A 72,089-nucleotide genomic window follows, 5' to 3' on the forward strand; every position below is an offset into this window, starting at 1 on the left:
GTATTCCAAAACGTACTGTGAATCAATTTGGGTTTCCAGATGAGAACTATTTTCTACTGCATACCTATTTACTATTATTACTTTTTAACCTCATAAGTCATGGATAAAAAAATACAACTGAATTGTTTTTGAATTGTTACACTAAAAACAGTGACATAAGGACAAAAATGGTTTTGTTATGTAAGGTAATAATATTTGGCATGCATGTCTCCTTTTACATTTTCACAGTACATTCACTACATTACCTCATTTGTTCTTCAGAATAAACATATGGGTCAATAAGCAAGCCTTTTCTAGTGATCAATTCTGCTCAATAAATATTTCACCTGGATACTAGTCTAGCATAATGATGGATCCTCAACCAATATGTGATCCAGTGCCATTTTTGCAAATACTTTCCATACCAAGTTCTTGCCTTCCCAATTTCCTCATATCAGAGAATTAAAAGATGTAAGTATTGAGAATGAAATTGTGTGTGTGTGCATTCATGTGTGCACACGTGCATTAAAAAATCAACACATGGATGTTAGAACCTCATTTTCAAGTAACTTATTTACTCCCACAGAAGGAAAATGCAATGCGAAAGCCATTTTCCATCAGTAACTTCTAACCAGGTGGAAGTCTGGTACTATACACAGAATGAATCCTCACTGTCCAGAGCTGTGGAAAATCTGCACTTTTTAGAAGGATAAAACAGTTGCATGTTATGGCCATGTTAAATTTCCCACACTTCTTGGAGAATCCGTAATAGTACCCCATACCTGGGAAAGTATGCCTGAATAGTAGAAATGAATGCTGAAAGCCATCTTATAGAGTAAGGAAGGAAGTAAAAGTTAGCATCAATAAATGGGGGAGTGATGTCTAAAAATTACTGGAGGTGAGGGATAAAGAAAATAGACATACAGAGGTGAGTCTAAATCAATGATAAGATGTATCAAAATTGCCCAGAGAATTTGTTAAAACACAGACTTTAGAAATAGGCCCCACCTGTAGAGTTTCAGATTTTGTAGGTTGGGGAGGGTGGAGGTGGCTGAGATTTTGCATTTTTAGTAACTTGCCAGAGATGCTGGTGCTGCTGTTCTGGGAAACACTTTGAGAAACACTGATTTAAATCATTGTTGAAGTAAATTTAAAAAGTATTTAAAAATGTTTCTGAGATATTTTTTTAATATGAAGATAATGTTTATATACACATATACATATGTTGGAAAGTGCATATCACCATCATTATGTGGACAGTGACTCATTCAGCATTGTCGGTTTAAGAGTAAGCTTAACGTTTTTCCAAATAATTTTTCTATTTTCCTGAATTAACTTTATTTTGTTGTAATGAATTTTCATTACTGGGGTAAGGCCAAGTAGAGTCCTACTAATCCTGATCCTCCCACAGAAAACAGTTATAAACTCTGGACAAAATCACACACACACACAACCTGGTCTCTGGGTCATGAGGTACTGGAGAGTGAACAAAAGCAGATTATGGGAATGTGTTGAAATTTGGGAGAAGGGAATGTAGGAGGTTAGATCACAGCTTTTAGCCTGAGGATATGCTGAAGTTGGTATGGCAGAGGGTTGGGTAATTTGATTGAAAATGGGGAAATCTATTTGAGATAAGAAACCACATGACTGAGTTCAGGGCAACCAGAGCCACTTGAAAGGTGAGAGGGGAATCCCAGAGAAGAGAGATTCACAGAGGGGGAGGGGTAATCCAAATTCTGTGAATGAATTCTGCCCAAATCTCTGACTTATTCCTGAACCATGCATATTTGGCACAGACTCCTAATGCTTCCCTTAAAAACAAGAGAACTGAGCTTTTATTTTTGCTGTTGCCCCATAGACTTAGTCTGAAGTTTGAGCTCAACCCTGCTAATTACTTGATAAAACAAAAGTATTAATACTCTTCAGAGAAATATAACAGAATCCAAACTCTCCACAATTTATCACTCATGATATGGAGAATATAAGAAAAACTTATTTGACAGCCAAAGAATTAAGAAATTGTGACCCCATTTCAAGAAAAGAGACAACCAACCCAGAATTTGGAATGAGCATATGAAGATATTAATATAATTATGGTGCTTAATTAAATAAAGATATACTCACAGTGAATAAGGATTTTTTTTTTTTTAAAAGAACTAAACAAAGAGAAACAGCAGAAAAATGACAGGGGAAAGTGTCATTGAACTTGAAGCAGCTCAGTAGAAATGATTTAAAGTGAGGGGAAAATGATTAAAAAAAAGATAGGAAGAGAATCTCAGTGACCTCTGAGACAATAACAAAATATCTTGAATATGTGTAGCTGAAGTCCCAAAGGGAGAGCAAGGAAAGAATGGGATACACAAAATATTTGAAGATATAATGGCTGAAATTTCCCCCAACTTGATAAATGATATAAATATACTGATTTGAGAATATCAGTGAACTCTAAGCAAATTAAGTGTGAAGAAAACACTTCCTAGACAAGCTGTTAGAGCCTAAGGATAAAAATAAAATCTGGAAATCCAGGGGAAAAAACAACATATTACATGTGATAAAAACAATTCTAATGATTGGTGACAACATCAGAAACTGTGGTGGCCAGAAGACAGTAGATCAGTATCCTTCAAATGGTATGAAAAAACAAAATGAAACCCATCAGCCTTAAATTCTGTATCCAACAAAAATAGCTTTCAAAAATGAAGGTGAAATAATGATATCTTAGATAAAAGAATTAAGAGAATTTATCTGCAGAAGACCCTATGTTTTTCAGGTTGAAAAAAAAAAATGACACCAAATGGAAACTCAGTTCTTCAGGAAGCACTGAAGAGCATCAGAAACGGTAAATATATAAGCAAATATAAGACTATTTTAATTTCTTCATTTCTTTATAATACTTGGGATTTTTAAAAGATTTTATTTATTTATCTGGCAGAGCGAGAACACACAGTGGGAAAGGGAGAAGCAGGATCTCCATGAGCAGGGAGCCTGATGTGGGGCTCCATCCCAGGACCCTGGGATCATGACCTTAGCAGAAGGCAGATGCCTAACTGACTAAGCCTCCTAGGCACCCCCTTAGGACTGTTTGAAACAAAACTTACACACATAATTTATATGTGGATTATAAATTATTGAGATGCATTACATGTAACAGCGCTAGCATGAAGAATGGGGGAAGACCTAAAATGCAGAAACGTTTCTAAATTGTATGTGATTTGGTACAATATCACCTTCAAGGGGACTATGAAAGTCAAAGATGATAGAGCAATCCTTAGAGAAACCACTGAACAGTAAAGCAAAGAGATATAGGCAAAAATATAACAGATAAATTTATGAACCTCTAAAAAAGCATTTTTAAATTAATAATGGAAATAGGAAGGGAAATACAGAAGAAGAAAATCAAAGAAGACAAGCAATACAAATAATAAGATGGTGGACCTAAATCCAATCTTAGCAATAATTACTTTAAAAATTAGTGGACTAAACTGTCCAATGAAAGGCAGAGATTTTAATAATGGGATAAAAAAGCAAGATCCAGGGGCGCCTGGGTGGCTCAGTGGGTTGAGCCTCTGCCTTCAGCTCGGGTCATGATCTCAGGTTCCTGGGATCAAACCCTGCATCCGGCTCTCTGCTCAGCAGGGAGCCTGCTTCCCCCTCCTCTCTCTGCCTGCCTCTCTGCCTACTTGTGACCTTCCTCTTTGTCAAATAAATAAATAAAATCTTTAAAAAAAAAAAAAAGCAAGATCCAATTTTACACTCTGTATAAGATCTAGACTTTAGGGGCACTTGGGTGGCTCGGTGGATTAAAGCCTTTGCCTTCGGCTTGGGTCATGGTCCCAGGGTTCTGGGATCGAGCCCCACACTGGGCTCTCTCCTCGGCGGGGAGCCTGCTTCTTCCTCTCTCTCTGCCTGCCTCTCTGCCTACTTGTGATTTCTGTCAAATAAATAAATAAAACCTTCAAAAAAAAAAGATCTAGACTTTAAAAAGACACAGATAAGTTAAAATTAAATGGATTGAAATGGTATATCATACAAATAGTAATCAAAAAAGTGTGAATTGATGTATGAATAGCAGACAAAACAGACTTCTCAATAAGTGTCAGAGGGCCAATTTAAAAATTTAAAGATTAATTCCTCAAGAAGACATAACATTCATGAACACTTATGCACCTAGAACAGAGCTCCAAAGTGCAAGAAGCAGAAACTGAAAAAACTGAAAAGAGGTATCAGCAATTCCACAATCATAATTGGAGATTTTCACATCCTTCTCTAGGTAGCTCAGGAGAGCTAGGCAGAAAAATTAGTTAAGACAGAGGTGCCTGGGTGGCTTGGTCAGTTGAGTGACTGACTCTTGATTTTGGCTCAGGTCATGGTCTCCGGGTCATGAGATCTAGCCCCACCTTGGGCTCCAAAATCTGCTTGGGATTCTCTCCCTCTGCCCCTCCCCCACCTCGTCTGTGCACTCTCTAAATAAATATATAAACAAACAAATAAAACTTTTTAAAAAAAGAGATTAGCAAAGGCATACACTATCTGAGGCTTTTTGTAAAACGTCCCTCAGTTTAAAAAAAAAGTGGCCATTTTAGGAGGTGTGTAGTAGTGTTACTTTCTGATTTTAATTTGCTTTTCCCTAAAATCTAATGATGCTGACATCTTTATGTGTGCTTATTGACAATTTGTTTACCTACGTTGGTGAAGTTTCCAAATCTCGTGCTAATTTTAAAAAATTAAATCATTAGTCTTTTTATTATGGAGTGATAATAAGTTCTATCAGATATATTTTGCAAATGCTTTCTTCCTATCTGTGGCTTGTCTTTTCGATTCCGAAGCAGTCTCTTCAGAGGAGGAAAGCTTTTCATTTTGATAAGTCCAGTTTATCAATTTTTCCTTTTATGGTTTGTGCTTTTTGTGTTCAAGAAATCTTTGCCTAAATTAAAGTCATAAAGATTTTTTCCCCTTTATTTTCTTCTAGAGATTTTTTTAGTTTTAGCTCCTACATTTAAGAGTCCTATTTAGTTAATTTTAATATATTTGAATTAAAATTGAAGTACGTATTTTTGCATTGAGATATGCAATTAACACCAGTTTCCAAAGAAAAGATTATCCTTTTCTAATGAATTACCACTCTGTCAGAAATTAAGTATATATATATATATATTTTTTTTACTCTTTTTTCCTCTGATATTTACATTTATCCTTACCACATTGTACTTTTTCTCTAGTTTTGTTGTGTTGAAATAAACTTTATTCTTCCTTTTTCATGATCATTATGCATATCCTAGACCCTTTGCATTTTTACATCATGTTAGAATCAGCTTGTCAATTTCTACAAAGAAACCTGAAAAGATTTGATTTAGATTTAATTAAACCTATAAATCTATTTGGAGATAACCCTCTCAGCAATTTGAATTTTCCTTTCCATGTGTACGGTATAACCCTCTTATTTGGTCTTTAATTTCTCTGTGTAGTGTTTGTAGTATTCAACCTGCAACCTTACACATATTGTGTTGAATTTTCTCTAAGAATTTCATGTTTGAGATATATTAGGAGGAGAAGGAATCCAGTAAGTGAATTTAGCAAGATTATAGAAGTAATACAGTAATTGTATTTTATATACTAACAATGAGAAGTTTGTGGCGGCTGGCTGGCTCAGTTGGTTAAGCGACTGCCTTTGGCTCAGGTCATGATCTTAGGATTCTGGGATCCAGCCCCATGTCTGGCTCCCTGTACAGTGGGGAATCTACTTCTCCCTCTGCCCCTCCCCCCGCTCATATCCCCCACCCCAGAAATAAATTTAAAAATAAAATATAAAACAATAATAAATAAGTAATAAGTATAAATAATAAAATAATAATAAATAAATAATAAAAAATTTTTGAAAAAAATTTTAAAAAGAGAATTTTGAGTTGAAATGAAAATAAAATACCATTACAAAGGGTCTAGACTATGCATACTAGTCCTGAAAAAAGCCCCAAATCCCAACGAAGAATGGGACTGTGAGACTTACTTTTAGAATACTGTGTCTATACCATTGTTTATAGTGATTATGTCTTTGTTAAGGAATTCCATCTAGTTTGGGGTTGTTTTTTTCCCTCCATTTTTAACTTACTTGTTGAATAAAAGATTATATTCATCTATTAATATAGTGAATAGGCGTTCCTTTTATGAAAAGGTTAACGAAAAACATGCATCCTTTCGGATTCATATTTGCCTGTTGCAAAAGAAAAAAGTTTTCTTCCATCCCTTTTTCCTTTTTACTTAAATAACGGAAGAAGGCCACCCCCGCTTCCAAGTAGCCAGGAGACCTAAAGGCAACTCCGAAGCGGGTAGGAGATGCCGCTTGCGGACGCACGGCCTTTGCAGAGCATGCTGGGAAATGTAGTTCTAGGCGGCCGCGTGCGCAGGCGCGCTTCCTGGCTTGCGGGATAGGGGGCTCTGGATAGTCGGGGGAAGTTCATTTCTCCTTGGCCTGGTGAGATTGTTCTTTCCTTGACGCCTGCACCCCGGTGGTAATTGGGGAGGGATCTCTGCTCAGGACACCTCACGACCCCGGAGGGTGGGGCAGGGGCGCGAGGGGCTGGAAAGCGCGTCTTCCCGGCTCAGGGGCGGGGGCGGAAGAAAGATGGGAGAATTGGAGGTCCGGATTCACGTCTGAGTTCAGTGCAAGGGGGTCACCTGGTCTCCGCATTGGGTTTTAGCGGGTATAGGGCTGTGTCTTGATTGGAGGGAGGCAGAGCTCTGGCTGGGCATCCCAGCCCTAAGGGTCGCGGTTTGGGCTGTCACTTGTGGGTTGGGAGCTGGGGGTAGGTCACGAGCACGGAGCGTGGGGCTGCGGGTCTTTTGGCTGTGATCAGGTACTCAAAGGGGCAGGGACGGCCGCTCCAGACCTTGTTTGGGAGTTAGAAGAAAACTGATCTAGGAACTTAGTAGCACCCCCCCCCCATCCCCCAAATGTAGGATCTAGGTCTTCTGATATCCATTTCTTTGCTCTTTCTTCTGAAAAGCAGTTTCTCCAGAGATTTTTTGGTTTGTTGTTTTATAGGCAGATTTCTGAAGCCTCTTCTGTAAGAAGCTGTGGAATTGCTTCCCTACTTTCTGTGGGCTATGAAGAGCAGTGATTGTTCTCATTCACAATCTAGATAGTCAGGGTTCCCATAAAGACAATCCCGATTTCTCAACGCCCTTGTCTTTTTCAGCTCTGCCTTCTCAGGTCTCTAGTTGACTAGGCAAGATGGCATTAAGAAGAAAGATCTGACCACATAGTCTTTGGTGAGCAAAACTTTCAAGGCCAGTTTGTACCTTAAGCTGGTTTTAATTTCTAAAGTGCCTACCTGAAGTTTGAAAAATCACATGTTGTTAAATATCCTTTGAAATTTTCTTAAACTGCTCATAATTTATATGTACACATTAATGTATGCAATTATGCAGTAATACATGTATAAATGTACCCAAATATGTTCTTTACTTTTTTATAAGACAACCATTTAAAAAAGATTTTATTTCTTTATTTGAGGGAGAGAGGGATTGAGAGAATGAGTGGAGAGGCAGAAGGAGAAGCAGACTCCCCATAGAGCAGGGATCCTGATATGGGACTCAGTCCCTGGACCCTAGGATCAGGGCCTGGGCTGAAGGCAGACACCTAACTGACTGAGCCACCCAGGCACTCCCCAAATATATTCTTTAAATATTGAAATAAATCCTAGTGTAACAAGATGCTCACTTATGAGAAGCATTTGAGAATTGAGACTGAGGAAACAGCAGGCTTTTTTCCATCTCACACTTCACTCCACGTGGCAAACTTTCTTGAGCCTGTCTGGCAACTTTGTGCACATAAAACATACAAGTATATCTTAATGCAACTTGGTTTTACTTTTCCTTTCCTGAAATATCATCTCTTTGCCCAGTGGGAGGAAAGGTCTTTCTTTCTTAAACTCATTGAATAAATGTTAATGGAGGGCCTGCTTTTTTGCCAGGTAATGTTTGAAGCACTGGGGATACAGCAGTGAACAAAGCAAAGTCCCTGTGTACACAGAACTAATGTCTAGGGTGGGCACACAGACAATAAACAAGTAAATATAAGTGTGTCAGATAGTGGCTTGCCGAGGAAACTACACTAGAGTAACAGGTTTAGGGAGAGCCAAGGACACCTGTTATTTCATGAGTGTGACATTGAGTAGAGACTTTTTAAGAAAATGGGAAGGTGAGCATTGCACATATATGAGGTTGGGCTGGGGGTTCTTAGGCAGAGAGAACAGCAATTGCAAAGGCCCAGAGGTTCAAATGTGTTAAGCCTTTATGCAGGCCATTGTGGACAGAAGAGTAACAGCATAGTAGATGTTGGGAAAGGTAAGAGGGATCCAGATCACACAGGGCTGTGTAGGAATTTGGCTTTTACTCAAAGTGAGAGGAGAAGCCACAGGCAGTTGGCTATAGTAGTTATTGTTTAATCAGCTCTACTGTGGTATAATTTACATGCAATTTACCAATTTTTGTTGGAGGATTTTGAGGAGAGAAGTGACCTGATTTGGCTTATATGTTATGTATTAGATGGCTCCTCCCATGCAGGAGCAGACATAGGACATTTAGTTAGGAACTAAGGCAGCAATCCAGGTGAAAGATGATTTCCCTGTTTTCTTTTCTTTTCTTTTTTTTTTTTTAAGATTTTATTTATTTATTTGACAGAGATCACAAGCAGGCAGAGAGGCAGGCAGGGGGTGGGGAGCAGGCTACCTGCGGAGCAGAGAGCCTGGATCCCAGGATCCTGAGATCATGACCTGAGTTGAAGGCGGAGGCTTAACCCACTGAGCCACCCAGGTGCCCCTATTTCTCTGTTTTCTTTACTCTCCCGTTCCTGCCAACTATGTGGCAGTAACTAACATGTTACTCACATCAGACCTCCAGGTCCTTCCGCATGATCACCCTCCGGTGATGATCCTGCTTCCTGTTTCACTGAGAGAAGAGAACAGCCAGAAAAGAACTTCCAAAGGCTCTCCACCCTCACATTCACCAACCTTTCTAGAAGTATTTCCATGTAGTCTTTCCTCTCATTTATGGCCAACCCCTCTACTTGTGCATTAGATCCCACTTCTCATGTACCCAGACCAGTGTCTGGGATAATCATTGGGTAAAATTCTTGGTAGTTCTGTTGTTCATACATTTTTTTTAAATAGATATATCGAGAACAGTAATTTTTCCAGAAAAATTCAAATGCGGGTTTAAAAAATTATAAATGATATATTATCCACCAACACTGTTATACCTTGGAAGAAATCTCTACAGGTTCATGCGTCTATCTTTCTTGACTTCCAAGGGATTTCTGTTCGAAAAGCTCCACTATGCCCTCTTGAAACAGCTAAATGTATAGAATTTCCTTCTCTTCCAAGTGTGTCTCATTTTCAGTTTAGTTTATTTCAAACATAGAAAAGACAAGACACCTAGGCAATTCTCAAAGCTTTGATATCTGTATTATCAGCTTGGGCTAAGACCATTGAAATGCATATTGATTTCAGTTGTGTACGGATCTCATTGTCATTTATGAGTGGAGAGTTGCTTAACAGGCATTCAAGTTGCATGTCAGCTGGGAGGCTGTCCATTTAAAATGTTTACAGCTGGGCGCCTGGGTGGCTCAGTGGGTTAAAGCCTTTGCCTTTGGTTCAGGTCATGACCCAGGGTCCTGGGTTCGAGCGCCACGTCATCAGGCTCTCTGCTCAGTGGGGAGCCTGCTTCCCCCCCACCCCTACCCCACCGCCTGCCTCTCTGCCTACTTGTGATCTCTGTCAAATAAATAAATAAAATCTTTAAAAAAAAGTTTACAGCTATCTACCTGTTTGATTAAAAATGGATACATTGTTATGTTCATCAATATTTCAACACTTAGTTTATAATATATTCATGTCTTTAGAAAGATTCAGGAAAACTTGAATAGCCCATTGCTAAGACCTCTAAACCCCTGATTTTTAAATAATATTTATCTCTGAATTTGACTGATAATTCAGAATACACTTTTGGTCATTCTTGTCATTTGGACGATTTTTAAACGGAGAGAAATAATTCTGAACTTGAGAATGGGAGAGAGGCTATAGTGCTAGCGCTGCCCGTGGCTAGCTATGTGACCTTAGGCCAATTTCTTAACTCCTGCTGGCTTGAATTGTGTCTTGGGAAAACTAGGGAATTAGTTGTCATGTTTCCCAAACCTCTTTCTAGCTCAAATGCCTGATATCGTGACCTTGTTTGCAAGGTTCTGAAGGTAAAAGCCTCTAGCATCTGGTCCTGTGTTCATCTTCTTGTCTCTACTTCTCTAACAATATCAGAGTCAGCCCCCACAAAAAAAACAAACAAACAAAGAATTCACAGTTAGATGATCTGAGGAACATGGGAAAGATTAGCAAGAGTCACTATCTTTGCCTGGCTGAATTGTGGGGATGGTTCTGAGTTGAGAGAACAGTAACCACAGAGAGTTTTAATGACAGATGTCAGGTCACCAGTATACTAGGAAGAGAGACAGGGTCTATGATGACATTTTTGGGGGCTTGTCATGGGTTCTGTCTGGCTGCTCAGATCCAGAAATCTCACAGGTTCAGCAACAGCAGAGGTATAGTTTGGAATTCAGAGATGCAGGCTTCCAGAAAGTAAGCTACAAAAGGAATAAATATCAATTTGTAGAATTCAATCAACAAGTGCTCACTGAAACATCCAAAATGCACCCTACCAAGTACATGGGGCTTTAAAAAAAAATAGGTGATTATAGTCCTTGCCCAGAAATAGGAAAGCTGACCACAGGAAACATGAACTCTAAACTTCCTTTGCAGTTAGAAGATGTTCCATAAATGCTGGCATGAAAAATCTAATTTCTGATGGTTTAGCTGTAGGTAGGTCTGCATAGAAGGGGGACAGATCAGATGATATTTTAGGATCCTAATCCTGTTCACTCTGAATTTTTTATGGTAATATCATAATATAGTCTGTATACTTTGATTGACTCTTAAGACATAGGGAAGAATAGTGTCTTAAGTCATACTACTTTAAGGGAGCAGGTGTAACTGGCATCATACTGTTGTATGAAGGCCACTGGACTGGGAATCGAGAGAAGTCTCACTCACTCAAGAAATATTTATTGGGTGTGTTATACATGCCAGGTTCTGTGTGTGGAGCTAAAGACAGAAGAGTAAGTTAGACAGTGTCACTGTCCTCAAGAAGATTGTACTCTAGGAAGAAAAAGAGAACATTGAAAGTAGAACACTGAAGTATAATAAAGATAATAATAGAGGAAGTATAATGTGCCACAGGTTAATTTTTGCTGGTAACATAATTATTATTAAAATATATGATTGGAACAAAGATAAATTTGGTGTGATTGTAATGAGACTTTAATACATATAAATAAGTGTCCTTTTCAGAAAAAATCCCCTCCCTGAAAGGCTATTGCAGTTTAAAAACCCACTTAATGTTGTATGAGAGCACCCGTTTCCCCACATACATAAGCAATACAGGATATTATCTGTATTTTAACATTTTTGCCAATCTGATGTTTGAAAAATGAGGTCTCATTTTAATTTGTGTTCCCATGATTAAAAGTGAGGTTGAAAATCTTTTCATTTGTTTTGGCCATTTGTGTTTCTTCTGTAATTTTTCTGTTTGTTTTCTTTGCTCACATTTGTATTGTATTATATTTTCTCCTAATTGACTTATAGAAATTCTATATAATACAGCTAATAATCCTTTTGTTTTATTAAGTTGTGAATATTTACTTTCAGTATAGCTTTTCTCTTAGTTTCATTGATTGCCTTGTAGGTTTGCATAGTCAGATCTTAGTCTTTTTCTATATAACCTCCAGGTTTTACATTTTTAAGGGATTTTCCCACTGCAAGATTATAAAAATATTTTTCTGATATGTTTTCTGGTTATTTTAATGTTTCACTCTAATTCACCAACAATTTAAGGCAATTATGTTAAATTTATTTTTTCCCTCAGTGGATAGGCCACTTGTCCTAAGATCATTTATTGAATCTTCATCTTTCCCCAAATATTTGACATGCCACATTTCTCATGCATTACATCCCTAAAAAGAGTGGACCTATTTCTAGGATCATTATTCATTTTCATAATTTTTTCTGTCTGTTCTTGTGTCAGGACTACCCTGTTTCAATATTTTGTTACATAGGATGGGTGCATCCCCGTTTGGCCTCATTTTGTTTTCGTTTTGAAAAATGCAGGGCGCCTGGATGGCTCAGTGGGTTAAGCCGCTGCCTTGGGCTCAGGTCACGGTCTCTGGGTCCTGGGATCGAGCCCCGCATCAGGCTCTCTGCTCAGCAGGGAGCCTGCTTCCTCTTCTCTCTCTCTGCCTACTTGTGATCTCTCTCTGTCAAATAAATAAATAAAATCTTTAGAAAAAAAAATGCATATTCTATAAGTAAAATTGGGAGGCATATCAGTTTTGTAGGGCTGCTTTAGCGAAATACCACAAAGTGGGTGGCTTAAAACAATAGAGATGTATTATCCCATAATTCTGGAGGCTGGAAGTCCAAAATCCAGGTGTCAGGAGGGCTATCCTGCGTCTGAAATCTGTATGGGAATCCTTACTTCTGGCAGTTTGCCCTCAGTCTCTGGCATTTCTTGATTACAGCTACATAACTAATCTCTGCTTTCATGGTCACTTGGTGTACTCCCTGTGTGTCTGTGTCTTCACATGACTTACAAGGGGCTTACCCTACTCTCTTATGACCTCATCTCTATCTATCTGTACTGACAACTCTTTCCAAGTAAGGTCACATTCTGAGGTCCTGAGGGTTAGGACTTCAGCACATTCGGGTGGGGAGGGGTACCTTCAACTCACATGAGAGTGCTGGCGTCTTTAAGATATTGAGTCTTTCCATCCAGAAACGTACATTTTCAGTTGGTTCTCTTTAACTGCTGAGAAGTGAGCAGAGGGTTGCTATTTTGAGGTGACCATGCCTATTTTCTTACACTGCTTTTTTTTTTTAAGATTTTATTTATTTATCAGATAGAGATCACAAGTAGGCAGAGAGGCAGGCAGAGAGAGAGGGGGAGAAGCAGGCTCCCTGCTGAGCAGAAAGCCTGATGCAGGGCTTGATCCCAGGACCCTGATATCATGACCTGAGCCGAAGGCAGAGGCTTTAACCCACTGAGCCACCCAGGTGCCCCTCTTACACTGCTTTTAAGATTTTTCTTTTGTCCCTGATTTTCAGAAGTTCGACTGTGATATCGTTGGATATGCTTTTCTTTGTATTTGGCTTGCTTTTGGCTTAGGACTTCTTGAATCTATAAGTCATCAGTTGGGAAAATCTTCCATCCTTATTCCTTTACGTATTGCAATGTTCTCATTCTCTCCTCTTGTTTTGCTTCTTTGTACTCTCAACAGATATGTAGTGTGGCCAAATAATGCACTTTTAACCACTTTTTTTTTTAAACTTAGAACTGTAAATCATCTTTGAACAACTTGCTAGCCCTCCACTTTGGTATTTTCAGTTCTTAGCTTTACTCTTTCCATCATAAATGATTGCATGAATGATCCTTTAGTGAGTAGTTATTTGATGTGTTAGGAACCAGGGACATTGGAGGAGGTGCTGGTGAACTTTACCTTGTAGGAACGAAAAGAACCAGGTCATTATCAGACACTGTAAGAGATGTGATGGCAATTGTAGAAGACTTGTCTCCTTAGATAAGTAAGGCTTTGTAATTAATGCAGATTACAGTAACTTTTCCCCCAAATGTCAAAATATGTTTTATAAGTGTTTATCTGAGATTGGGCTTTGAGTTTGGGGACCAGAGGTGTTTTATTTTGTTTGCGTACAGAGATAAGATATGTCTTTTCTTCAAAACATTGTAGATGGATAGTTTTATTTTGCCACCTTAGCATCAACATTCCTATATCTCAGAGTTCCTGAAGACAGCTTAGGACACACTTATGAGATCCATCATAAACATCCAAGCCTATATCCTTTTTTTTTTTAATATTTTATTTATTTATTTGACAGAGAGAGATCACAAGTAGGCAGAGAGACAGGCAGAGAGAGAGGAAGGGAAGCAGGCTCCCTGCTGAGCAGAGAGCCCGATGCGGGACTTGATCCCAGAACCCTGAGATCATGACCTGAGCCGAAGGCAGCGGCTTAACCCACTGAACCACCCAGGCACCCCCCAAGCCTATATCCTAAACCAAGAATGGGATATCAGCTTTTTAAATTGGATGTTATCTTTTAAGTAGGAAGAGCCCTATTTATAGATAACAGGAGAAAATGGGGAATACTTAACCAAGAAAAAAATCAGATAGCTAAGTAACAACCAAATAGATAGAAATCCTTGTAAGTAACAGTCCATCTGTCCATTGTGCTAATGGTAGTAACAACATTGGTACCAGGAGGTAGATTTAGAAATATTGGTTAGTGCCCACTGCCCAGAGTCCTTTAATCGGTGTCAAAAACTTAGTTCATCTAGTTCAAATATCAGCTTCATATCTGCATATCTTTATCCATCTTCTTACGTAACTCTGTGATCTTAGAGAAATAGATATCAGCTCTTCTACTGCTAATTAGTCTGTCCTTCTGTACCCCAGACTCCATTCTTTTCCATTCATCAAGGTTTTAAGACCTTGATTTATTAATTATTTCATAATCCAGTCATTCTCAGTTCTAGCTTCCAACAGTCAAGAGTTTTTCTTTTAAAGATTTTATTTATTTATTTGACAGAGATCACAAGTAGGCAGAGAGGCAGGCAGAGAGAGAGAGGAGGAAGCAGGCTCCCTGCCGAGCAGAGAGCCCGATGCGGGGCTGGATCCCAAGACCCTGGGATCATGACCCGAGCTGAAGGCAGAGGCTTTAATCCACTAAGCCACCCAGGCGCACCAAAAGTTTTTCTTTTATTTATTTTTTTAAAAGATTTTTTATTTATCAGAGAGAGAGAGGGAAAGAGAGCGAGTACAGGCAGACAGAGTGGCAGGCAGAGGCAGAGGGAGAAGCAGGCTCCCTGCTGAGCAAGGAGGCCGATGTGGGGCTTGATCCCAGGACGCTGGGATCATGACCTGAGCCGAATGCAGCTGCTTAACCAACTGAGCCACCCAGGCGTCCCAAAAGTTTTTCTTTTAAAAGAACTCCTTGCATAACATAATTTAATTTTTATCCACCTTTCAATTTTATTCTCTCCTTTCATTACCAGGCTTGCTGCACTTGTAGCTAACGGCCTCCATTCCTATTCTGTTGTAGTCTTTGAAGTAGATTATTATCTTCTATTTTTATACTAACATTATTTGGAAGACACTCCTGAATCTTGAGTTCTTTCTTGATAGCATCCTGTTCTTAGTCCTTTCTGTAGTCAAGAGTTTCTGCTGCATTCGATGTTTTTTCTTTGCTTCTGTGACATCAGTTGATTTTGCTGCTGTTGTTCAAATGTTTTTTAATTAGCTTTACTTTTGCCTTAGCATAATTGCACATGTTTTTAAGGTTTACTTTCTACTTGTTTATTTTTTATCTCAGAGAGTCCGTGCATTCTGATATCTTTATAATCCTTCCATGTCATTAACTCCCTGAAATGTTTTTTTCATTCCAAATATTGCATTTGAATCCTGTCCCCATAGTTTTCTTGCTTAGAGTGTGTCTCCATTAAATGTCCCACTTCACTTTAAATCACTTTAGACGCAATATTATGAAAAATGAAATCACCGACTTACACTAAGCCACCTCCTTTTACTTTCAATATTTCTGTCACTAGTACCACTATTAGGGTACTGTTAGTTCCTCTATTAGTACAACAATTAGTACAACCATTAGTGCCAAAATTATTGGCAAAGAAACTTGTATCCTTATAAACTTCATTTTGTAAAAAGTCCCCATAATCAGTGTCGGTGTTTTAAAAAATTTCTTTCCTCTTTTTTATGTTTTAGATTTACTCCTGCACTAAGTTATTGCTAGTATTATCCCAGTCCAGGCCCATAGCACTTATTTTATCCTTTTTACTGAATTCAATAGCCTTGTTATTCACTTTAAATAAAATTAAGAAGCATCTTCATCTAAAACATTTACTATTTATCATTTTGCTACTAAAAACTTTAGTTTTCCTATCTCCTACTATGTGGTATTGAATTTCTGTGTTTGTCAGAGTTTTTCTTATCGTCACATTTCACTTTTCCTTTCTTATTTTTTTAATCTCTGCTTTCCAAAGACATTCATTTGAATTAATGTCACTGACTTTTTCATGTCATGTACTTTCCTGTGTCTGGTTTTTTTGTGTTATATATATTTTGTCTCGATGTTTCCATTTCTTTTACTCTCCTATCTGTATTGCTCCTTCCCTTTTTTAGACTTCCATATTAATCAGGACTCATACTGTATAATCTTTTGTTTCATCACAGCACTGGTTCATTATTATTATTATTATTTTTTCTGTTATTGATAAGCGAGTTTTGTTTTTTCCTTTTATATTCCAGAGGGAAGAGAGACTGTCTTTTCCTTAATCCTGGATACTATATCCAGAGTCAGAACATCAACTCCAAAGCAGAAAGCTTCTGAAAAAGAATAGTGTCATGGCATAATGTTAGACATTTTTCTAAACGATGGTTCCTAAAACTTTGTAATAGAAGAATTGGAATTTGATAACCAACTTGAGAAACACTAGTAAAAGTGAATTACAAGGACACTCAGTTAGGAAAATCATTAATATAATAATTTTCAGGAAATATTTAACCTGAGCTCAACTCTTTTCAAACTGAGAGCTTCTAAAGATAATTGTGACATAATTATGATGTAAATCATAGAAGCTTAAAGCATAGGGGTCAGTCCATTTTTTTTTAGAAAGGCAACTCATAGATGGAAAACAATTTATTAGATATAAGCAAGGATGCATTTTTATCTCAAACCTTACTTATTCTGGAAAAAGTTTAAATGTAAAGCCATAGTTCAGCACTAATGGAACCTAAGAAAATTTGTACAAGAGAGAAGCATGAATGTAAACTGTGTGGTAAATCCTTTAGCCGGAACACTAATTTTATTCAGCATCAAAGAATACATACTGGAGAGAAACCTTATGAATGCAATGAATGTGGAAAAGCTTTTAGTGAGAGCACTAATCTTATTCAACATCAAAGAGTCCATACTGGGGAGAAACCTTACAAGTGTAGCAAATGTGAAAAAACTTTTAGTCATTGGTCATCCCTTAGAAATCATGAGAGAATTCATACTGGAGAAAAACCCTATCCTTGCAATGAATGTGGGAAGACTTTCAGTCATATTTCAGCCCTTACTCAACATCACAGAATTCATACTGGGAAGAAGCCATATGCTTATATTGAATGTGGGAAAACCTTCAGCCGGAGCACACATCTTATTGAACATCAGGGAATTCATTCTGGGGAAAAATCCTACCAGTGTAAGAAATGTCGGAAGGCTTTTTGCCACAGCACATCACTAATCCGACATCAGAGAACTCACACCGGAGAAAGACCCTATAAATGCACGAAATGTGGAAAAGCCTTCAGTCATACCCCAGCCTTCATTCAACATCAGAGAATTCATACTGGAGAGAAACCCTATGAATGTAATGAATGGGGAAAGGCCTTCAGTCAGAGTGCACATCTTACTGAACACCAGAGATCTCATACTGGAGAGAAACCTTACGTTTGTAAGGAATGTGGAAAAACCTTCAGCAGAAGCACACACCTTACTGAACATCTAAAAATTCATTCTGGTGAGAAGCCCTATCTATGTAATCTATGTCAAAAACTATTTTGCTATAGAACATCACTAGTTCGACATCAGAGAACTCATACAGGAGAGAAACCCTACCAGTGTGATGAATGTGCGAAATCTTTCAGTTTAAGTTCAGCCCTTACTAAACATAAGCAAACACACACAGGGGAGAAACCTTATAAATGTAATAAATGTAGTGATGTTTCTGTCATAGTACATCTTTAATTCAACATCAAAGAACTCATTTTAGAAATGAAATCCTATCAAAGTAATGCATGTGGGGAGCTGCAGCCATAGGTCATCACTTATACCTGAACACTCAGTGGTAAGAAATTCCAGGATTGTTAATGCAAGAAAAACTTTAGGCAAAATGTTCATTTTGTTTGTACTGAGAAAAAGCATTGTTCTTGCAATTAATCCTGAAAATGTGTTCTCGTTCAGATAAAAATTTATAATGGAATTATCCCCAACATGGTTTGTTTTTAAAAACATATTTGGAAAATTATTTTTAGAAATAATTTGTTACATATTTATTTATTTGCTTATAATTAAAGGTTTTTCAGGCACAAAGTTTTAGTGGGATGATGAAAATTGTTTATATATCATCTGTTATCCTTTTAGTAATTCTCATGTTATTCTTCACTGTTAAAGAAGCACCTTTATAGCAGGTTTGAGTTTTTTAAATTAACAAGTTTGTCTAATAGCCATATAAGAGAATACGTCACAGAAAAATGTGCATTATTTTCTAGTATTCATGAAATATTTTTAATGGAATATATGTGTGTGTGTGTGTGTGTGTAGTTTCTTGCCAAAGTGTATCATATATATACATAGTCCATTAAAAATATTCCATGAATACTAGAAATAGGTATGTGTGTATATATATACATATATTCCATTAAAATATATATACACTAAAGTGTATACACTTTAAATATAAAATATATATAAATATAATAATATATAATATATATAAAATATATATACACTAAAGTGTATATACATATATTTTTATATATTTGTGTACATATATGGTATATGGTCCATTAAAAAATATGTCTACAAAGAAAATACTAAACTCTTCCTAAGGGAAATAGTCAACCCTTCCCATTTTTTTAAAACCACAATAAGATAAGAAGTAGATATAAGGGGCGCCTGGGTGGCTCAATGGGTTAAAGCCTCTGCCTTCGGCTCAGGTCATGATCCCAGGGTCCTGGGATTGAGCCCCGCATCGGGCTCTCTGCTTAGCGGGGAGCCTGCTTCTCCCTCTCCTCTGCCTGCTTCTCTCCCCACTCGTGACCTCTGTCCGTCAAATTAAAAAAAAAAAAAAGTAAATATGAATGTTAAAATGGCAACACAAAACTTATTTAAAAATCACAGAATAATTTTGTAAGTAACTTTTCTGTTAAAGGATAAAGCCAAACAGAAAAAAGACAGTTATTAGAAAATAATAAAATTAAGGCATAAGTTATATATTACATTACAGAAAAAGGAAACAGAATAATGATGTAAAACCAAGGAAAATAAAAGAAATGCCTCAATAAATATAAAAGTACACATCAATGAAATAGGTACAAAAATATGTTTGATGAGCCAATAGACAAACTCTAGCAAGAGGGACAATGGGAAAGAAAGGGAAAAAGCAATATCTATAAGAAAAGGAATATAAATATAAATAAAAGGAAAGTCAAATTTTCTAATTCAATGAATAACAAGCCAAATCTGTTTTGTAAAATCAATACTGAGATATATCATAGGACTTCCAAACTAGTTCAAAAGTAGAAATGTACATTAAAATAAAGAGAATTTACTTAGCAGATGATATAAAAATATTTGGCAAAGTTCTACAGGTATTTGGTGTTTTTTAAATTAGGGATAGAGGGACGCCTGGGTGGCTCAGTTGGTTGGGCAGCTGCCTTCGGCTCAGTTCATGATCCCAAGTGTCCTTGCTTGGCAAGGAGCCTGCTTCTCCCTCTGCCTCTGCCTGCCATTCTGTCTGCCTGTGCTCACTCGCTCTCCCTCTCTTTCTCTGACAAATAAATAAAATCTAAAAAAAAAAATAAATTAGGGATAGAAGGAAACCTAACTTATGTTGATAAAGGATATTTATTAGAAACCTATGTAAACATTATCAATAGTCAGAAGCACTTATCAGAAAGAGGAGTGAGAAATGATGTTTGATGTCAGTACTATTGGCATTCCTCTGAAGGTCCCAGATAACTTAATAAGAGAAAAAATTGAGCTAGTAATATTTGAAAGAACTGACATCATTTGAGATGGTATGTTTGGTGACTAGAAAATCTAACTAAAGGGGCACCTTGGTGGCTCAGTTGGTTGAGCAGCTGTCTTCAGCTCAGGTCATGATCCCAGGGTCCTGGGATAGAGTCCTGCATCAGACTCCCTGCTCAGTGGGCAGCCTGCTTCTCCCTCTCCCTCTGCCTGCCACTCTGCCTGCTTGTGCTCTCTCTCTCTTCCTCTCTGTCAAATAAATAAATAAAAAGAACATCTAATTAGAACTTGTAAGGTGGAGATATATAGTCTGTCAAGAATGTGTAAATAAAAAACTATCTTAAGTAGAAAAATAGAAAATGCAATACGAAAAGTGACAGTCACAATATTGACAAAAAATCTAAAAATACCAGGAATAAGAAAAATCCAAGAGATGTTTATAGGAGAAAAATTTCCAGAAGAACATAGAATAATGTAATAAATGAAGAAATGTATTTGAAAAATAATATAAAGATGTCAATTTGTTTAAAATTTATCTTTGATTTGTAAATTTAAATCAAATCAATGGAGTTTTAAAAAAGGAACAGTTTTATTGAAGTGTTATTCTCACACCAAAAATTTTGCTCTTTTAAAGTACAATTCAGTGGTGGTTAGTATATTCAGAGTTGTGGTACCATCATCTAATTACAGAACATTTCACCACCTCGTTAGCAGTAATTCCCCATTGCCCTTCTCCCTACAGCCCCTGGTCACTACTCATCTACTCTATTTTTGTGGATTTGTCTACTCTAGCCTTTTCATATCAGTTAAATAACAGAATGTGTGTCCTTTTGTGACTGGCTTTCACTTAGCATTAATATTTTCAAGGTCCATCCATGTTGTAACAAGCATCAGTACTTAATTTCTTGTCATGGTGGAATAAAATTCCATCGTATGGGTCTACCAGATTTTGTTTTCCATTCATTAGTTTATGGTCGTTTCAATTGTTCCCATTTTTTGGTTATTGTGAATAATGCTGCTGTAAACACTCATGTATAAATTTTTGTATGGACGTGTTTTTAGTTTTCTTGGGTATATACCTGGAAGTGAAATTGTTGAGTCACAAGTTAACTCTATGTTTATCTTCTTGAGGAAATGTCAGATTATTTTCTAAAGCAGTTGCATCATTTTACAAGCCCACCAGAAACATGAGGGTTCTTATTTTTCCACATCCTCATCAATACTTGTTTTCTCCGTTACATGTATATTTTAATAAATTTTTCCACACACATACAATAGGTGTATTTTTCATAAATATTTTTATAAATACACATAGATATATATTTTCTTTGGGGAAATGTTTTTCCAGATCCTTTGCCCATTTTAAATTAGATTATTGTCTGTTTGTTGAATTTTAAGAGTTCTTTATACTGGATACTAAACCCTTATAAATGTAATTTGCAATTTTTTTTCTGTTCTGCGTGTTTTCTTTGATGATATTTGAAGCAGAAAAGGTCTTAATTTTTATATAGTCCAGCTTACCTATTTTTTTCTTTTATTGTTTGTCCCTTTGTTGTAACCCAAAGTTGAAGAGTTATGTGTTTTCTTCCAACAGTTTAACAGTTTTAGCGCTTACTGTTAGGTCTATTATCCATTTCGAGGTAACTTTTTTGTATATGGTATGAGGTAGGGGTCCACCATTATTCTTTGGCATGTGGATATTCAGTTATCCCAGCACCTTTGTTGAAAAGACTATTTCCAGCATTTAATTGTCTCAGCATCCTTGTCATTCAATGGGATTTTAAAATAAAATTTAGCACACTAAATATAAGTATATTTGAATAACTAAAAGAATGTTAATTAGGAGCAACAAATGGGGCTTGCCCTCCAAGCAGTTCAAATAGGAGTCTGTAGGAAACAAAATAGTTGGTACACTGCAGATGAAACCATTGGATCTGGACAATAGAAAACAGAAAAATATGTGAGAATTTAGTTTATGGGAACAGTAGCATCCCAAAATGGTGGAGAAAAAATGGACCAGTCATTAAATTATATTTTGCTTTTTGCCCCATTTTGCAGTTCTCCAAAAGGAGACTGGCCACTTGATAAAGTGTTAAAGCTTGTGTGTCTCACCTAAGCGGTCTCTTTAAAGCCATTTTTAACAGCACAAAGAGAAGTTGGTGACAAAGATCTGGAGGGTTCCAGAGCTGCTTTGGGGACTTTCTCCATCTTACTCCTCTCAAAGTGAGACCAGCGGGGGTTGAAAAGATCCCTATGGGTAGAAACCACCACCATGTGGGACTGGGGCTTTAACTGAACTCTCCCAGTGCGCCCTGGCAGGACGCCCCCGCCCGCCCACCAGCACGGCACCGGCCCAACCACCCCTGCCCCCAGAGAGGACGTGCCAGGGCCAGCATCCCAACACTGAGAGGCACAAGGAGACCAACGGAGAGGAGCGGTGGAGCCCTGCAGGCAGCACCCACCGCCTCAATTTATTTTGAGTTTACTTCGCTCTTCCACGAGCCTCATAAAGTGAAACGTTAGGGCACTGATTTTTAGAATTCTCTTCTCAAAAGAAAAGCATTTATAACTACAATATTCTTCCAAACAGGGCATTAGCGGCACCCCTCACCCCAGATTTTGATATGACACATCTTCATTGTTATTTAACCGACCTGAGCATCTCTAATTTTGTTGTGATTTTTTTTTTTTTAAGATTTTATTTATTTATTTAACAGAGAGGGAGAGAGATCCCAAGTAGGCAGAGAGGCAGGCAGAGAGAGAGGAGGAAGCAGGCTCCCCGCTGAGCAGAGTCCAAGCGGGGCGTGATCCCAGGACCCTGAGATCATGACCCGAGCCTAAGGCAGAGGCTTTAACCCATGGAGCTACCCAGGTGCCCCGTGATTTCCTCTTTGAGCCGGGCTCTGGCTGCCCCTTCGGGCGGCGCTGGTACCAAGCCCTGGATGACTTCATTTAAGCCCGGGAGGCCTCGAAACCGGTCCCTGCCTCCTGCGATCCTGCCACCAAGTGATGGGCCTTGAGGCCCCTCGCGGTCCTCGCCAGAGCCGGATGACCCCGTGCGTGAACACACGCGCTCACGGGCACACCGCACCCTGCGGAGCCGAGCGCGGGCCCTCCTGCCGTCCTGCGCCGGTGGCCCCAGTCTCCCCTGGGTTGGGGCACGTTCGCCCCGCCTGGCGTTCTTTTCTGGATCCCCATTTTCTTCCCGGCGCCCAAGGGGTTTCTCGACTGGTCTCTTTGGCCGACTTCCAGGGCTTGGCGAGGGCCCCGTGGGAGAGAGAGACGGAAAAGAGCGGGTGGGGGGGCTAACTTCGCTCAGGAAGTCTGGCGGACAACTAATTAGACCCCCGTGGGGTCGCGCTGGAAGCGGTGGCCCCACGCACGCGTGCTTTGTCTCCGCCTAGCGGCCACCAGCCTCAACTGCAGCCTCCCTGGGCCGTGTCTTTAGGCAATTGTGGATTCACCCGCGGAGAAAAGGAGATTTGCCTCTCATTTTAAAATGGAGCTCCAGGGCCAGGGAGAGCTCTGCTGGCTTAGCAGTGGATAGGAAGTCAGAATTTAGACTGTAGGGTGTGTCAGTTAGAATGGGAGGACACAGATTCTTTCAATTCCCATCTCAAAAAGCCCACAAAAACATCAAGATAAAGAAAGGACAGAATAAAAATAAGAGATTAGTGATGTGTAAAATAGGAAGGTAGTAGAACTAACATTTAAGTCAGAATCATCATTCTCTGGAAAAAACGAGGAAAAATTAGACAATGACTGGTTAATGTAGTTGAGGCAAAGTGAGGAGAGAGAAGGAAACAAGAAGACACTAATGAAAAATGCCAAGGGAACTGGACCTCAGAAGCAGAACTGGCTAACTAATTTGTGGGGCCCAGTGCAGAATGAAAAGTCAGGAATCCATGTTCAAGAAAGCAGGGAGGGACGCCTGGGTGGCTCAGTCGGTTAAGCTGCTGCCTTTGGCTTGGGTCATGATCCCAGCATCCTGGGATGGAGTCTCACATCAGGCTCCTTGCTCAGCAGGGAGCCTGCTTCTCTCTGTCCCTGCCTGCCACTCTGCCTGCTTGTGCGTGCTCTCTCTCTCTCTTTCTCTCTCTCTGACAAACAAATAAATAAAATCTTCAAAAAGGCAGGGAAACTGTACCCTGAAAGGTACAACAGTAGAACAGGGGTTTTTTTTCCTTCCTGTGGTCTTCATTGTAATTTATTAGCATAAATTTTCATCTTCCTATTGTGCAATGTTGGCTTTAAATGCAATAAATAACATTCAGTGCCTATGTAGAATGACCAAAATTAAACGAGTTGGGTTTTGTAATTCATGTATGCAGATGCATTTCATTCTCCCAGAACAGTAGAAGAATGCCACACAAAACTAACTCACTTTTCATTTCATTTCTTGACATGTGTGCATTCCACGAACACGCTCTCTGTCCAGCTTCCGGATGAGTGAGTAAGGACCACTTACCCTAAAGGATCTCCATGTCACGCTACCTTTTCTTTCCTGTCTTTGTCATAATTTTCAGCATTAGTAAATGCAGGGATGTATCTCTAATGAAAAAGGACAAGATGCGGTTCCTTGATGTCTTTTGTATTTCTTACACCACCACTGGCTTCTTGCTGAGAGGGAAGCGAGTTTCTCCTTGGAACAGAAAGCTCGGCCTCTCTTTGGTCGTCAGCACCTGTATTTCCTCACTTGTCCATACAACACACTCCACCTTTCTTGAGTCTCACGGAATTCCTTTCTACTCACCGTGGGTCCACTGCGATCCTTGTTCGTGGGACATGGGGAACACCATATGCAAACGGAGAGCGAGGAATGGCAGACATACTTATTGTGCGAACATCCTCTGTCCATGCACCTGCTCCTTGTCCCAGTGGGCCTCATCCCGGGGAAACGAGCCCTGCCCAGAAGCACATGGGTGCACAGCCCCGTCCATGTGATCCGCCTGTCGGTTTACAGGTCAATCCCTGCTGCCGGAGTGCAGAGCAGAGCATGGATCAATGACCCACTGAGCCAGGTGCACCGCAGGGCTCTGGGCCATGCACACACCCAGAAGTGTGAGTCTCCAGCCCGTCTGGGGCTACTTGTAGTAAAAAAACGCTCCCATGGGTAAAGAGCATCAGTATCGGCCTGGGCTCGCAAACTTCCAGACAGGTGGCTGCACTCACAGCCTTACCTTATGTGGTCCCTCTTAATATCACTTATACTGGAACTCAGTGGTGTAATGTTATTACACATCTTTTCTTCCAGAAACATCCATTTTCCTTAGAGTTGCTTACTATTTTGTAGTTTTACTTTCCTTATGTATCTCTGTCTTAATTCGTTAAGTATGTAGTGGAAGTATAAATTGCCTTTAAATTATTTCTTTTCTTCCTGTTTTATCTTCCTTCTCCTCCTCCTCCTTCTTTTAAACTCCGAGGCGCAATCCTGGCGCTTAAGCCCGTCTCCAGTCAGGTACTTGCTCTTGTCTGAGAATGTTCCTTTCCCATTATTCATGGCTCTCCCTTTGCTTCTCTTGTGTACCATCCTGGGTCCACATCTTTCTTTTTCTTTGCTTCCTTCCTCATTTTGTGACTCTCTTCCTCCAGAAACTTCTCGATAAATGATTCGTGGAAGTGAATATGTTCAACTTTTCATAGGTGAAACAGTGTTGATCCTATTTCTACATTTGAGAGTTTGGCTGGATTTTGTAAACTGTTCAAAATTACATTCTCTCACGAGTGTGAAGTTATTTTGCCATCATTTCTGAGCTTCTAGGATTTTTGTTAAGAATGCCATCTGAATTTGCGGACGGGGTCACGAGGCTGGGCTTGGAGAGGTCAACACCACGAGCCCTTTGGATGGTTTTTCTAGGAGGAATGGGAAGATGAGGATTTTGAGCGGTGGAGTAAAGTGATCTCGTGCCTGTTTTTATAAAACATGGTCTCTGGCCTCAGAAGAGGAGAGAAGAGAGTGCAAGGACTAATATTTTCTGGGAACCTATTGCATTCTAACACTTTCTAAACCTTTTCATGTTACCTTTGCAACAACTCTTTGAGGAAAGGGAGGCTGACAGGGGTTCACTGTAGTCAGAATTTGAATCCAAGTTTTTCTGACTCCAAAGTCACTATTATCTTTTCAATGGAAAGTTGACTCTCTGGGTAACTTGGGGCCATGTGCACATAAGTACTTGCTGAATTTTAATGAGTGGCTCTGGATTAATAATTAATTAATAATTAATAATCCCAGTGGATCACTGGGATTATTGGTTTTCTGACCTAGAGGGATCCCTCATGCTGGGGTAGGAACTTGACATTAGAAATTGATTTTAAATTAAATTATTAAATTATAATTAAATTACTAAGTAACTTATAAATTATAATTAATAATAATAATTAATAATCCCAGTGGATCACTGGGATTATTGGTTTTCTGACCTAGAGGGAGCCCTCATGCTGGGTAGAAACTTGACATTAGAAATTGATTTTAAATTAAATTATTAAATTATAATTAAATTACTAAGTAAATTATAAATTATAATTAATAATAATAATAATCCCAGTGAATCACTGGGATTATTGGTTTTCTGACCTAGAGGGAGCCCTCATGCTGGGTAGAAACTTGACATTAGAAATTGATTTTAAATTAAAAAAAGGAACTCCAACCCAAAAAAAGAAAAGAAATTAGGAAAAGATTCTGCTTTCACTTCTGATTCTACCTTATGTGGGACGAGAACTATAGACCTCTTTTGAGGAGACTCCTCATTTCTGGATACTAAGATGGTGTGCCAGACGTGGAGAGTCATTGCTCAGATTCCCCCTCCAAGAAAGGGCTCCTGGCTGAGCTGTGAGGAGTGTGGTTAGCTGACAGCCTCCACTGCTTAGATTTGCCTCAGTTCTTGAGCTGAGGTACTGGTCTTCTTGAGGTGACTCCAGCCAATGACCGAACATGACTGTGGTACAAAGTCCTATCTAATTTCTGCCTGATGCAGGACTTTTCCAACATCCTTCAGAGCTTCCCACTGGGCTGACAACTTTTGTTGGATTTATGTCACCTTTTCCTAATCCTCTGTAATCCTGCCTCCTCCTTTTTCCTTTCACAAATGTTGCTCTCTGGTAAGCCTTTTACACCCCAAATCTGTCTCAGTATCTGCTTTCCAGAGGACCCAGCTGACACAGATGGTATGTTGTTAGCCCCAACCAACCTTTCATTCATAAAGGGCGTGGATATTTTTGAACTGGATTTGAGTTGGTACCAAGAGAATAAATAATCACGCTGGGTGCTAGGGACCAAAAAATACTTCCATTCTGGCACATGAATTAAATAAGCTTGTGTTTCTTCCTATTCTTGGCACTGAGAATGTTTTGATATTATATAACACGGCTTGGATGTTCCCACTGGCTTTCTCAGTGAGTGATCTGTTCAATTCATTGAAAGTATGACTGAAGACAAGGTCACTAAGTCCATTGCCAGTCAGCCAGTTTGTTTCAGTCAAGTTGCCTGGCTCTAAATGGATTGTTATCCATTCAGATATGGATTCCATAAGCCCCTTGCCCACACGCTGAGTCACAATGTAGACCAATCGTTTCTCAACCACATGGAAGACTGTCACCCTTCTCTTGGATCACTTATAAAATATCCTGTATCTGGTGTTGTGTGAGGAAGTCCTAATGTGTTGGTGACCGGGTTCTTCATTTGAAGCCATGAATGAAAGGGAAGAACTTTTCCTCTTTGGTATGGAAGTACCTCCTAATTCCTTATAAGAAGAACAGTCTTTTCATATCATCCATTCAATTAGCAAATATCCATTTACTAAGAAGAGTTGTTACATGCTCTTCACTGGGTCAGACTCTTGGCGGCTCCACCCAGATTTGTACGTTTCTGAGAAATCCGCATGTGGCTTCCCCAGTTGTAACCACCAGGCAGATGCCTCTGAGTGTCTAAAGCATTGCTTGTTCCTGTTCCATTTGTCCTTCATGTTAGAAACATCAAGCTTTAATCTTCGACAGATGAAGTCTTAAGAGTCGGGGTTCTGGGATCAGACAGTCTTAGCTTCAAATACGGGTTCTCCTACAGACTGACCGTGTGATCCTGGTCTGTTTACTTAACCTCTCTGAATCTTAGTGCACACCTCTGTAAAACAGGATAATCCCTATCATATAAAGCTCCTATGAGGATTAAATGAAAGAATATTTATAAAGCACTTATCTAATACTGAGTTATGACTCTATTTCTGACATTAAAATATTGTTTTTGTATATCAGGCTCTTGGACAGATGATATTTGTACTGTTGCCTCCTCATTGTAACTATTTGCCTTGGTGAGTGAATTCTGGCACAATCCCATCCTTGAACAAATGTGACTTTGAACAAGACCTTCTTTCTTTGATTACCAGATTGTTCCTAAGTTTGATGAAGCCTGAAAGCCTTAAATATAAAAGTTGCTGATGCAACTTTACCGTAATATAGCAGTTTGGATTCAGGCTTCATGTTTGAAATGTGGCTATCGGATTGACTATTTGCTCTCTGGTCTTAAAAGATCGGTAGATATTTGGGGCCTAGGCAGTTCATCCCTGGAATGACTGTGACAAGAGTCAGGACCTTACTCAGCTGATCCCATAAAAGATAAGGTACAAAGACTAGCTTCCCAATACAGCGTCAGAGGCAAAAAAAAGTACCCTTAGCCCATCTGCTGTCATTGTGCTGGCCGAGACGGCCTCATCAGAGGTGCTGTTTGTCCCCTAGCAGAAGGGAAGGGGTCCACGTCTTGGGGCCCCTAAGCTGGAAGGACAAGTCCATTCTCAGCTCTTTCTCCACAAAACCTTGACTTCCCAGAGACCCTCTCTCTCCTTCTCCACTGGACTGGGAAAGGACAGATGTCTATTAAAGCTTATGTTCCACTCATCTGAAGGGAAGAAATTCTGTCTCTGCTCCTGGGTTTAAGTGGTTAGTCTTTAATTGAGTCAAATCACATTTTAGTCTTTCCCCTTTTATTCCTCATCTTCATTACTATTGTCTTGCAAATAAAAAAATGTATACATATATATATATATATATATATATATATATATTATTGCAAGTGTTTTCTCCCAAATTGTCTCTTTCATTCTTTTGTGACTTTTATAGAACAGAACTATTTAATTTTGATGCTATCCTATTTATGAAATTGCTGTTTTAGGACTCATCCTTTTGGTATTGTATCTAGAAAATCTTTGCCTAACATAGGGTGACAGATATTTTCTCCTCTGTTCTGTTTGAAAAGTTTGTAGTTTTAGGTTTCCAGTTTATGTCTATGATCCATTTTGTGTTAAGTTTTGTATATGATGTAAGGATTGAAATTCATCTCACTGCATGGATAGCCAACTGTTATAGCATCATTTGTTAAAACTATCATATCCTATGACAAAAATTAGTCAGTCATTCATATAGGTGTTGCTCATGCTAATACCACACTGTCTTTCTTATGGTAGTTTTATTTAAAAATCTTGAAATAGAATATTGTTAATCTTCCAACTTGTTCATCATTTCCAAATTTGTCTTGGCTATTCTAGACCCTTTGCGTTTTCATATAAATTTAAAATCTATTTTTCAGTTTCTAGCAAAAAAAAAGTCCCTACTGTGATAGTTACGTTGCTTAAGCGAATGGAGGAAGTAATGTACACAGCCTTTGCCACCAATTCAAGGTCAAGTCTTCCATCAAGGGGCAGGAAAACCCATAGCCAACCAATAGTGGCTAAAGTTACATAGAACTCAAAATCCCAGTGCCTGGACGCTGGTTGAGCAGGAATTAGGAATTAAGAATAGTCACAGGGGCTGGCGTGACCTTTTTTTTTTTTTTAAGATTTATTTATTTATTTATTTGAGAGAAAGAGCGAGGGAGCTAGCACAGCAGGAGAAGGGAGAGAGAGAGAGAGAATCTCAAGCAGACTCTGCACTGAGCACAGAGCCTGATGTGGGGCTCTATCTCAGGACCCTGAGATCATGACCTGAGCCAAAATCAAGAGTGAGATACTTAACCGAGTGAGCCACCCAGGTGTTCCTGAAGTGCCTCTTTCAGTGGAGCTGCAGATAGAATGCCACAGTTCCTAGGTTCACTGCCTTGTGCACAGCCCCGTCCATGACACCAGCCTCTTTCTGTTTTGGGGGGAAGTGCAGAAGGGGGCAAGGTGCAAGGTATAAATGAACCACAGCGTTTGACAAGCCCCAGCTGGGGGCGAAGACCCTACTCACCTGCAACGCTCTTGCCACATGCCCTCCGCATCTTCTTACCCTCCCTAACTTTCAAGACCTATGCCAAGTCCCACCTTCTCCAGGAATAATTCTCTGACCAGTATGTGCCAGACATTACACTGAGGGTTCTACACACATCATCCCATCGAATCCCTATAGTAATCTATGAGGAATAGATTTTGGAAGAATAGATTTTGAAGAATAGATTTTGAAGCCTTATGGCTTCAGAATGGCAGAGATAGGAAGGAAGCCCAGATCTACATTAATTCCAAAGCCAGGTTCTTAAGCCCTTTCTACCTGATACCACCTCCTCCGTGTTATCCCTTTTCTGACCTATGATGGTTTGGACTTAGTCTTGCTCAGTTGGGTTATTTCATACGCTTGTAGAATCAAGTTTTCATTGAGGAGATGAAGCATTTCCCCATCTCTGTTGAAGGTTGCCTGCAGGAACAGATGACATCTTGCACTTCTCCACCTCTCTTACAAGGCCCTGTGGTCTAGTGAGGTATACACGGGGTTAAACAATTTGTCCGTTCATTGTGGGGGAAGGGGGAAACCACAGTGGTTTGGAGAATAAGGAAAATAAATTAAAATATACTGAATACCAGAAACCATATTTCATTATTTTATTTGATCCTACTTTGATCAACTCTATTTTAATGTTTCATGAAAGGTACGATCATCTTTGGTAGAGATAGTTTCTTTGCTTTTGAAATTAATAACAATGGAGCGGCATGCCCAATTCTGCACACTCACTATGTGAGTGGTCGAATATAGACCCCTACACACCCCTCTTCCCAGTTACAATGCGTTCCCACCACACATCATCGCCTTTCTGATTTCAAGCCAGATCCATGGTTAAATTTGGTTCCAAAAGGCAGCTCTTTTTTTTCCCCCACTATTTTTCTTGTGTATATGTTTTCGGAAATTTAAGGCCACCAAGTAGATCTAAAAGAGATGAGACTGCCAAGTTTCAAAAGGGCAAGAACAATTCTTGGCTCCACACCAGTGAATGACAGACCATTTCATGGAGTGGGAGGAGGAAAGGTGGTGTCCCCTGGACAAAAAAAAAAAAAAAAACAGATCCAGACCAGATACAAAAACAGAGGAGCTGGGGAGTGGAGCCACCATCCAGGAGAGACTCCCTCTCAGCGACTGTGGGGAAGACAGTACCATCTCCTGCCAAGATGAAGCTGTTGTTGCTGGGTCTGGGGCTGACTCTAGTCTGTGCCTTTGAGGAAGGAAATGATGTTGTGAGAAGAAACTTTGATGATTCGAAGGTAAAGTTGGTAGAGTGCAGTAGCTTCGTACCTGGGGGGTGGTATGGAGGAATCTGGGGCAACATGGCCATACTGGAGGGCTGGTGATCAGACTTTCCACTAAGAGCAGTTGTCCCATGTGAAAAGATGGCAATGTTTGGGGGACCTCTCTTCTCCCTGGAGGGACAGTCGAAAGAGCCCTAGATGTGGCACCAATTGACCTTAGGTCTAATTCCATGTTCATGTCACCATCAGGAGTCCCAGCCCACAGGCCAGGGTTCACAGAGACACGTGTGTCTCTGTGGTGTTCCCTTTCCTCTTTTCTTACCCAATCATTTTATTGATTTATTGCAGATTTCTGGATATTGGTATTCCATTCTCTTGGCCTCTGATGTCAGGGAAAAGATAGAAGAAGGTGGTAGCATGAGAGTTTTTGTGAAACACATCGAAGTCCTGAGCAATTCTTCTCTGCTCTTTAACATGTATACAAAGTAAGTGTGGCCTTTTTCACTTGGGAGAGTCTGAATATGGTGTTGGACCTCTGCGTGGGGCACAGAGGCGTACACATACATCCCGGCTCTGTACTCAAAATCAGAGCCCATTTCCTCACACTGATCCAGAACCTAGAGAACCTGGGCCTTTTCTAGACTCAGAGAAAAGAATCATGACAGAAATATATTAAAGCAGGAGTAGAGGAGTAAGGGGTAGAAAGTTTCAGAAGCAAAAGGAGTGTGGCATAGGTTTGGAGCACAAGATTTGGAATTGGCACCCTATCTCTCCCTTGAACCTCTCTCTTACTACCTGTATGACCAAGAAACTTCATCTCTTTCCACCCCAACTTTCCCTTGGGTAAAGAGGATAATAATAATTCCCTTGTGCTGTTTGGCAAGGACCATGTGAGATAAGGTTTGTAGAGCACTTTTCTGAGAGGTCGGCCCATGGCAAGTCTGTGGCTAATTATCTAACCAGGTGTTTGTAGTAATAGTGGGAAATGGTGGCAGAAGACCAGTGATGGAAACCATTGATTCATTCTTAAAGTGTCACCTGAAGTGAAGTAATGCAAATAAAAGCTCTTTGGAAACTGCACCCCCAAAGTGTTCAACAGTTAAGTGGAATCAGAAACTCATAAGTAGAGTGTGAGAGAGCCAGTCCATCAATACTCTGGGATGTCAGCTTATTCTGTTTTACAGAGTGGATGGAAAGTGTACTGAAATTTCTCTGGTTACTGACAAAACAGAAAAGGATGGTGAATATAGTGTTGTGTGTAAGTACATGAAAACGTCTTTCTATATTCTACTTCCAAGCCCAAGAATTTACTAAACCCCAATATCTTCAGGATCTTGACCCATTCCTGATCAGTGTTTATGCACATGATATAATGGGGGCCATCTGATAGACAATATCCTGAATTAGGAAGAATCTTGCATACAAAAGCAAATACCTGGCACATCATACCATCAGATAAAGAAGGCAGTTTGGTTATATATACGTCCACCAAGGAAAGAAAATTGGCAGAAAAACAAGTGGCAGGACGGCTTCTCATTCCCTGCCCAATTTCTGATGATGTCTGGTGGGCCATTGCCACAGCACATGGCTCAGCATATAGCACCGGGTATGGAAAGCCAGTGGGGCTTGTAGAGAGGACAGAGAACCAGTGTTGGCAGAGATGGTCAGGAGTGGTAGGTGAGTCTCAGGGAGGATGATAGAGCATAAGTTGACACTTTGGTTAAATTTTTCTACCACTAGTAGTCATTGTACCAATATCTCTTGGGATGTTGCCTCATGAAGCCCACGGGAGATATAGATGAGGGCATTAGATATCACTTTCTATCTCTTCCACCATATGCACTTGAATTTGTTTTGTGGATGAGACCAGGTAAAGGGTTTCCCTTGCTTCCCAAGGACCACACAAGCTCTGAGCTGTATTCTGTTTCCTCCACAGATGATGGATACAATTTATTTAGCATTGTTGAAACAGACTACACTGACTATATTATATTTCATCTTGTGAATTTCAAGGAGGAGAACACATTCCAACTGATGGAACTCTATGGTAGAGTATTTTCACGCTGACACTCATCTTGGGGTGGGGAGGGAGAAGAAGGGAGCTAAGTCTGGAGACAAAGCAGTCCTCCCAATTTTATCCTGGAATGTCTTAGCTCCCCTGAAGACAGATGCTCACCTTTGGTAATCCCTCAGATTTGGTGATGGGAAAATGATAACATCTTTCATCATGCCAGAAGTCTATCCTGAAGATGTCACATTCAAGACAGGTTATAACTCATCCCCAAGACTTCCACCTAGGCACCCAATCAGTGCTCTCCATTTCCCCGTCCATCTGGAGCCACCCCATCACAAGCCTCAGTGACATCATATGTAAGACACAAGAGTTCCTGTCACTCTTCCCACAGCTCGAGAACCAGACGTGAGTGAAGAAGTCAAGAAAAGGTTTGTGAAATATTGCCAAAAACATGGAATTGTTAAGGAAAACATAATCGACCTGACCAAAGTTGGTAAGTTTAGCTATTTTTGGTTTTTCCTTCCTAAATTCTGATGTTACTGAAGGGGAAAAAACCAAGAGAAGACAATGCCCCCAATCAGTCCCCTTTGTCTTACCCTGGAAAGTGAACTGATGTCAGTGTTCTCATGTGCTCTGTCTTTCCAGATCGCTGTCTCCAGGCCCAGGGGAGTGAAGAGGACCAGGACGCCAGGTTGGTGATCTCTGGTGGAGAGGGTGGCCCAGGGATGAGTCCCTTCCAGAAGCATTAGGGGTTTGTGTCTAAAGATGATAATGAAAATAATTTGGTAAGGAAGCTTATGGGGAGAGCTTGAGATGTGGAATTGGAGTGGCTGGGTTCAGGACTCATTCCTACCATGAGCTTTTGAACAAATGACCTAAAAAATACAAGGGGAACAACAATGTCTCCCCTCCTGAGTTACCTCTCGGACATAATGCTGGCGAAAGACTGATGACGTGCTAAAAATGATTAAGACTTAAACATTTGAAAAGGGGGAAAGAGTAACAGGGTGTGAGTTTCATATACATTCCTGAAGATTCGTGCTAACACCCATTCCTGTGTTCATGGTCTATCTTCCGTGCCCAGAAGCCATCTCACCCTCTAATGTATGGCAAACATTTCTTCCTCCAATCTCTGCACATCTTTAACTTCTCATCTCAGACTAGAGCTGTCTGAATGCCTGCTTGTCTTGTAAGCTGGAAAATAGACTCTGAATTTTCTCTTTGGTTTCCTAGCTTAGATATATTGTGGAGCTTCGTTAAGATACTGTGGGTTGCATAAAGTCAGCCTTTATTAAAGGTAGCTATGGCTTTGCCGTTATCTCTCCATTTATCTAAAACTCTTCAATGGCAGAAACAAACCTAGCATTCCTCTTTGCTTCCTTTCTTTGTTTCATAGATTCAGTTTGGGGAAGATTGAGATGGAATCAGCAACAGAAAAAAAAAAGGCATTTATTCATTGTCCTCCCTCCCCTATTCTGGCAAATAATGTAGGTTAGAACACAGGTTGATATCTTCTTCTTCACCATTTGGCTTGATAATAAATTTTTTTTTTTTTTGCTCCTAATTCAATCCATGAAGTGCTTAATATATTTCTGTGTTCTCTTTTTCATCTGCTGATTTAGTGCTGAGTGAATACTTCCTCATCTGGGCTCCAGGATCTTCCCTTCCATGGTCCCCACGCCATCTAGTAACAAGTTTTGATTTCCATTATCACTTGTGGAAGAATTAGCTCTGTCTGCATTTTCAGGATCTTCCCTAATTGTCTAGGAAAACTCATCAACCGACCAAGAATCAAAGATTTCCTCCTAACTTCCAACTCTCTTTGCCATACCCAGGAGAACTCTACCATGAATAAGACCTTCTTCTACCTGGGCAATAAATGATTAGCCTTGCAGTCCTGTGGTTTGTCTTTGTGTATATGAGAGACGTGGGGCTGATGACAAACAAATGGTGGGGGGGGAGGTGACCTCTGAACCCATAGTCTTTCTCTAGCTTCTCAGAATTGTTCCTGAGTTTCTCCCTCCTCTGTAGTAATTATCTGTCCCTGTGAATGCCACTTACCCTTTGATTTGTCATTTCTTAGTGACCTGATAAGACAGCCATGCCCAGAGTTTGCCCCATCCTAGAATTCTCTTTTTCAATGGTGCTGACAGATGGATGCTGCTGACCTTGGTACCGGCTCAACATGTTTCAGGACATGTCCCCATTTCTCAGCTTCTCCATGACATTCATTCTAGGAGATGGTCAGTGTCCTTCCATTCTCTTGGTAAAGCTCTTTCAATCGTTACACTTATCTACTGTGAACATACTGAGTGAAATTCTATGAAGTGTGAGCAATCCCTATGTTCCACAGTTTGCACTTGCTACAGTCAGGAGGCATCAAGGGGGCCAAAATGCCATCAGCCTCTTCTTTGGGGAGCTGATGAGCTTTGGGGAAAGGGAAATTAAAGATCCACCTCCACTTACAAACCTTTTGCAATAGCGTAAAGCTTAGCAAGACCTGGGTGGGGTTGTCATACAAAAAAAAAGGAATGCCTTGGTCATTAAGGACATAAGGCTAATGAGGGAAGACTTTAGAGGCATGTGGCTCTCCCCACATTGTACTCTTCCTCCAGGTCAGAAGAATAAGTTAGGTTCAGACTTACTGCTCCAGACTTCAGCATTTGGTCTGCTTGGCTAAAATATGGCGAAAGGCTATGTAAAAAGTCAACTAGTCAGGGGGAGATCCCTCATTTTTTCTTTAACTGAAGGATGGTTGACACACAATGTTACAGTAGTTTCAGGTGCACCACACAGTGATGCAACAAGTCTGTCAGATGGAGTAGCCATCTCTCTGATGTCAGATCTCAAGAAAATCTAGGACCCCTCATTTCCTAAAAAGATTGATTGATTGATTTAAGGGGGCAGAGCAAGAGAGAGAATCTCAAGCAGACTCCCCACTGAGCATGGAGCTCAACCTGGGGCTCGATCCCAGTACCCTGAGATCACAACCTGAGCCAAAATCAAAAGAATCAGATGTTTAACTTATTGAGCCACCCAAGTGCCCCTAAGACTCCTCTTTTTTTCTTTTTTTTAAGATTTTGGGGGGACTTGGGTGGCTCAGTGAGTTAAGCCTCTGCTTTCAGCTCAGGTCATAGTCTCAGGGTCCTAGGATCGGGCTCTCTGCTCAGCAGGGAGCCTGCTTCCCCCTCTCTCTCTGCCTGCCACTCTGCCTACTTGTGATCTTTCTGTGTGAAATAAATAAATAAAATATTTTTTTAAAAGTTTAACTGATTAAGAAAAAAGATTTTATTTTTTTATTTATGTCAAAGAAAGAAATAAAGATTATTTAATCTTTAATTTAATAAATAAAGAAATAATTTAATTTAATTTAATTTAATTAATTTAATAAATAAAGAAATAATTTAATTTAATTTAATTTAATTAATTTAATAAATAAAGAAATAAAGATTTTATTTATGTCAAAGAAAAAAAGATTTTATTTATTTATTTGAGAGAGAGCGAGGAAGCAAGAGAGAAAGAGAGCACGAGTTGAGGGGAGGGGCAGAGGCAGACTCCCACTTAGCAGGGAGCCTGATGCAGGGCTTGGTCCCAGGACCCTGAGATCATGACCTGAGCCAAAGGCAGATGCTTAACTGACTGAGCAACCCAGGGGTCCCATAGAACCCCCTCATTTTTAAATGTTAACACTTCAGGGATAGAACAGCTAATACCCAGAGGGGCATGGTTTAACATACCCTTGGGAACACTTAAGACATTACCAACAATAACAATACAAGGAAGGCCCCATTAATGACAGGAGATGGCTGGATAGCATCATATGACAGCCAAGAGGGAGGCACAGAAAGACCCCCTGTTGTTCTCAGGTCAAGATGGCAGCTTGAGCTCACATGAGACCTACCCTCCAACTCCAGACACTTGATGCAAATGAGCCAAGAAATGTTCAGAATACTGGAAAGCAAGGAGTGAGGATGTCTGTAGATCAGAAGCAGAGCAGTCTTTCTGGAAATGGAAGGGTAAGGCAGGGGAAGAAAGAAATGATGTGGGCAAACAAGCCAGAGCAGCAGAGCCCAGTCCTCTGGGTTCTGAGTACAGAGCTGGGTCCCTCATGCAGTGACTCGCGCAGGGTTGGGAGCAAGTGTCACAGTGGCCAGCGGGGTCACAGAAGGAAGCTGACTGCCTGTGGCCTGCAAAGGAGATACCACCACCCATTTAAGAAGGAATAAAACAGGCCCTGCTATTCTGGAACCAGCCTGACTCCCACCACTAGGCTTCCGTGTTATCACAAGTTGGCCATGATGCTCACCGCTAGACCACTATTGATCCAATTAGACATCAACAACCTCATCAAACATCAACATCAGACTACGTCACTCTGAGATCATAAAAACAAGGTCATTGTGCAAATATGCCCTCTCTCTCCTAAAATGAGTGAATTCTACATGTTTATTCTCAGGTTCATGTCCTCTCCTTATGGATAAGATTTATTAAGATAACCAATCTGACTCGCCCCTGCTTTCTGACTGCACCCAATCAAGAGTTTCCCCAGATCCTCCCCAAATCCTGTAGTAGGTTCTTCCTAACCCTCTCTTACCGAGATGCTCATGGTTCCCCATGGTGACGCTCTTCCTTCCTGCAATAATTAACCCAACTTGTTCAACTCCAGTATGTTCCTGGTGATCTTTGGTTGAAGAGTATTAATCTTTTTAGGACTAGAACTGGGACCTACTCCATGCATGTGCTGCCTGGAATTCTGGGAGGCACCAAGCTAAATCACAAATTCTAGGTCTGCTTTAATGCTATGCATGCTTAGGGGCTAGGACATAGGACCCTCCAAGGAGTTTGGCCTGGACAACTAGGAGGATGGAATTGCCATTTTCTCCAGTCGGCTGGAGGAACCGGTGTAGTGGGGAAGGACCTCAAGATCTCAGTTTGGGACACTTCATTAGTTGATCTACCTTGCCTGCTATTAAAAAAAAAGAGAGAAAAAAAGGAGGGAGAACCCTACCATAACCTATGATGAAGATAGAATTAATTTTGCCCTCCCATGAATAATCTGAAGCAAGAGTTCCAAGTGGACTGGCAATTCTGTTCTTTCTATCTTATTTCTCCAACTCTAGGACAGTTGTCTTCAGCCGTGTGGTTAAGCGGAGTTGTAGGAAGTGAGAGAAAGGAGAATGTGGTGGAAACATGGTCTTATGCCCACTGTCCTCTGTGGCCCCTGGCTCTGGGAGCTTCTGGTTCATTGCACCATCAGCCACACCCACGTTCCACTTGTCAAAGCTTGGAGAGATTACTTTGAGGATTAAAGAGTCACATGCTTTTGCTACAGGCCAGACCTAAATTTCTTTTGGCAATGCAAATATCTTCAAAGACAGTAGTAGGCTTCTGATGCGTTTAACACTTGACTTCTCCTGAATGGATAACAAGATCCCCCCAAATCTTATGCAAGCATAGATTTAAGCCTGGAAACACCGGGATTTTCTAGATTGACATTTATGCCCTTCCCACCCCATCTCCCTTTCTTAATTTAAAGTGGTTACTTTGAGCCCATTGGAAACAAAGGATTTGGGTGCAATGGGCTGTAACACCTTCTTTGCCTGCAGGCTTGTGACCTTTTTACAGCACAGCCTTACATCCTACTTCTGTCCTACTAAGACTTGACTGCCACTTCACAGCCGCGCTTACAACTGCTTCACTTCGGGGTAAAGAAGCCGTGACCCTCCCTGAGATTCTGCTTTCTCATGAGCTCCCAGAGACGCCAATGCTGTGCCACCCAGGGGGTGCCGTAACACAGGAGAAGTGAAACTATTCCTTTAACTTTCTTCGGTGCTTCTAGTCTTGGATTATGTTGCTCCACCTGGGTGCTGGAACCTCCCAGGTGTACTTCCCAACTCCCACCGAGGGATTCTCCCCCACAACTGGTGCCTGAAACAGGTGATTCTGGGAGGGGATGAGGGCTCACACCGCCTCTTCCGCCATCTTGCTGATGTCAACCCAAGTGGGTTATTTCACCAAAAAGACATACAGAGAGAAAGGCATCATGTTTTCAAACCCATTTTAACATCTTCTAGAGTATCTAATGGAATCAGGAATCCTACAAAAGATGGCGGAACCTGCCACTACCAGGAGCTATGCTACTGCTTCTTGGTACACTTTGTTCAGGAACTGGAGGTCCCAGCTCCCAGCCAAGTCCGACCAGGAATTCTCCACCATGATACTTAAATCCTAAGTTTTTTTTTTGCCTTTTTTTTTTTTTTAAGATTATTTATTTATTTATTTGACAGACAGAGATTACAGGTAGGCAGAGAGGCAGGCAGAGAGACAGAGGAGACAGCAGGCTCCCTGCTGAGCCCCAATTCGGGGCTCAATCCCAGGACCCTGGGATCATGACCTGAGCTGAAGGCAGAGGCTTTAACCCACTGAGCCACCCAGGCGCCCCAATCCCAAGGTTTTTGTTTTTGTTTTTGTTTTATTTCTTACCATCCTAACTATCACCTCACTGGCCATCAACACATTCTTAGGGCCTGAAAACAAATTGAGTAAAGGAAGGGAAATAAATTTGCTGCAGAGAGCCCCAGTGAGCAATATTTCAAAGGCAGACAAGTGCGAATTAGGATTACTCAGTAGGTCATATATGCCATGTTTCCTTCCAGGAGTTAAAAATATATGCAAGGAAACTCTGCTTGGGCCTCAAAATATAACAAGGAAAGTGTATTTGCATCCAGTGGACTGGGAGACGTGTCCCAGGTTGATTTTCTGTTTTTGTTTTGTTTTGTTTTAAAGATTTTATTTATTTATTTCACAGACAGAGATCACCAGTAAGCAGAGAGGCAGGCAGAGAGAGAGGGGGAAGGAGGCTCCCTGCTGAGCAGAGAGCCCGATGCGGGGCTCGATCCCAGGACCCTGGGATCATGACCTGAGCCGAAGGCAGAGGCCTTAACTCACCGAGCCACCCAGGCGCCGCTGATTTTCTGTTTTGCTTAACAAGTCACCGCAGCACAAGTTTTGAAGGTCACAAGACTGACACAGGGTTCACTGAACCAACACAAAGTGAACCCCAAGTCTGCTAGCTAATTTATTCAGATCATCTTCTATGTCTTTTTTTTTTTTTTTTTTTTTTAGAGTTTTAAAGTTTTCTCCTTAGTAATCTTCTTGTGTATTCATGGTTGGTGATTCCTATATGCTTCGACTCTCTGTTTTGGTTTTTGGTTTTTGTAACCACTAGTTGTTATCATGAGTTTTCGCTGGCTATAGAGAAATGGTATTGGTTTTCATAAGTTGATTGCTTTAGCAAGCTTGATGACAATTTTTGATTAGTTACAACAAAATCAGTTCTAATGCTTTATGGATTCTGTTGGTTTTATAGGTGTATGGTCATATTATCTGCGAAGAGTGTCAATATATGTCTTATAATCCGTTCAAGTCTCTCTCCCCTCCCCCTTTTTTCTCTCCCTGTAATGTTAGCCAGAACCTCGGGCCAATTTTAAACATTGAAACGATACTTCCTATACCAGGGGCTGGCAAACCATGGCCCGTAGGCCAAAGCCTTCCATCTGCCTATTTCTGTATAGCCTGTGAGCTAAGAACACGTTAGGAACACTGATTTTCAACCCCAATTAAGTAAAATATTATCCCTCCCAAATCCATCCTTCTAACCAATAGGCCTCTGTTAAAAATAAATTGTACTCAATATTATATTTTAAGTCTCATCAACAATGTGCTTTCTGTATTATTATGTCAGTACCTACATAATATCTTTGATTTTGCCTCTTAGCCAACAAAAACTAAAGTAGTTACTCTCTGGCTCTTCAGAGAAGCAGATTGCCAGCCCCCGTTTCTATACATGGCGTCTCCCTCCCTATTATCCGTGCCGCATTTCCCCCAAGCAGACAGGCTTGTCCCTGCAGCGCGCCTTCAATAAAATGAGCCTTCGAGCACATCACTGTGGGACAAGGGGCTATTTGCAAGCTGTCCTTTTACGGCTCTCCTTCAAATAGCAGGACTGTCTTGAGCCTGAAAGGAGGAAATTTAGATGAATGTTTCCAGAGTAAATATCAAACCAGGACACCCTGAGGTTATTTTGGGGTTTAAGGACAAGGATGAAGATTCCAAATCTCTATGCTGGGCTCAGAGGACTTGGTCATCTGCTCTTCTTGTCCCCGACAGGACTTCGGTGCAGACTGTGGTCCTGGAAGCGAGCCCATCGAGATACTCGCTGTTGTTCTTAAAAATTAACACTTCAGAAACACTGTTCTGTTGGATTCAAAAAACATATGATGGATCAGTTCGGGTTATTAGGATAATAGACAATTACTGGCTAACTTCTTGGTAAAGCCAGAGAACTGGAGTGCCCCGTGGCTCCCGAGAGCCTGGCCTGGGAGATAAGACCTGGCCAGCAGCGCGGACGCCATTAACCAGCAGCCAAGATCCCCATAGCCTGACACGATGACCTTAATTCTCCACATTTCTGGTAAGCCTGATTAGTTACGCACACTCTTTTCCTCAGACACCCCACGAGCAATCCCATCTCCGCACCCTTGCCCTTGCTGTTGCCTCTGTGCGAAATACTCGTCCCCCAGATAGCGGCCTGGCCCATTCCCTCGCCACCTTCTGGCCCCTGTGCGTCCCTCCTACAGAGGACTCCTCCAAACCCCAAGGATCAAGTAGTACTCTTTCTCCACCTTCCTTGACTGGCCTCTCCCTTTTATTTGTTTATTGCTTGGACCCCCTCCCTCAAGAGTGTAAGTACAAGGAAGCCAAGGAGTTTCTTGTGTTCACCACAGTAGCCAACACCGGCAGCATGCTTAGCACGACACAGGCTCCCCATGTTCGCTGCCTTAATAAGTAGGCTTCCCTGTTCTGCGCAGGAAGGATCAGAGAACCCATCTTCTTTCTCCCTTGTCTTGCCCTAATCTTTTCAGGAGTGTCTCAGCTCAGACCAAAGAATGTGGGACCTTCAGAATTTTGCCCGTTGGTGGAATTGGAGAGATGGGAACACTGGGCTCTTGGAGGGGGACTTGGCTGTCTCTTACACACCCAAGAAGAGCAGGCCTAGCAACTGACCCCTGAGAGAGGAAGAAAGGACCGATTCATGCATGATCTGCCTCCCCACCTCCTACAACCCAGGCCAGGGTGCTAACTCACTGCCATTTCTGTCCAGGCTCCCGGGGGGCTTGAAGGGAGTTGTAGAAGTTGAGATTCAAGAAATGAGTAAAATGGGGCGCCTGGGTGGCTCAGTGGGTTAAGCCGCTGCCTTCGGCTCAGGTCATGATCTCAGGGTCCTGGGATCGAGTCCCGCATCGGGCTCTCTGCTCAGCAGGGAGCCTGCTTCCTTCTCTCTCTCTCTCTGCCTGCCTCTCAGTGTACTTGTAATTTCTCTCTGTCAAATAAATAAATAAAATCTAAAAAAAAAGAAAAAGAAAAGAAATGAGTAAAATGGTAGACAGAGACTTGGCCCGATGGAAGGATATGGATGTTTCTGAAATGTGATCCAGTCTTCAGAGTTGAATCAGGGAGGCCTGAAGGCACCAGAGGTCTCTGAATCTACAGAAGAAGATGGAAGAGCAGCTTTGCAGGGTTCCGAAGAAAGGGAGGGACTGAGGGTGTGGGGAGCTGGGGGGCAGCCTTTACCCCTCCCTGACTGTCTCCCTTCCCTCAAATTGGCTTCGCTGGTTTGACTCAGATTCTTACAGCCCCTACACATATGAACCTCCACTCAGCAAAAACAAAGAGATGACTACATTAGCATCATCCTGTGTGATACTTAGGTTACTCCGCCTCTCCCCCAAACTGACAGCAGGGCCTGCAAGTCCACATTCCCTCAGGGCCAGGAAAAGATGCGCAGGAAGCACCTGCGAGTGGCCATTCTCCATTCGCGTGTTTTTCATCTCAGCACTAAAGCAAGGAATACAACAAGAATCCACGCGTTTCTTCCCCATCTATAAAAGAGGGATAGTAAAGAGTAACATCTAAATAGTAGATCCTTGTAGATATTAAATTAGTTAACATTGCAAAGCCTTTAGAACAGTGCCTGACACACAGTAGGCACTATCTAAAGCCTTTGCTGTTATTATTCCTTTACTACATTTCTGCAGTTTGCTAATAATTTCATTGTGATTCTCGCACATACCTTCACATGTGAGCTTCATCCATAATGTATTTTTTAAACAAGATTTAATTAATTTATTTGACAGAGAGATCACAAGTAGGCAGAGAGGCAGGCAGAGAGAGAGGAGGAAGAAGTCTCCCCGCTGAGCAGAGAGCCGGATGCGGCGCTCCATCCCAGGACCCTGAGATCATGACCTGAGCCGAAGGCAGAGGCTTTAACCCATTGAGCCATCCAGGTGCCCCAATCCATAATGTATTTTTATATGATGATTCTTATCAGATTTTAAGACAATGCTCACTTCATAAGACACGTAAGGGAGCTTTGCACCTGAAAATAATTTGAATAGCTTCAGGGTGATCTATTCTTTAGAGAGCATCATTTAAATTAGAGAGAACTTACCTATAAAATCCCTGCCTCATCTTCTTTGGGACCTCTTTCTTTACTAGTTTTCTATTTCTCTTGGGTTGTTGTTGTTTTTTGTTTTTGTTGTTTTTTGTTTTTGTTGTTTGTATTTAGATTTAATTTATTTATTTATTTTTAAAGATTTTATTTACTTATTTGACAGAGAAATAGCACAAGTAAACAGAGAGGCAGGCAGAGGGAGAGGGAGAAGCAGGCTCTCCGCTGAGCAGGGAGCCCGACATGGGGCTCAATCCCAGGACCCTGGAATCATGACCTGAGCTGAAGGCTGCAGCTTAACCAACTGAGCCACCCAGGTGCCCCTAGATTTTATATATTATTTGAGAGGGAGAGAGAGCAAGAGAGAGCACAAGCAGGGGAGAGAGGGAGAAGCAGGCTCCCGGCTGAGCCCGCAGGCTGACCTGGGGCCCAATCCCAGGGCTCCAGGATCGTGACCTGAACCGAAGACAGACGCTCAGCCAACTGAGCCACCCAGGTGCCCAGAGGGCTGTGATGGTTGTGCTGACCACCAAAGATAGCTGTTTTCCCTGGGCATCCTGAAATTAGATGTGGCTCTGTAACTTTCTTTGATCAGTGAAAGGCGAGGGAAGTTCCATATGTCCAGGGGAATCGGGATTTTTCAGTGCCCCCCAGGTGATTCACAAGTACAGCCAAAGTGAAAACCGTTTGCGTAAGGACGGAAGGATCTTTAAACCAGAATCTCTAGAACTGTCGCTGCGGAGAGGGGATGCCTGGAGAGGCCCCAAACCAGGGCTTTGCCGCCGCGGGGCGTCGGTGGATTGGAGGGGAGATCGGCCTTTTCAGATCGGCCCCGGTGCCCAGAGGAACCCAGAGAACGGCTTCCACCCCCTCACAGGCGACCTCTCCATGCCTCTGCCCGGACTTGTCTCCCTGCAGTAGGGCGAGATGTACCTGGAGGGCGGCACGGCCCGCGGGCAGGTGCACCGCGCGGGAGGCCTGGCGCCGCCTGGTGGCCGGCTGCGCACATCGCAGCCACCGCCGCCGCCCGCTCGGGCGCGGCTCAGAAACAGCCCCGAGTCCGAGGGAGCCGGCTGGGTCGGGCTCGCACGGATACATGGAGGACATGGGCCACTTTGGAAAGCCTCTTCCAGAAGGCCTGGGGCTCACGTCAGCTTTCTCAGATGGTCTGCAAGCCGAAAAAGGCAGGTCGGGCGCGGAGCATGGAGCGGAAGGCCGCCCAGCAGGGATGTGGGGAGACCAGGAAGTTTGAGGCTACAAAAGGCCTAAGGGGAGGCCGGTACAGGTGCTTTTAGAACCTAGGGGTCAGGGAGCCCCCAGAGCCTTCTGGTCTCCTCCCCCGACACCCGCAGGAGTTGCAGAGTTCAGAATAAGGACCTGCAGGGCCCTTGGGCTGGGAGAACTTGTGTGGCAAGGTCACTAGTCCCGTCTCCCACATAGAAGCATTTTCCGCTTAATGTCAGGAATAACAAATCATGTTCATGACCATCGGAGGTTCTATGCGAAAAATGCTAACTGGAAAGTTATTTCCTCTTTTTAATAGGGTTGTGTGTGTGTGTGTGTGTGTGTGTGTGTGTGTGTTGAGGTGTAATTGTCAATCGACTGTACGTTTTTATTTTTTTATTATTTTTCATTTTTAAAAAGATTTTATTTACTTATTTGACAGAGATCACAAGCAGGCAGAGAGGCAGGCAGAGAGACAGGAGGAAGCAGGCTCCCTGCTGAGCAGAAAGCCTGATGCACAGCTTGATCCCAGAACCATGGGATCATGACCTGAGCCTAACGCAGAGACTTTAACCCACTGAGCCACCCAGGCGCCCCCCCAACTGTACATTTTTAATGTATAGCATCTGATGAGCTTTTATGGAGTTACACCACACTCAGAATAGTGAGTATATCCCTCATGATGGAAAGTTTTCCTTGTGATTCCTCCCTCCCCGCCATCACCCAAGTCCCATGCAACCACTGATCCATGGTCTGCCTCCAGAGTTTGCATTTTCTAGAGATTTATATCAATGCTGTCATGAGTGTGTACTCTTTTTTTGTTGTTGTTGTTTTGGTGACTTTCATCTCTCATCGTTATTCTGAGGCTAATTCATGTCGTGCTCACCAGTAGTCCATTCCTTTGTATTGCTGAATAGTGTCCTGGTTTATGGATATACTAAAAATTTTTACCCATTCATCTGCTGGCAGACAGTTGGCTATTAGAAAGAACACACAATGAATGTTCATGTACAAGTCTATCTATGGACACACCTTTTTTTTTTTTTTTTTAAGATTTCATTTATTTGACAGAAAGAGAGATCAGAAGCAGGCAGAGAGGCAGGCAGAGAGAGAGGAGGAAGCAGGCTCCCTGCTAAGCAGAGAGCCCGATGTGGGGCTCGATCCCAGGACCCTGAGTTCATGACCCCAGCAGAAGGCAGAGGTCTAACCCACTGAGCTACCCAGGCGCCCCTGGACATACCTTAAAAAAAAAAAAAAAGATTGTATTTATTTGACAGAGAGTGAGAGAGAGAGAAAGCAGAAGCAAGCTGAGGAGGAGGCAGAGGGAGAAGCAAACCCCCACCCCCAGCTGAGCAGGGAGCCCCATGCTGGGCTCAATCCCGGGACCCTGGGATCATGACAGACGTTTAACTAACTGAGTCACCCAGTCATCCTTCCATATCCATTTTAAATAGGAAAAACTGTAATGTGTTACACAGAACCCCACACTTCCAAACGGTTTCCTAAAATCCAAATAAAACCTGGGAAGTGCAATGTGGAAATGGCACCGGCAACCAAAGGGTTAACAGGACTACTGGGCACAGCTGAAACTTCTTACCCCCAACTTTCTGTGCTTTGCCTTCAACTAGCCCAGACTGTCCTCCTCTCAGGAGGCGGAGTTGAGGCGTGCTGCCGGACTCCAGGGTTGGTTCCCTCTGCAATACATCTTTTCCTTGCTCTGTCCTCAGGATCTCGAAGTTTGGCTTTGCTGCCAGTTGGGCCTGCCAGTCTGGGTTCAGTTACAAATCGGGCAAGTCAGCCCCGAGCTCATTGTTGGGGGTTCGGCCCCCTCAGCTTACAACAGGAGTCCGAGCAGGAGTGCAAGTAGCTGCCCAGGCTCTTTGTCCTAGGGACCGTCCCCAGGACCCCACCCTGACTCCTCGCCACAGACCTTCGATGCTTACTATAACTCTTGTGGCAAAGAAACCATTTTTGGTTTCCGTGTGGACAGACATCTCTTGGTGAGAACTCTGGGAGGGCAGGTGAGTTTCTCCTTCCTCCTGTTTGGTTTGGCTCTCTTAGCCTTTTTTCTTGCTCCATTAGTAAGGGGCGGGGGCGCCCGGGTGGCTCAGTCGGTTAAGCAGCTCAGGTCATGATCTCAGGTGAGATCCAGCCCAGTATGAGGCTCTGCACTGGGAGGGGAGCCTGCTTGAGATTCCCTCTCTCCCTCTGTGCTCCTCCAAACCCCTTTAAAAATAAATAAATAACAATCCTTTAAGCAAACAAAAAAAGGTTATCTAGGAAACTATTTGGTTCAACTGGTGCAGCCCCAACTTTCAGGAAGGAATAAACGATGCTCCAGAGGTACTCTGAGCTTCTTCGGTTTGCTGCTGGAGCTTCTGGTGTCTGAATAAAACCAGCCTTGTTCTGATTGAAAAATGGGAAATGACGATCAGCGCCTGCCTGCAGCCGTTTGGGCTGTGTTCTCCAAAACTGTGCAATCTCTCCCCCCGCCCCAGCAATGCTTGGTAACAATATTCAGTAGGCTCTGGAGGAAAATGGCCCCAAATGGATCCATAAATTATAATACCACCTTGAGATTTTTATTTTGTAAAAGGTAGGTATTTGGAAATTGGGCCTCTAAGATTTTGTTCGATCTTACTTGTGTATTTGTGTGTGGTCCCTGTATGTTGTAAATGTGAGCTGTTTTCTCTAACCTTGGGTGGTTTTGCTAAAATTGGTTTGTGCAAGAGCTCGAGGTATTCTAAACTCTGAAAGACAGAAACTGACCCAGATGTTTTTCAAGTTCATGTCATCTAGGAAAATGGGCAAAGCTCATTGGTTTAATTAAAATGGACATGTCTTTAGAGTTATCAACATCTGATATAAAACATTCATTTTTGCCCGTGTTCACAAGTCAGGTAGGACCCTGTTATTCATGTTATTTCTGTTGTAAACTTTGTTCGGGAGGGGGAAGGGAAAAAAAACCTAGAATTTTGTGTAATGTCCTATGAAGTTTTATGGATAATCTGCTCCGTTTTCACTAGGAACTACAGTTTCTCACAGTTTGTTTTTGCTTTGAATTTGAGGATAGTTGATGCACAATGTTCCATTAGTTTCAGGTGTGCAATTTGGTGATCGACCACATTTACTAAGAGTTGGAAATTTTAATAAGGGAAACAACTCTGCAGGGGAAGCGAGACTCGTTATTTAAAGAGGTGAAAACCTAGGGCAAAATCTGAATTTAAAAAGGAAAGTTGTAGAAGTTTTGTGAGAAAGGAATCTTGAGAAAGGGATTTTTGTGTATGGTCGGGACTTAGAGTACGGAGAGGAGTAGGTCAAAAAGCTTATTATCGAAGTGAGGGACACCTGGGGAGGAGAGGGGAGGGCGCGGGAGCAAGGTTAGGTAGAAGCTGAGCGGATTCTCTGAGCTTCCAAAAGCTGGGGTGCCTTTGAGAACCCTCCTGAACTGGAGCAAAAGAGCCAGACTTTGCTACCCTCTTATGAATGGTCACTGGATGGGACCACCTGGGAAGAGGCTATGACCTTGGCAAGGCAGATCTTCAGTCAAGACCATCCTTGACAGCCTCTGAGGGTTGAGAACGTCTGCTGGCGGCCTCCCCACAGCTGAGACTCGCTCGTTCCTGATGGGGGCTCTGATCAGCCCATTCTCTCGCCCACCGCCAGAACAGAACGCAGATCCAGGAGGCGCCTCGGTGTCCTTGTCTCAAAGAGCCTAGATCGACATGCGAGATGACCAGGAGGAAAATAGGGACTGCATAAATTATTTTAAAAATTCGTCTTCTGGGTAGGCTGGGTGGTTCAGTTGGTTGAATGTCTGACTCTTGGGCCTGGCTCAGCAGGGAGCCTGCCTAAGGTTCTTCCCTTTGCCCTTCACCCCACCCGTGCACACTTGTGTGCTCTCCCCCAAAATAATCTTTAAAAATCAACTTTTTGGAATGAAATGTTTTTTTAAAGATTTTATTTATTAGAGGGGCATCTGGGTGGCTCCGTGGGTTAAGCCTCTGCTTTTGGCTCGGGTCATGGTCTCGGGGTCCTGCAATCGGGCCCCGAGTCAGGCTCTCTGCTCAGCGGGGAGCCTGCTTTCCCCCCTCTCTCTGCCTGCCTCTCTGCCTGCTTGTGATCTCTCTCTCTCTCTCAAATAAATAAATAAATAATCTTTAAAAAAATTTTTATTTATTTGAGAGAGAGAGCATGATTGGAGAAAGGTCAGTGGGGGAAGCAGACTCCCTGCTCAGCAGGGAGCTAGACGTGGGACTCGATCCGGGGACTCCAGGATCATGACCTGAGCTGAAGACAGATGCTTAACCAACTGAGCCACCCAGGTGCCCTAAGATTTTATTTTCTTAAATAATTTCTACACCCAGTGTGGGGATCGAACTTACAACCAATCAGGAGTCCCATGCTCTACCAACTGAGCCAACCAGGTGTCCCAACTGGTCAACTGGTGGGTGCCTTTTTTTTTTTTTTAAGATTAAATTTATTTATTTGACACAGAGAGAGAGAGAGAGATCACAAGCAGGCAGAGAGAGAAAGGGGGAAGCAGGCTCCCTGCTGAGCAGAGAGCCTGATGTGGGGCCTGATCCCAGGACTCTAGGATCATGACCTAAGCTGAAGGCAGAAGCTTAACCCACCGAGCCACCCAGGCGCCCCTGGTGGGTGCCTTTTAACAGCAGATGTGCCCTTGCACTACCTGAATCCTGGGAACATGGTGTTTGTTATTAGAGACCTGGAAAACAAGCCACTTGAAGGACCAACTCCCATTTCATTGGACAGGACCCTGTGAGGTGTTGTGGGCCACCCATTCTTCAGGGAAACGAAAGACCCGATCCACTGGAATTTGAAGGTTGTTACCACAATATACCATGCATACCTTGCCTAGTAGATGGCATCCATGTTGGACACTCAGGCTTTTGGAAGAAAGCAAAATTCATTTAGGTATTCAAGCATATTGCCATAGAGTTATCCTTCATACTCTCATGTATTTTGTCATCATGTCTAATTGTGTTATTAGGTATGCTGCCTTTCTTAGTCTCATTTTTACTCTCATGCTATCTGAATCAGTCTATCAGTGTAAAATGAATAAATCTTTTTTAAAGCTTTTTTTTAGTTTAAAGAGGAAAGGAGTTTTATTCAAGCCGAAGTTAGGACAGCTGCCCAGATTACATAGTCTTCACAAAGAGAATGCTCTAGGGAAGCAACATTGTTGCAGGGTTATATATCTTTTTTACATAAAGAGTCACAAATCATTATGACAAAGAATATTCCAGAACATTACAGGATTTATTTTATGTTTTTAGTATGTGCAAGGCTATATGGCCTTAATTTTTTTTTAAAGATTTTATTCATTTATTTGATAGAGAGAGAGATCACAAGTAGGCAGAGAGAAGCAGGGGGAGAGCAGGCTCCCTGCTCAGGCAGCCTGATTTGGGCCTCGATCCCAGGAGCCTGAGATCATGACCTGAGCTGAAGGCAGAGGCTTAACCCACTGAGCCACCCAGGTGCCCCCTATATGGCTTTAATCTTATGGGACAAGGTTTGTTTGTTTTTGTCTTTGTGTAGGATGTTCTTTTTAAGGAAGCAGATGTACAGTGTGTCCTCAGGGCAGAAATAGAGCCCCTGCTCTGAGGTTTTGCCGACTCACTTTGACCTTGGTAAATGTTAGTTTCTCCGGGAGCCCAGAAGCAGCGCCTGTAAATGTGAAAGGGTGAAATTTTCCTTTATCAGAACTTACCAGGGATTTATATACTTTACTGGTCTTTGCAGAGAGCCAGTTTCTGGTTTTATTTGTTCAGCTTTTTCTAGTCTGTTAATTTCAACTTTTCCATGAAGGGAGGGACCTAGCATAGCAGTTAATGCCACAGACTCAGAAAAAGGCGGCCTGGGTTTGAATTCCTCCGAGAGTCTAAGTGTGTGATGTTGAGCCAGTTTTCTTTTCTTTCTTTCTTTCTTTTTTTTTTTTTAATCTTCTCTGGGCTCGTTTCCTCCTTACTTGCTTCATCTGGTTTGTGTCAGGATTGATGCGTAAAGCAGCATCTAACACTTGCATCTGTTCAATGGTATTACTGTTTGTTTTTCCCCATATACTGAAATTAACATTTGGTTCATTAGAACACTTGTCTTTTTTTTTTTTTCTTAAAGATTTTACCTATACTTGAGAGAGGGTAAGAGAGTAGAGAGCTCAATATGGGGCTGGATCCCAGGCTGAGATCATGACCTGAGCTGAAGGCAGTCGCTTAACGACCTGAGCCACCCTGGAGCCCCAGAACATTTCAGTCTTATAAAAGACCTTTAAAGCTAATATATGCTCTCAAATTTGTCATTTTTTTTTTTTTGGTATGAAATTCCCTTTCTATAGATAACTTCTACTTTATTAAGTTGAACATCTGGATCAAATAGGAAATCAGGATACTCTCTCAATTCAAATTAGTAACTATTTCTTACTGTTCAGAGAAGAGCTTTAAAGTGTTAAATAAGTAGTTGTATGTGTCCTGTTTTATGTATTACGCACGATGTCTGTTCCCCGTGTACTTTACTACAGAACTGTTAGATTACTGTAAGCTTATTTTTGCCTCTTAAGTTCAGCATGATTGTTAAAAACCGGTCTTACCAAGTTACATTTGTCTTTTGAGTGATTTTTTTTTCTTTTTTCTTTTTCAGGTGCTTAAATGTAAGCCAAGTTTCACTATTGTATTTATTTTTTAAGAAAGGACTTTTATTCATTTCAGAGAGCGCAAGTGTGCACAAGCAGGGGGAGCAGCAGAGGAAGAGGGAGAAGCAGGCTGCAGGCAGGCTGCTCAGCAGGGAGCCTCTTGTGGGACACAGTCCTCAATCCTGGGATCATGACCTGAGCCGAAGGCAGAACCTTAACATATGGAGCCATCCAGGTGCCCCTATTATTTTGTATTTAAACTGCAAATTATATCTATTTAAACTGCAAATAATTACATCCCACCTATCTGCTGGGCCCGTTCCCTGTGCTGCCCCAGAGAGGTTCTCAGGCCAGTGATCAGGCCAGATGCCTGCCCGAGTCTCTGCCAGCTTAAGGCTTTTCTGCAGGGACTACAGGTGCTCTGGTGTATGGTTCATTGCCCAGGACAGGAGTCCCTTTGGAGGGTGCCTGTCCTTGCTGGGGCTGCTTGCAGGGTGTGTGCGGGCACACAGTGCCAGCTGGTGGCTGTGGCTCCCACAGGTGTCTGCCTTTTGAGGACTAGCCAAGTCTCTACCCGCTCTTTTATCCTTAAAGAAGTCTCCCTTCCCCCTCCAGTGTGCTCGGAGATTAAATTCCTCCCCCCATGCTCTTTAAACTGCTACCTTGCCAGGTGTCTTTAAGGAGGAAGGCTCCATGGCCTCCTGGCTCTTCCAGAACTAAGCCTGTAACCAAACCAGGGGCATTTGTGCACTGGATGCACCACAAGCCAAGAAAAACGGACACCAACCTTCTACAGTGAAGACAGGCTTTTTATTGGTGTGGCCCGGCCCAGGAGAAAGTTCCCAACTCCCCAATGGCTTATAAAGCAGGGGATTTTAAAGGGTGAAAATTCAGAGTGAGAGCTGCAGGGGCTTGAGTCCCACTGATGGCTGATTAGGGACTGGTTCAGGGTAGGATCCCTTTCTGGATTATCTTGTCCCATCTGGCGCCTCCAGTCCCCTCTGGCAGTCCATCCTTAGGCTTCAGCGGCTGATGCCGCACCACAGCTCAGGTGCCTACGTAAGTGAGTCTGGCTCCGGACTACAAAGGCAGAAGTTCCTGGGACTTGGTAAAACTCAAAGCTTCTTCTTGCAAACACAGCACCTGACATTTCTTAGGTCAGGCAGAACAGCATCCTACAGGCTGTTTGGCAGGCAACTTTGTTTCTATTTTTTTTTTTAAGATTTTATTAATTTATTTGACAGAGAGAGATCACAAGCAGGCAGAGAGGCAGGCAGAGAGAAAGGAGGAAGCAGGCTCCCTGCTGAGCAGAGAGCCCAATGCAGGGCTCGATCCCAGGACCCTGAGATCATGACCTGAGCCAGAGGCAGCAGCTTAACCACTGAGCCACCCAGGCGCCCCACTTTGTTACTATTTTCAAAGACCTGTAAACTTGTCTCCGTGACTCCGGTCCCAGACAGGTTGAGGGACAGGTCTTCGTGGTGGGGACTGCAGGGTTCCCTCCGATTTCTCAGTGAGGAGGGACGGGGCGGGGACGGGCGGGAAGAAGGACCAGTCTAGCTCCTTTCTGCGGAAGAGCTGCTGAGGCCCAGACTGGAGGAAAGAAATGGTTTTGGTCCTGGCTGTAAGCCTGGTTCGGTGTCTGGCCTAACTGTGGTGCTTCAATTCCTGATTTTGCCTAATTTCAGGAGCAGGTAAGTCACAAAAAGAATAGCCCAACGGAGAAGCTCATTTTGGTTAATCCCCAAAGCCTAGAAAACCCACCCCCATCTTGCTCCAGGGACTTGAGCAGGAATCTGTCGCTGCACCGGGCTTGTTCTCTATTCTTCTCTGGGGGGCTGGTCCGCTTAGGCGGGAGAATTAATGTGAATGCGGCAGGAAGCTAATTACCTGGCATGGCCCTCTCCTTGTTCTGCCAAAATCTAACCCGAGGTCTTTCTCTGGTCCAGCACTACCCCGGGCACAGGCATCGAATCGAATGGTTTTTGTGGGGCAGCTCATGCTTGAGCAGGTTCATGGGCCAACGTGCCTAAGGGGATAAAAAGATTTTTGATCATGTGTTCATGAGCCCTTATTCCCCACCAGGGCAAAAATGAAGATCAAGATTTCTCCTCTTGATAACGAGGCAAGGAATCCCCACTCGGAGTTGATTCCCTGGTTGTTCAATAAGAAGTTTCGTCAGGGACTAGCCCTCTAATTCCACTGGAACTGCGAACAGAAAGGGCCAACCAAGTTCCTTAATAAGTAGATCCCTCTTGTGTTTCCAACTATGGAAGTGGAGACATGGAGAAGTGCTGAGAAATGAGGGGAAGGACCTACCTTCTGACCAGATTTTTTCCCCCCCTCAGACCAACAGTATGGATCAACATTAATCCCTCCTAGCCAGAGTTTAACTGTTCTGGACCTTCGGGAAGAAGTCTGTTTCATGTCTCATGATGAAGCCAGTCTTGAGAACAAGTTCAGTTAAACAGAGGGGGCTCTCTGAGTTAGGCCTGTATTGTACAAGCAGTCCCACAATAAGAGGCATTTCTATGGAAACAAAGAAAAATATGTGATTGGTTGGAACAGATTGTTAACCCAGTACCTGAGTGACAAGGGCTGCCAGGGAGAAATTTCTAGATGTCAGGTGTGAAGCATCTTTAGCTGGAGTGAGGGCAGACAGTGGCAAGCTGGCAGATCTTCCCCAGTCTTCAGTCCGAATGCCGCTGGTGGTCCTAGTGGCCCATACAGCAACCGGCACAAAGATGGTCTAAGCATGCGGCAACGTCTCTGACATTTACCTGAAATTGTCTAGCTCTGGTTTATAGGGCTTCCGGGAAGAGGGCAGGGGGAGTCCAAGTCAAGTAGGAGAAAATTGGAAACCTTAGAGAGTCCTAGTCAGAGGCTCAAGGAACCTAGAAGAATTTAGGATCCAGCCCAGTTTTAGAGGCAAACATTCAAAGGCAATGAGAATCAGAATTTAACATCCACAAAGGTAGGTTATTAAAACAGGATTTCCAGAATTACCCTCAGCCCAATTAAGACTAACTTGTTGTCAAAAGAAGCCCAGTTTTAATGTCTGGGCCTAATTATGTAAGTGCAACAGGAGTACTGACTGACCATATAAGCTTTTTAAAAATCTGCTTTGCTGGAACTTTGTGCAAGGAATTTTAGACTGAACTTTTTAAAAGTCTCTCAAGACACGTGCCCTCCGATTTTACTTGTAATAGCTACAGATTTGGTTATTTAATCTCTTAGGATCTCCCCAATATCCTGGGGCTTGAGACTGCCAGGAAGTGACTTTTTGACTCACCAGGTAAGACTTCCAGGGGCCCTGTCAACAAGGTAGCAGGTTGATAGTTATTTCCAATGGGCTTCCTTGGCTCCATAATGTCAACCCTAGTTCCTTAAAGCTGTCTGGTCATGTCTGACTCTATGCTTGTCTCGCTCAAATATGACCTTCCAGTCAAAGCTTTGGTAACAGAACCAATGGTTTCCTGTTACAAGGAAACAGTCTTACTGAACTTGTGAAAATGACAAATGCCATCAAAGGAGACTCAGGGAGAGTTTCTGAATTCTGGAGGGATCAGGCAGGGAGAAAGGTTTCATATTAGTTTGCGAAGGAAACTTTTACCAAATTTGTGTAAGTCCTAGAAGGTTAAGAGGAAAAGCTTCCTTAAATGTGGGAGAGCAAACCTTAGAAACAATAAGATTTTAAGTAAGAGTCCTAAAAACTATAATCTTCCTCAATTTTTCTGGCCCCCTGTTAATTCTTGTTCTGTTTAAATGCAGTTTTCCTACTAGTTCTAGAAATTTAGTTTTAGGATCTTAAAGGGATCAGAAACCTGTATGTGTCCAAAGTCCTTTCCATGGATCTCCTTGAAGCTTAGACAGTTGTAAGAGGATCAGAGTAAAATGGTGACCATGAAGACCATTCAGAGGGTCACTGTTCAAGCACCAGGGAGTGTTCATAATGCAGTTGACAAGGAATGTTTCTGTGACCCACAACATTTCAATGACAAGGACAGATCATGACCTTATACTAGGACCTGTAAAAACTTAAGGATTTTGTATAATTTCTGGAGCAGTTCTAGCATTCACCCATACAACCTAACCTAAGAGGATTTATCATCACTTACTTGACAAGGCCTCTCTTGTAATTCGACATACCGAGTAAGCCTACCCAAGACTTCATTTAGAAGCTGAATTTTGGGAAGTTTGTCAAAAATAAGATTAAACTGAAGTAACGCAAGACCTGATCAAGAAAAAAACATGACTTTTTTGGAGCACATAAAAACCTTGGTTTAGGGACGCCTGGGTGGCTCAGTTGGTTGAGCAGCTGCCTTCGGCTCAGGTCATGATCCCAGCGTCCTGGGATCGAGTCCCACATCGGGCTCCTTGCTCGGCAGGGAGCCTGCTTCTCCCTCTGTCTGCCATTCTGTCTGCCTGTGCTTGCTCCCTCTCTGTCTGATAAATAAATAAAATCTTTAAAAAACAAACCAACCAACCTTGGTTTATAAGTTGTCAAGAGTAGGCCCATCATCTAAGAACTCTGTCATTTTAACAAAAACCCAATTCTAGTTTTCTACTGCTGTATATTTTGATATTAAAATTCATTCAGCTCCATCTTCTGAGGACTCAATTCTTTTCCAAAAACTTTCTATAACTTTTTTACGTTTAGATTTTGTCCTACATTTAACTGATCTGTTTTTAGGATTGCTTTTTCCTTGACAAAAATGTATTTCTATCCCTCGTGTTTTTCTTACCAAAACCACATCTTACTTTCTTTGCATAGAGTCATTTCCCTTAGTTCCAGGAGTTTTGATTATACTTATTAGAATTCTGAATTTTTAGAAACCTTAGTTTCTAGTGAAAATGTAATAAGCAATTGAACTTCTGCAGCAGAATTTAGATGAAACAAATTTGCCAATTTCTAGACATGTTTTTATAGTAGCTTAATAAAAGCACAAAATACATTTAACAGACCCAAATAGCTTTAGTTTCTCTGTGATAGGAAACCAAGCTCAGATAAACCTATATTTAGTATTTGATTCATTATTGATCAGAAATTAGAGATTCAATTAATTTAACTTGGTTTATCACTGAACCTACCAAAACTTCAAAGTTGTAGCTTGTAAAATCTTTGGTAACCTATTTATCTAAAAATTCTTAAAATTTACTGTTCTTAACTATGCTTAGATTACCCATAAAAATGTTTATGTTGGTCAGTCTCTCAAGCTATGTATGTTTTTTAAAAAACATTCTTAGTTAAGCTGGTCAAATAAATTTGAATTTTAATCCTGACAATTCTAAAGTCATGTATTTTAATTAAACCAATGTCAAAGTAACTTTAATATCGAATATTTCTCCAGATCACATGGACTTGAAAAACATTTATCTGAGTTATGGAATGCTCAATTCTTACATACATTTGCCTTTAAACCAATTAAACAGAGCTCTTCTTAAAAAGTTTAGTAATACCTTCTAGAAATAGAGAAAAATCCTATAACACCTGCACACCCACAAAATAAATGCAAACAAAATCTAGCCTTTGGTTCACTGATTCTTGTGGAGAGGACATTAAAGTCCCCATAATCCCCCACAACTTAAATGTATGGCTCTTAGCACCCTCTGACCAGAGTCCCATAGCCCTTAGATACTGTTAAAGAAAACTGGAAAATTGTCTCGGGAAATAACAAAGTAGCCTCCCCAAAAGTTTGTGAAATGCTGTTCTGCTGGAAAAAAAACATAATGTGCCATGTTTGGGAGAAAAAAATTTTTTGCAGAATAGTAATAGTCACAGAATAAAGAACTTCTGTCTGTCCTCTAGAGAGGACATCGCTAATGTAATCTGCTGAGAACGTCTGGCAGGGCCAGGCTGAAGCTGAAGCGCCACCTCCGTCCAGTCATGCCGAAGCCAGACGGGACGTCACCAGAAGGGACAAGATGAGGAAAGGAAGTACTGCAGGGATCCTGATCCCTAATCAGCATGATCTAAGGCCCAGAGACCCTTACCCTGAATTTTCACCTTTTAAAAACCCTGCATGTGGGGTGCCTGTCCATTAAGCAAACCACTCTTGATCTTGGCTCAGGTCATGATCTCAGGGTGGTGGGATAGAGCCTACGTTGGCCTCCACACTGGGCTTGGAGCCTGCATAAGCTTCTCTCTCACTGGGTGTTGTATGCAAATGATGAATTCTTGAACTCTACCCTTGAAACTAATAATACATTCTATGTTAACTAAATTGAATTCAAATAAAGAATTTAAAAAAAACTGACATAGGGTATTATCCCCTTTTCTTTCCTCTTATAAAACAAATCTAATGGTAAGGCAGTGTGGTAATTTAAGGATCCACTTTCTGGCCAGCGTCCTCCTGATTCTAGACCACACTGTGGCTATGCCCTGTTGTAAAATGATTTTTCCTCTTCAGGGGTTCGTAGCTAGATGGAGCCCAGTTTTGTAATGTGCAATTCAGAGGACCACAAGGGATAATGAACTCAGTTCCCCGTGGTGAACACGGGACAGAACCCAACTAGAAACCAGGGTAACCTCTCAAACGGCTAGTCTCTTATACAATCAGAAGATGTTCCCCCAAACCAAAACCACCCCGAAGGAGTTTATAACAAATGAAAGTTTGGGTCATCACACCTGTGGTGACTTACCAGAGAGGTTTTCTTGGACAAAGGACACCCTGTGCCTTGTTTCCCCCAAAGCCAGCCCCAAACGCCGGAGGTCCTGGACACGGGTCTGCGGAGCACGCCTCAGCCCCGCCTCTGGAGGAGCGGGGTCCACACTTCTGCGCTTTGCCCCAGATCTGCAGCCACCAAACCACAAGCGGAAGTGTCTGTAGGGACAGAACCCATTGTGGTTTTCAAATGTGTAACCAAACCGGAGTTCATCCACTGCTTATGCTGCCTGCCAGTAAAAACTGACCAAGAGCTTCCACCGTGAAGAAAAATGGGCTATTTACTGGTGTGGAGCCACCCAGGAAAATGAGTTAATGCTCAATGTCCCAAGCTCCCTAATGGCTTACAAGCTTTTTTTTTTTTTTAATATTTTATTTGTCAGAGAGAGTGTGTGCACCAGCACACAGCAGGTGGAGGGAGAAGCGGGCTCCCCCCTCAGCAGGGAGCCCGATGCGGGGCTCCATCCCAGAACCCTGGGATCATGACCTGAACTGAAGGCAGCTATTTAACCAACTGAGCCACCAGGCCTGGTGTGGGGTCTGATCCTCTTGCTTCCCTCTTGCAGTTTTAAGAGGGAAGTTTACACCAATACAGCCTACTTTGGGCAGTCAGGAGGGTCTGATCCTCTTGATTCTCCATGCTTGTGGTATCTCTCCCATTTTGGGTTAGTCTCACTAGGGGTTTGGTTCCTAACTGCATCTCCACACCCCCTGCCCTTCCCAATCATGAAGTCTGCTCTGCCCATCTTCTGGTGATTTTCAGAGTTAGTTTCACTAACTGTGGCTGTTACCTTGGTATGTCCATGGGATGACGAGGTGAGCTCAGGATCCTCCTACTCCAAGTTAAAGATGAGAAATAAAGGAATCCAAGCAGAACACTAAAGAAAGCCATCATCAAACCACAAAGTAAGAGAGCAAGAAATGAGGAACAGTTAAGAACTACAAAAAGAACCATAAAACTGGGGAAGCTGGGTGACTCAGTTAAGTGACCAGCTCTTGGTTTTGGTTCAGGTCATGATCTTGGTGTCCTGGGATAGAGCCCCACATTGGGCTCCATGTTAAGTGGGGAGTCTGCTTGAGGAGTCTCTCTCCCTCTGCTCCTCCCCAACTCATGCACTCTCTGAAATCTTAAATGACATAATGGCAATAATACACAGCAATAGTTACTTTAAATATAAATGGATAAAACGCTCTAAAGACATAGGGTGTGGGCCACCTGGTTAGCTCAGTCGGTTGAGTGTCCTACTCTTGATTTCAGCTCTGGTCATGATCTTAGGGCCATGATATCAAGCCCTGGTCAGGCTCTGTTCAACACGGGGTCTGCTTGAGATTCTGTCTCTGCCTCTCCCCGATCACTCGCTCTCTAAAATAATACATAGGGTGACTGAATGGATAAAAAAGTGAGACCCATCTACATGTTTCCTGTAAGACACTCACTGCAGACCTAAAGACACATGCAGGTTGCAAGAAAATGGATGCAAAAGCATTTACCAAGCAAAAGAAAGAAGAAAGCTGGGGTAGCAATATTTATATCAGACAAAATAGACTTTAAAAAACAAAGACTGTAACAACAGACCAAGAAGGACACTACATAATGATAAAAGAGAACTATCCAAAAGAGGAAAGGTAATAACTAAGTTCTCTTGTCGATGGGAGAACCTGAATACATAGAGCAACTATTATCAGACATCAGGAAGTTGACAGTGGTAGGGGTCTTAAACACCCCGTTTACATCTATGGACAGATCATCCGGACAGAATATTAACAAGAAAGCAGTGGTTTTGAATGACACATCAGACGAACCTAACAGACACTCAGAACATTCCATCCAAAAACAGTGAAATACATCCAAGCACACATGGATGGTTCTCCAGAACAAAACACAGGTTAGGCCACAAAATACCTCTTAATTCTAGACTGAAATCCTATCATGCATCTTTTCTAATCAGAATGTTATGAAACTATAAGTCAATCACAAGAAAAAAATCTGGAAAGAACACAGATATATAATAGGTTGAACAACATGCAACTAGACAATGAATAGGTCAACCAAGAAATCTAAGAGTAAAATACATGGAGACACATGAAAATGGAAGCACAGTAGTTCAAAAAGCTTTGGGATGCAGTAAAAGCAGTTCTAAGAGGTAAGTTTATAGCAATACAAACCTACCTCAAGCAACAAGAAAAATCTCAATCTAACCTCATACTTAAAGGAGCTAGCAAAAGAGCAAAGCCTAAAGTCAACAGAAGGAAGAAAATAATAAAGAACAGAGCAGGAGTGCCTGGGTGGCTCAGTCATTAACCATCTGCCTTCAGCTCGGGTCCATCACTCCAGGGTTCTGGGATCGAGCTCCGCATCGGGCTCCCTGCTTGGCAGGAAGCCTGCTTCTCCCTCTCCCCCTGCTTGTGTTCCGTCTCTCCCTGTGTCTCTATCCAATAAATAAACAAATAAAATCTTAACAAAACAAAACAGAGCAGAGGGCCATCTGGGTGGCTCAGTTGGTTAAGTGTCTGCCTTCAGCTCAGGTCATGATCCCAGGGTCCTGGGATCAAGCTCCACGTTGGACTCCCTTCTCTGTGGGGAGCCTGCTTCTCCCTCTCCCTCTGCCTGCTGCTGCACCTACGTGTATTTGGTCAAACACATAAAATCATAAAAATCTTAAAAAAAAAAAAGAGCAAAAATTAATAGACTTGAAAAATTAAACTGGGAGGTTAAGATAAACAGAATGGACAAATATTTAGCAAGATTTCTCAAGAAGAAAAGAGGACTTAATCAGAAATAGAGGAAAAATAACCAACAAATACAAAGAATCATAAAATTATGAAAAATGCCAATAAACTGGACAACCTAGAAATAAATTGCTAGAAATATAACCACCCAAAACAATCAGGAAGAAATAGAAAATGTGAACAGACCAATTATTAGCAATGAAATTAAATAATCAAAAAAATCTCAGAAGTCCAGGACCAGGTGGGTTCACAGATGAATTCTACCAAACATTTAAGAAGTTATTTTTTTCAAGATATAAAAAAAAAAAAGAAAAAAAGAGGAAAGAACGCTCCCCAATACATTCCATGAGACCATCATTACCTTGATACCAAAACCAGATAAAGATATTACAAAAAAAGAAAACTATAACCCCATCCCTCTGATAAACATAGATGCAAAAATCCTCAACAAAATATTAGCAAACAGGGGCACCTGGGTGGCTCAGTGGGTTAAGCCACTGCCTTCGGCTCGGGTCGTGGTCTCGGGGTCCTGGGATCAAGCCCCACATCGGGCTCTCTGCTCGGCAGGGAGCCTGCTTCCCTCTCTCTCTCTTTCTCTGCCTGCCTCTCTGCCTACTTGTGATCTCTGTCTGTCAAATAAATAAATAAAATCTTAAAAAAATATATATTAGCAAACAGAATCCAATAATTTATTTTTAAAAAATCATTCATGGGGCACCTGGGTGGCTCAGTGGGTTAAAGCCTCTGCTTTCAGCTTAGGTCATGATCCCAGGATCATGGGATTGAGCCCTGCATTGGGCTCTCTGCTCAGCAGGGAGCCCGCTTCCTTCTTTCTCTGCCTGCTTCTCTGCCTACTTGTGATCTCCCTCTGTCAAATAAATAAAATCTTTAAAAAAAAAAATCACTCACCACAGGGGTGCCTGGGTAGCTCAGTGGGTTAAAGCCTCGGCCTTCGGCTCAGGTCATGATCCCAGGATCCTGGGATCGAGCCCCACATCGGGCTCTCTGCTGAGCAGAGAGCCTGCTTCCTCCTATCTCTCTCTCTGCCTGCCTCTCTGCCTACTTGTGATCTCTGTCAAATAAATAAAATCTTTAAAAAAAATAAAAAATAAAATAAAATAAAATAAATCATTCACCACAATCAAGTGGGATTTATTCCAGGGATGAAAGAGTGGGTTAATGCTTGAAAATCAACATGATATGTAGACAAGAGAAAGGATTAAAACTATATGATCACCTCATTAGACATAGAAAAAGCAGCTGCAAAATTCAACATTCATTCATGATAAAAATTCTCAAAGTACATTTAGAGGGAACATACTTCAACATAATATAGGCCATATATGAAAACCCACAGCCAACATCCTATTCAGTGGTGATAAACAGAACTCCTAATCTTAGGAGTAAGGCAAGGGTATCTATTCTCACCACTTTTATTCAACATAGTACTAGAAGTCCTAGCCACAGCAATTAGACAAGAAATAGAAATAAAGGAAATATAAACTGGTAAGAAGCAAAAATTTCACTATTTGCAGATGACATGATACTATGTATAGAAAACCCTGACGACTCCACCAAGAAACTATTAGAACTGAAATGAATTCAGTAAGTTTGCAGGATACAAAAGATGTGGAAATCTGTTGAATTTCTATACAATAATGAAATAGCAGAAATTAAGAAGACAATTCCATTTATAATTGCACCAAAAACAATACCTAAAAATAAACTTAACCAAGAAGGTGAAAGACCTTTACTCAAAAAACTATAAAACACTGGTCAACAAAAGTGAAGTGGACACAGATGAAAAGATAGGTCATGATCATGGACTGAAAGAACCAATATTGTTAAAATGTCCAAAGGACCCAAAGCAATCTACAGATCTAATGTAATCCCTATCCAAATACCGGCCATGTTTTTCATTGAGATAGAACCAATAATAAATTTGTGTGGAACCAGTAAAGACCCCCAAATAGCCAAAGCAATCTTGAGAAAGATCAACAAAGCTGGAGCTATTAAGATCCCAGATTTTAAGGTATGCTACAAAGCTGGAGTAGTCAAGACAATAAGGTACTGGCACAAAACACACATCTAGGGGGCACTTGGGTGGCTCAGTGGGTTAAGCCTCTGCCTTCAGCTCAGGTCATGATCTCAGGGTCCTGGGATCGAGCCCCGCATCGGGCTCTCTGCTCAGCAGGGAGTCTGCTTCCCCCTCTCTGTCTGCCTACTTGTGATCTCTGCCAAATAAATAAAATCTTTAAAAAACAAAAAAACCATCCATGGATCAGAATAGAAAACCCAGAAATAAACACACACACTTGTATGGCCAATCGATGACAAAGGAAGCAAGAACATACTCTAGGGAAAAGACAGTCTCTTCAACAAATGGTGCTGGGAAAACTGGGCAGCTATATGCAAAAGAATGGAACTAGACCGTTTGTTACACCATGCACAAAAATAAACTCAAAATGGATTAAAGACCTAAGTGTGAGACCTAAAACCATCAAACTCCTAGAAGAAAACACAGGTAGTGATCAGCAGTAGAAACATTTTTCTAGGTAAGTCTCTGCAGGCAAGCCAAAGGAAAGAAAATTAAACCCCTGGGACTACACCGAAATAAATTTTTTTCATAGCAAAGAAAACCAATAGAGCAAGGCAACTTACTCAGTGCAAGAAAGTATTTGCAAATATCCAATAAGGGATTAATATCTAAAATAAAGAACTTACACAACTCAACACCACAAAAAAAAAAAAAAATTAAAAAGTGGGCAGAGGACCTGATAAGACATTTTCCCGAAAACATACACATAGCTGAGAAACACTTGAAAAGATGCACATCACTCACTAATCATCAGGAAACTGCAAACCAAAACCACAATGAATACCACCACTTACAACGGTCAGAATGGCTAGAATCAAAAACACCAGAAACAAGTATTGGCCAGGACGTGGAGAAAAACGAACCCTTGTGCAACTGCTTGTGGGAATGCAAACTGCCGTAGCTGCTGTGGGAAACTGGATGGAGGTTCTGCAGAAAAACCTTAATAGGATTACCATATGATCCAGTAATGCCACTACGGGGCATTTGCCTAAAGAAAACACAAACACTAATTCAAAAAGAGATATGGGTCCCTGGGTTTATTGCAGCATTATTTACAGTAGTCAAGATACGGAAACTGCCCGTGTCCAAGCACAGATGAATGGATAAAGTGTGCTGCATATACACCATGGAATGCTGGTCATAAAAAAAATGAATCTTGCTATTTGCAACAACATGGTTGGACCGAGAAGGTATAATGCTAAGTGAAATAAGTCCAAGAAAGACAGTTTCACCCATTGCATTTTAAGAATCAAATGAACTAAGAGGGAGGAAGAAATCCAGACTCTTACATACAGAGAGCTGGTGGTTGCCAGAGGGGAGGTGGGTGGGCGGGTGGGTGAAATAAAGGGAAAGAAGAGTAAGAAAGTTATTAAAATCCTTGTCTTGTTAATGCATTAACTGTATCATCCTTCCTTAAGCGCCGATTTGTCCAACAGCATTCATTCCCCAACCTGTTTTTAATTTCTTTGCCTTTCATTAAGTCACTCTAAAGACTCACAACTGTGTAGGTGTTTTTTTTTTTTTTCCCAAGGATTTATTCATTTTGGAGAGAGGACGCAGGGGGTGGGAGAGGGGCAGAGGAGTCCCAAGCAGACTCAGCGCTGCATGGGGAGCCCGACTCGGGTCTCAATCTCAGGACCCTGAGCAGAAACCAAGAGTCAGATCCTCAACCGACTGTGCTACCCAGGCACCTCTTACTATTTTTTGAAGATTTATTTTAGAGGGAGAGAGAGTGGTTAGGGGCAGAGGGGCAGGTACAGAGAAAGACAAAGCAAGAGTGTCTCAAGCCTCCAGTGCAGAGCCTAGGGAGGGCTCGATCTCACAACCCTGAGATCATGACCTGAGCCAAAACCAAGAGTCCGGGGCTTAACCGATGGCACCACCCAGGTGCCCCACATAGCTGTGCTTTTAAATTCATGCCAGTGGTGCATTTGGAAGTAGAAGGATTCACCTGGCTCCCATTTCAGATTGCAGTCCTTACATTTCCTTTTTTTTACTGCTTATTTGGTCTTTGGTCGGATCACATTCTTCTTTTTCCTATTAAATGACAAGGTCTACAATCTTTAATCCTAGGAGTTCTGGTCCCCTTTTTAAACACACTCTATTGCTCTTTGCTGCATTTCTGTCCTAGAACTTGAGTAATAATCTAGGAGGCACAAGGAACTATTCTGAAGAGATTAACGATCCTATACATGCTGAACTTGATTACAGCAGAATTCCAGGGGAATTTTGTTCACTTGACACCAGTATACCACACACGATAGGAAGTCCTACTGAACACCAATAACAGGATACATGCCTAAATTTGTAGAATAAAAGTGCATAGGTAAGAGAAGCACATGGATATCAGAAAGGACAGGAACAAACAGAGCAAAGTACATATTTACCAGTAGAGTTCTATACTCTAGAGGATTCTTAGATATTACCTGCATTAGAAACCTTAAGATCTCTACCTTCAAATTATTTCAACCTTCTCAGGTCATGCTCTAGATGTATTTAACATAGTTTCAAGCTCAATGTTACAGCAACATTCCTGGTGCTTCAAGGCAGGGTTCATGAATACATCTATAAAGCGTCTGGAGATGGTGTTGGGGAGCAGCACAATCAGCTCTGGTCTGTAGGGCTGCCTCGGTTTCTGAGGTTACTGCTAGGACTTGCAGTTACACTTGGTGTGCTGGGCGGACGATTGCCCCTGCTGCCTCTTGAAACCTCACTACAGTGAATTTAAATGGCTGAAGGAGGGGAAGTGGCATCAGAATCTCTTAAAAACAAAAGAAGGAGAGAGAAGGTAATAGCCAAAGAGGGGCAGACTCTGCACTGAGAGCAGAGCCTGACTTGGGGCTCGATCACACAACCCCGAGATCACCACCTGAGCAGAAACCCAGGAGCCCCCCCCCCCCCCCCCCCTTTTTTTTTTTTTTTAAGATTTGAGAGAGATGAAGAAGGAGTGGGCGAACAGAAGTACAAAGGCTGTCTTAGCAAACCAGAAAAAGCTGGAAAGCTGAGAAGAATCTCAGTGCAGCACTCTGGAAAGGCTCCATGCAGGGGCATAAGGCACATGTGGAATGAGGGCTCTGCGGGCCCCTGCGGCATCACCTCAGGGGCAAGCCGAGAGAAGAGACAGTCCAGGTTGGTACCAGGATGGGAGGAGTAGAGGCAGGGAGACCTAGCAAGGTTCTGGATGCACTTTGAAAGATACCCCACAGGATTTTCTAATGGGTGGGACACAGGCAAGAGGAGAAGGACATCTTACTAGGATTTTACCCAAGCAACAGGAAAAACGGAGTTGACATTAGCAGAAAAAAAAAAAAAAAAAAAACCACAGGAACTATAGGTTTAGAAGAGACCAGAAGTTCCTATGTAGTCATGTTAGGTTTGAAGTGCCTACTGGACAGCTCAGTGGCGATGGTGAGCTGTTGTCAGTGGTCAAGAAATAAACATGCCTTCTACCCTTCTGTCTTTGCAGTCTATCTGTCACCTACACACAAGCTAGGCTCTCTTTTCACATAACTGGTCCCAAGATATACAGAAAAGCTATTGAGGATTACCTGCTCCCTCCCCAAACAATATCCATTCTTCTTTATTTTTTCATTTGAGAGAGAGCGAGTAAGAGCACAGCAGGGGAAGGGTCAGAGGGAGCAGAGGGAGAAGGAGAAGCAGATTCCCCGCTGAGTAGGGAGCCCGATGTGGGGTTTGATACCAGGACCCAGGATCATGACCTGAGCTGAAGGCAGACGCTTAACTGAGTCCCCTATCCACTCTTCATTTCTGTATGGTCTTGGCTTCTGGCAAGTTTTCCTATGAATATTCATAATGGCTCACTGGCATAATTAAGCCAACTGGAAACAACACCAAATCCATTCAATTTGTATTCTAAGCAACAGAATCAGAATCTGCAATACCATCAGCTCTGCCCCAGGATTCCAGCTGAACGAAGCCCATGAAGCCATTTGTGTCCACTCTAGACAAGTGGCTCTCTCTAGAAGTTTCTATATCTGCCTGAAGCATTAACCCATAAGGACAGGCTGCATTACAGACACACAGATTACCTTAGCCCCTGAGGAGCAGGCTTAGGGCGATTCTCTCATCCATAACAACCAGGTCAGAAAATTAAGGCTGACCTGGGTACCTGCCAGGACCGATGTGGTGTTGCCTTAAACACTTCAGGTCACCTTTTATGGTGTGAGCCATGGTGTTTTAGTAGAGAGGGAAGCCACAACGCTGCTTCGGCAGAGGCATCAGAATCCCAACAGAGAATACAGCATCCCTGGGAAGAGTTTTGTTTGGGGCGGCCCTCTGAACTGGGATGTACGTCAGTCAGAAAGCACAGCCTCCCAGTAGCTCCAACACAGCCTCTTAGTCAACTGGGGAGCATTCCAGTCCCCAGGTTTGTCCATTTGGAAGGTCTGAGAACAGGGTCATTTGTCCCCAGCCCTATGTGGGTCACAGTAACCACTTTATAGGACAGTCAGAGCTGTCTGGCCGAGAAAGGAAGACTCACCAGGTAGTTCAGTTGCTTTCACCAGTTGAAAGACACGCCATGGGCTTTCCCCACCACAGCACAGCTGAGGGAAGTTCTGAAAGACATGTCCTTCGTGCCCTTCCTCACCACCTCTCAGCTGCATTGTTACTCTTCCTTCCCCCCTCCCCAAACCTTCTATCCCCTGCCAGTAGCTACAACCACCCTTTATCCAATCATCTCTTACTCCTGCCCAAACTTTTCACCTGGAAGAATCAGGTGAAAGATATGGACATTTTTATAAAACTTAAGAATTAAGTCGAAGTCCTCTAGGCCTCCCTCTCAGTGCAGAGGAAGCTGATCAGTACCCTGAAGTAGTATCAGTGGTGAGGAAGCCCCTGGAAGCCAAAGAGGGGGTCAAGGGCTGAGGAGGTTGACCTGTAAGGAAGGGGAAGGGGAAACCTCGCTTGTGATATGGCCACACCAACTGTGGGCTGGTCTATTTATGGCTGGAGTCCCAAGGCTACTATGCAACAGTAGCCTCCAGGTCAAGGGCAGAGTTAGGTCCCATCAGCTGCTGATTCCAGGAGGTCTCAGAACCAGTTTTTGCCACAGACATTTAAGTGAGTGACCCAGAGAATTTGGTCAACAACCCAATTTGTTTCCATAGCTTGGGGGCATCCCTGATGGGTCTTCCACTTGGAAGAATGCAGACTACCCGAATAGCTAGGCCCGTGGCAACAGCCCACAAGTCTGAGTCCCGCCCAGTGAATGGGATGACTACATGCATTTCCAGCTCCATGGGGCTGACTCTCAGGGTGCACAGCTCCATGGACACTGACAGGTTTCAACTTATCCAAGACCTCATCAAGCCAGAACCAGGCAGACTCTGCAGAGGGCACCACGGGGTCAGTATCTTTGACTCCAGGTAAGGAGGAAAGAGGAGGGAGAAGTTTCCATAGGGACATATGTGCTTTTCCCCCAAGTAAAGACAAGATGCTGCTGGGGTCAGGACACTTGTGTTTAACAGATCAGGTCATTTCTTGACCAGGATCTTTGGAGCTCTTTCTCCTTGTTAGCCTTTGAGTCCAAGTTGACCAACTCCAAAACGGCAGCTGGGGGACTGAGCATCTCAAGGCCTTCATGAGTCAGTTATTCCAATTCCCTAAGACCTCCAAAATGGGTCTACTTGGTAGTCCCCCTCATATGGCTACAAGTCCAAAATCCCAAGGACAACTCTAGGTGAAAACTGTCTCGCTTTGTTAGAGGCTCCAATTTGCAGAGTCCAACTTCTGTCTCAGATGCTTACAGAATCAAAGGTGTTAGGGTTCCATTTGTTGGAGGGAGGGGGTAGAAGTTAGGGCAAAGATAGGCTTTTCCTCCCTTTGAGTACCAGAGATTCGATGTCTTGAACCCACCCATATACACCTTAGAAACTATATCTGGCATCCAGCCCCCAAGTTTTTTCAGGTTTGTCAGCCATACCTGCTAACAGAAGTGTGCTAACATGAGTCAGGGCCATGGAGATGGAGATTTCTCTGACTGCCAAACCAATAAGATATCCATGCAGTGAAAATTTGGACATCTGAAGATGGAGGTTCTTGTGCTGAATTCTGCCTCACCTACTGGTGGAAATGGCAGGGGAATTAGGGATTAGATAGTTGCACTATCAGGCTAATCCACCCCTAGGACGGGGAAAGGTAAGCACATAACAATTCCTACAAAGTGATTCTAAGAGGGAAGTTTATAGGAATACAGCCATACACCAAGAAGAGAAGTCTCAAACAACTTTACACCTAAAGGAGCTAGAAAAATAAAACCCAAATCCAGCAAAAGGAAGGAAATAAAAATTAGAGCATAAACAAATGGCTAGAAACTAAAAACAAACAAACAAAAACAACAGATCAATGAAACCAGGAGCTGGTTCTTTGAAAAGAAGAAAATGGATAAACCTCTTGCCAGACTCACTTAAAAAAAGACCCAGTACACAAAATCACTAATGAAAGGAGAAATAACCCATACCACAGAAATACAAATAATCTTAACAACATTATGAAAACCTGTATGCCAACAAATTGAAAAACTTAGAATGGATAAATTCCTAGAAACATAAGCTACTAAAACTAAAGCAGAGGTAGTAATTTCTGACATCAGCCACAGCAACATGACCATTCTAGATCGGTCTCCTGAGACAAGCAAAGTAGTAAAACAAGCTACTGGGACTACATCAAGACAAAATGTTTTGCACAGCAAAGGCATGGAAGAAGATATTTGCAAATGAGGTGTCTGATAAAGGGTTAGTGTCTAAGATACATAAATAACTACAATTCACCACCCCCCCAAAAAACAATCTAATTAAAAGATGGGAAAAATGCATGAACATACATTGCTCCAAAGATGACCTATAGATGGTCAATAGACACATGAAAAGATCATCACTCATTGTCGAGGAGCTGCAAATCAAAAGTCTCAAGGAGACATCACCTCACACCTGTCAGAATGCCTAAAATCAAAACCATGAGGAACAGAGACACCTGGGTGGCTCTGTTGGTTAAGCATCTGACTCTTGGTTATGGCTCAGATCAGGAGATTGAGCCCCAAGTTGGGCTCCACACCAAGTCTGGAGCATACTTGAGATTCACTCTCTCCCTTTCACTCTGCCCTTCCCACCCTGAATCCTATGTGCACATGCGCTCTCAAGAAGAATCACCCCTCCCCATGCACACAAGAAACAACAAGTGTTGGTGAGGATGTGGAGAAAAAGGATTCCTCTTGCACAGTTAGTGGAAGTGCAAAATGGTACAGCCATTGTAGAAAACTGTATGGAGTTTCCTTAAAAATTTAAAGACAGAACTACCCCATGATCCAATAATCCCACTGGGTATTTACCTAAAGAACACAAAGACACTAAATTAAAAGTGTGCATGCACCCCTGTGTTTATTGCAACATCATTTACAATAGCCAAGATATGGAAGTAGCCCACAATTCCTATAGTCAGATGTAGACAGAACAAAGCAAGCATAATCAGTCACCCCAAAGGATTCCGTACACAAGATCACATTAGTTTCTCTCCCAGCTGTGACCCTGAAACTCCTCCAAGTATCCTTTCCGCCTGTTTCCAAGTAAGATGGGGACTCTGGTGCCTATGTCCAACACAGCCACCATCTTGCCCCCACCCAAGGTTCCCTAGCATACTTGGATTTTACCTTAAAGTGGCTGGTGGGAGGGCTCCATGGGGAAGACTGGAGGGGAGAGACCAGCTCTGCACTGGTAAGCAAAGCCCATTACGCTTTCCAGCAGCCCATCAACTCCTCATAGCATCTCCCACTGGAAGAGGGAGCCACCACTAAAAGCACTATTGGGACTTCATGTTTCGATTCTACCTCCCACCGCTCAGTCTCATCCACAGTAGAAAGGGTCAGACTCTTAACTCACCACCACTTGGGCAAGAGACATGCCACCAGATCCTAGGGTATTTGCTTCTCCTTTCCCCTAACCTAGCCTGCAGGGTCCGTCCCTTCTTTCCCAGAAAGTTAGGTCTTAGTTGGCACCCCATGCTCACAACCAAAACTGTCAAGAACTGTGGTAAGTCTGAGATTCTACCTTCCTTGCAAGCTGTCCAGTAGACCTGCCACATTCTACACACTTCCCATCAGGCAGCATGAACTTCACAGTTGCATGGGTTCCCCTCACCCCACCCCGCAAGTCCCCTGGCAGCCACATGGAACAGACTTAGGTTGATAACTATACAGAATGCCAGTCACAGCAGGGGAACACTAGTCCCAGGAAACCACACTCACTTAAAAGGGCTAACCAAGTGTCTGATTTTAACCATGTATCAAAATAACATTTCCTCAAGAGTATTCAGGGACTTAAAAATGAAATTCTGGCAAGAGGAATATCCCTTCCAATAAAGGGACCATGGTCTAACCTGTCCCTACTGCTCTCCCCTCCACATCTTGCTATAGACTCTAACACCAACCCTCAGGTTGGTATGGCTAAAAACCCAGAACCCTTTTTGGTTTCTACCAGCTCTGTGGTGTGGTTCTGACAAGATGGTCTCCTTGTATAGGAAATTTCATTTTTTTCTTTGATGGTTTGGTGCCTTGACTTGCTCAATGCTGTCGGAGGAACCTATGAAAGCAAGTGTAGATCACAAACAGAGGGAATATTTCTTCCCCTTTCCCAGGGAATGTTCTCCTTCCCCAGCCTCCAACAGAAAGAGCCAAGAGACCTACCTTGTCCTGACATGATTTTTCTTTTCCCATTCCTTCCAAAATGAAGATTTCTTTTTCTCTTCAGAGTCCCAGTTCCCATTAGTATTAATTTCCTCAAAAATCCAGGTTTGATGCCTTTGGAGT

At 42.2% G+C, this 72,089-nt stretch overlaps 2 protein-coding genes across 3 annotated transcripts; both read left to right on the forward strand.

Annotated features, from left to right (window-relative positions):
- Positions 1–6,367: 6,367 nt before the first annotated feature.
- LCN9 (lipocalin 9) lies at positions 6,368–39,505 on the forward strand. Of its 2 annotated transcripts, XM_059412224.1 has the most exons (8): positions 6,368–6,448; positions 7,173–7,245; positions 31,724–31,860; positions 32,560–32,633; positions 33,312–33,422; positions 33,781–33,882; positions 34,035–34,080; positions 38,996–39,505. In XM_059412224.1, the coding sequence occupies exons 3-8, from the start codon at positions 31,793–31,795 to the stop codon at positions 39,051–39,053; spliced, it is 459 nt and encodes a 152-aa protein (XP_059268207.1). In that variant the 5' UTR covers positions 6,368–6,448; positions 7,173–7,245; positions 31,724–31,792; the 3' UTR covers positions 39,054–39,505. The 2 variants fall into 2 exon arrangements, with proteins under 2 accessions (XP_059268207.1, XP_059268208.1); XM_059412225.1 differs by lacking the exons at positions 7,173–7,245; positions 38,996–39,505 and adding an exon at positions 35,012–35,272 and having other exon boundaries at positions 6,376–6,448.
- Positions 16,433–18,177, forward strand: ZNF883 (zinc finger protein 883). The gene has a single exon (XM_059412223.1). The coding sequence runs from the start codon at positions 16,890–16,892 to the stop codon at positions 17,892–17,894; it is 1,005 nt and encodes a 334-aa protein (XP_059268206.1). The 5' UTR covers positions 16,433–16,889; the 3' UTR covers positions 17,895–18,177.
- Positions 39,506–72,089: the final 32,584 nt, after the last annotated feature.

This window comes from Mustela nigripes, chromosome 9, assembly GCF_022355385.1.
Source record: "Mustela nigripes isolate SB6536 chromosome 9, MUSNIG.SB6536, whole genome shotgun sequence".
Taxonomy (NCBI): domain Eukaryota; kingdom Metazoa; phylum Chordata; class Mammalia; order Carnivora; family Mustelidae; genus Mustela; species Mustela nigripes.

Coding starts and splice junctions, on each gene's coding strand:
- ZNF883 (XM_059412223.1), top strand. CDS start 16,890: ATGGAACCTAAGAAAATTTGTACAAGAGAGAAGCATGAATGTAAACTG.
- LCN9 (XM_059412224.1), top strand. CDS start 31,793: ATGAGAGTTTTTGTGAAACACATCGAAGTCCTGAGCAATTCTTCTCTG. Junction 32,634..33,311: donor TGGTGAATATAGTGTTGTGT/GTAAGTACATGA, acceptor TTTCCTCCACAG/ATGATGGATACAATTTATTT. Junction 33,423..33,780: donor CCAACTGATGGAACTCTATG/GTAGAGTATTTT, acceptor CTCTTCCCACAG/CTCGAGAACCAGACGTGAGT.